The 72089-nt window shown below is 46.1% G+C and overlaps 1 protein-coding gene across 1 annotated transcript; it reads left to right on the top strand.

Annotated features, from left to right (window-relative positions):
* Positions 1-31737: 31737 nt before the first annotated feature.
* On the top strand, positions 31738-32679 carry LOC146853754 (olfactory receptor 5AR1-like). The gene has a single exon (XM_085650866.1). It carries the CDS (start codon positions 31738-31740, stop codon positions 32677-32679), a length of 942 nt encoding a protein of 313 aa, XP_085506992.1.
* The last annotated feature ends 39410 nt before the right edge of the window (positions 32680-72089 follow it).

The following is a 72089-nucleotide window of genomic DNA, read 5'->3' on the forward strand; positions in this document are numbered from 1 at the left end:
CAGTCCTCTAACCACCTACACACTTGTCTTTCACACCTTCAATTCCCTAGTCATTATTCATACACTTCTAGCAAACACCCTGTCACTCCCCTTGCAGTCCTCTAGTGACCCATTCAACACCATGGACTAATCCATTCACTGTGCCAAATCCCAAACACTAATAAATTCACCCAGGCACTCTCTAATCATTCATTCAGTCAGTATCCAAGTAGTATTGGACTGAGACAGGTCTTAACATATGGATGGATTCGAACACGTGTCCACTATGCATGTAGGTCTCTAATCACCTACACACTTGTCTTTCACACCATCAATATCCATGTCAGTATTCATACACATCTAGCAAACACCCTGTCACTCACCCAGTGTGTCTCCTTATAGTATTGTAATCATTCAGTCAGTTAGCATGTAGTCTTTTAGTAAGGTAGGCTTTAGGGCATGAACTGCTTCAAAGTAGTATGCGCTATGCATATAGTGTTTTATCCATCGTCACACTTGTGCTTCAGGGCTATAGTTTCTTAGTCAGTTTTTATATAAAATGTTTTTCTACAGTAATAGAATGGTATAAATTTGAAAGTTATTAATATACTTTTATTTGTGATTCTTTTTTACAGATACTGTTTTTGAACGTTAAAATTGAGAAATCATGCCAGAAAAAAAAGAAAAAGAAAAGAACAGAGACAGGAGAATTACTTGAAGAAACATCAACCACAAGTATTGAATGTACAAGATAATGTGGCTAAAAAGAAAAAATCTTCTGGTAAGATCACAAAGCAATTTATTAAAAATGTTAGTAGGAGCAAACAGAATGTACAGAATGCTGAAACCACTGAGAATGTTTCAACTAGAAAAAACATTTCAAATAGAGGAAAAGCAAAAAACAAATGTTCAGTCAAAGGACACAAAGTATGCTAAAAGAAGGCAAAATCAGTATTAGGAATTACGTAAAAAAATATTTTACAAGAGAGTAGTACATAATGTGCTGAAAGATGTGAAGAAATATAAAAAGAGCGCTCTATTTTATAAAAAGAAGCATATTGAAAACATTGTTGAAAAGGCTTTTGAAGTAAAAAGGAAACTATTATTAAACAGAATTCGATCACTAGATAAACCAATCAATTTAATGAAGGCCAAAAGTAGGAGGAAAAGAGTAATTAATAGAAAAAAAAATTGTGATTTTTTTTGGGAGAATGGAAACACAGTTCCAGTTCAAAGCCTTTCTTTAATGAAGAGAGTTATTTACAGAGCAAAAAATTACTGTTAGCTGTTGTTGTAATAACTTTATTTCGGTCGACAGACCATAAAAAGTACAAATGAGCTACATCAAGGGAAAAAAAAAGAAAAAAAAAATTTCGACTATAAATTAACACAACACATAGCGATAAAATAAATTAGACACAAAAGTCAAGTTAGAAAATTCTGCCTCGTGCGCCACATATAAAACAAATAGCGAGAAACAGCAAACACAATAGGAGGATGAGTGTCATAAATCAATATTCTACATGTCTGTGTAAAATGCAAAAAGCCCAAATTCTTACAGATGAGGATGAGCCAACGTTTCCTAAAAACAGAATAGGCGGGGCAAAAGAATAATACATGAGAGATGTACTCAGTTGTATGGGTACATAAGGGGCAAGTATCAGTGTTAGTTTTGGACCATTTAAAGGTAAAGGACCTTATGGGAAGAGTACCGTGCCTTAGCTGAATATACAACTTTCGAGCTACTGGGGGTTCAATTAAGTCCATGAATTCCTCAACCTTAGGTTCTAATTTTACGGAGAGGAACTCGGATGTCAACCTACCCAGTGACGGAGAGCTCATTAATATTTGATGATTTAATGAACGCAACTGAGAGAGGAGTACACTCTTGGATATCCCAGTGCAGCAGATCTCAGGAGTGACCACTAGTCCGGGGAAGCCCAGCCGGATACTATCCCTACTAATATGCTGTAGCCAAGGAATCATTTTATGTTTAAGAGTAGGCCAAACCTCAGAGAATTCTGCTCGATAATCAGCTAATTCAGGAACTGACCACAGCCTCTTCCAGTACATGATAGGTCTAGCACTTATAATCTCCTCTATTGGAAGCAAGCCAAGATCGAATCTAAGAGGGATCGATGGCGTGCTAGACGGTAGTCCAACTAAATTTCTAAGGAAAGATTGCTCAACCTTTTTAAGATCCATGATCTGCTTATGCCCCCACAATTCGGCCCCATAAATTGCTGCCATTCTTGCTTGACGGCTATATACTTCAAGTGCTGGGGAAACCGGCCTATAAGTCGATTCCTTAAAAACTTTGCTCAAACCCCCTGCAAGCTGGGAAAGCCTAAGTGTAGATTTGGCAATCTGCTTGTGCCAATCAAAATTCTCAGTTAAAGTGAGGCCCAGATATATAAATGTTTTAACCCTTTCAAGTGTCGTCTGCGAACATCAGAGCGGGCACTCTACCAGTGGCCAATCTAGGGGCATCATTATTTGCCACACCGTTCAAATGATCTACAAGGCCATTTATGTAAAGGCTGAACAAAGTTGGTGCCAGCACACATCCTTGGCGAACTCCTTTTAAAACAGGAAATTGGTCTGTGAGTTCGCCGTACCTCCCGCACCTAACCCGCGCAAAGTTATTTAAGTGGAGCCTCATAAGGATAGCTAACAAGTATGGCGGGAGGCTCAGATCTAATAACACTTTCCAAAGCTTTGCGCGGGGAACCAAATCAAATGCAGCCCGCAGGTCCACAAACACAAGGTAGAGGCTGCCACCCTCCACCTTTGCAGTTTTCCAGTACAGGACCTGCAGGCGAAATATCTGGTCTAAAGTGGAGGTGCCTGACCTAAATCCTGCCTGGAATGGGGATAGAATCCCCTTTTCCTCAATCCACCCAAGGATCCTGTCAAGGATAACCCTCCCCATCAGCTTTTGAGATGTATCAATTAAGCTAATGGGTCTATTATTAGAGGGAGTTAGTGGGCAGCCCTTTTTTAGAATAGACACGATTTCCGCTCCTAACCATGTGGGAGGCAGGTCGTCGCCCTCCAAGATGCCGTTAAATAAAGCAACCAAATAGGGGGCCCATATTTTTGGTTGAGTACCAAACAGGTCTCCAGGTAGTTTATCCAGACCTGGAGCCTTGTTTGGAAGCAAAGTTCCTAATGCAGCCTCCACCTCGGACAAAGTAATTAATTTGTCTGCAGTAAGACATGGGCGGACAACAATAGGCCGTTCAAAGTCTACAACCCCACTAGCAATATGAAATTGCTGGGGTTCGATAACGTTAACAGGCATATCACCAGGCTCAAGAGTACCATAGAGAGCGGAAAAGTGGTGTTCCCAAATAGAAGAGGCTATATTAGGGGCAAGGGCAGGGATATGCCCATTATGTCCAGTTGCGACCAAGGTCCAGAATAGTTTGGGATTCTTATTAGTAAGTGCGGATCCCAAATTCTCCCACTTAGTGGCCTCCCAATCCCTCGTTGCCTTGGAAAGCGCTTTTTTGTACACAGAGCGTTGTACCTTAACAGCCTCCCTGTTACTAGCTTTTAAAATTCTAAAAAGTGGCCTTCTAGCATTCCGGCAAGAGGCATTGAACCACGGAGAGGACGAAGTCCGTGGACGATTTTCCCTTTTCTCAGAACAAAAAATATCTTTAACTGATATGACCAGTTTATTGTGAATGTCAGATGCCCTACCTAAATGGCCGAAGTTCCCCATCTCTTCAATAAATGGGGTAATAATCTCATATAAAGCAGCAAGTTTGCTATCTGACAACTGGAATTCTGGCCATTTAATCCTGCGTCTACAATTTGTAATAATAAAAGACACAATAGCACGGCATTCATCCAATGTTTGGCATTTCAACCCAAAGCTCCCCATCTTTGATGAGAGTGCCAGGGCATTATGGTCACTGTCAGATCTTTCAATGACCCTAAATTTGTGCACCCTATCCCAATGCCTAGCCTCTATAAAGTTATAATCAATGATTGAGGACTGGTTTGGTCGATTAAATGTAACTTTCCCAGGTCTATCGGGTTCCACCCTCCCATTACATGCTCGCAATGAAGTTGTGAGCGCAAATGACTGCAATTGCAAAACTAAGGGAGTCCAAGCTTTTACCCCAGCAATCAATGGCTCGGGAATGGCCCACAATAGATCAACACCGTCCGAACCCCCCAAATTCGTGTCAATATGTGGTTCAAAATGGCAATTAAGATCGCCTCCCACTATTAGCACAGTAGAACAATCCATTGACTGGTTGAGGGTCAGCAGGGTTTCAATAGCCTCCGGCTCGAGGCCCTGCCTAACTGGTCATGAGTATACATTGATCAAGGCAATGTTAGGCCCTTTTAATGTGGTCAGCAATACGCACTGAACATCCAACGAGTCAGTTGGAATTTGGGATGCCTTAACTCCCAAGTGCGTGCCAACCCATATGGACAATCCCCCCATAGGTCTGCCCTTCTCGCCCTTGCTTGCTAAGATATCATACGTGGCGAATCCCTGGGCTGTACTTCTTTTTAGTGCCCAAGTTTCCTGTAACATACAAATGTCATGTAGGGCCATAAAAGAGCCCCACTCAGGAATGGGCAATTTGCTCTTGAGTCCCGCCACGTTCCAAGAAAGGATTCTTATATGGGCAGACGGTAAATCTCGACTAATTGGGTCATGGTCCTGAATACCCAAAGGATCGCTAGTCACTACAGGGCTAGTTTCTATTACCGACTCGTTCATACAAACTGATTGGAGTCGGCCAGTTTTAAGGGGACCAATTACAGGATAAATAGATTGCTCTAATGACTGGGCTTGTACTGGGGGGATTAGCAGAACATTCGATGCCTGATGCTCAATAATGGGCGACTTAGCATTAGGACAACCCCCCTGTCAATCGCAATCATCAAAGCCTGAAAGGGCATCAAATCTATTTGTAACTTCCAATGGGGTAAATGGTAGCCGATAATCTGTCCTCCTAGAACCAAATCTATGGCTCCTGGAGGGTACAGTACCCCATCCAGGTACGTTTTCTGTGGCCAAAGGATTGGATGCATAGTTTGTATGCCAGTTATTTAAAGATATGCAAGGGGCAGACGATATTGACTGCGGACACACTATAGCCCCAGGGTGCATCAAAGGGTTCGCTAAAGATCTCGGATAAAAATATGTCAGATCATGCAGCAAAATTGAAGTACTAGATTTCCCTGGAATGTAATTTAAAATGTAATTAACAGCTCTGGGATCTCTAAAGTTGATGACAATTAGATCCCCCTCAATATCCTTATCTCTATTTCCCAACCAGGGGAGTCGTCGAACATGCAAGATCTCGCCATTGACATTAAAGGGGAGGGGTCTATTTTGGCTAAGCCAATACATAATTTTATTTTTTAACTGGAAAAACCCTTCCCTCCTGCCCTTCTCCAATGTCGGGACTCCCGTAAGCACTATCACGTAGGGAACCGCTTCAGGGGGTAATTGGACTTATAGTCCGCAATCCTTGGAGGGCTAATGCTTCCCCTCTCGCCATGCAAAGTTCCCATAGGCAATCGGTTCCCTCCCATTGGGGCCTCACCAGGGTCAAGCTGTGTCTTGTGTTGGACTGGTTTGGGGGGGTATGGCCCCAGATTGGCTATCAGTATAAAATGTGCATTTTTTACCTGCACCATTATGGGAATCTGGCGTAGGAAGTATCACTGGTGCTACAGAGGGGGGCACTGAATTTAAAAAGTCCTTGAGTACCCCCACATTATTACTAATGGCCAGCTCAATATCCCCCAACCGTTGCTCCATCCTTTTTAGCCTCTCTAATATAGGTAGCACAGTAGACCTTATTAGTCGCTCGATACTCTCAAAGGCAACAGCAGACAGTGCTTCCTTGGACAAAGAGTGTGAAGAAATAACTGGGTCAAGTAAAGGGGAAGCAACTGCTGCTGGAACCTCTGGGGCCGAAGCAATTACCGTAGGGACTAGCAAGGATGGAGTAATTGGTACGCTATGTTTTGGTGTAAGTACAGTCGTTGTACTGGCCCTTGGCGTTTTACCAGGCTCGGGATAATTAATCTTGCTTCTTTGTTGGACACCTACCCTCTTTCTTCTTTTAATAGGCGGTGGCCCTAGGACTTTGGACATAACTACTTTCCCAGCCTTCTTTTTAACAGCCTTAACCGCCAATAAAAGAGGCTGTGTAGTCATATCAATTCTTATAGTGGAATTGCTAGAAGGAGGTGCATTTTTATCTGTGTACGAGCTGTTCAGTAAATCAGATCGAGGGGGAGAATCTCGTAAGTGTATAGGAACGTTATCTGTGGATAATAGGTCCTGGGTTCCAACAGGGGAGCTTACGCCAGAAAGAACTAGTTGGTGAAGGGGTTCCACAATCGATCTATTTTTCAAGCATTCAATGGAGCGGCGATGCTCCGCCCTACGTTCAGCGAGTGCACTCTCCTTTCCATTATATGGAGCAACCCTTGGAAAATAGTCCACTAATGTGCCCTTGTTGGGACCCCCTACGAGAGCAGCCATGTCAATGTACAAACAGAATAAATACACAAATATTATTCAGCTAGGCGTTAATGTGTGGGCCCGGTCTGGTCTCCTTGTGCCTCTGAGGGCCACAGAGGGCCCGCCCTTTGCCCGGGCTTAGCCCCGGACTGCGCCCCGCACGCGTCCCGCTCACCCGAGACAAGGCGTGCCTTAAATAAACGTGACGCCAGGGAAGGTGGAGCCGGGAAGAGGACACAGGTGTGAAGAGTCAAGGTGTTGCAAAGCACACTGGTCCTCGCAGTCCCAGCAGCGAGCACGACCTCTCAGCCAAAGAAGCGCCCCAGGTAGTAGGAAGTCAGCAAGTCCAGGGTTGTTGGCGGCTTGATGAAAATGAGAAAAAGGCAATGTCCTCGCCTGCGAGCGGCTCCCGTGAAGCGGGGGCAGCGAGGCGTTATGTAGGCAAGGAAGGTGGGGCTGGGAAGAGGACAAAGGTGCGAAGAGTCAAGGTGTTGCAAAGCACACTGGTCCTCGCAGTCCCAGCAGCGAGCACGACCTCTCAGCCAAAGAAGCGCCCCAGGTAGTAGGAAGTCAGCAAGTCCAGGGTTGTTGGCGGCTTGATGAAAATGAGAAAAAGGCAATGTCCTCGCCTGCGAGCGGCTCCCGCGAAGCGGGGGCCGCGAGGCGTTATGTAGGCAAGGAAGGTGGGGCCGGGAAGAGGACACAGGTGCGAAGAGTCAAGGTGTTGCAAAGCACACTGGTCCTCGCAGTCCCAGCAGCGAGCACGACCTCTCAGCCAAAGAAGCTCCCCAGGTAGTAGGAAGTCAGCAAGTCCAGGGTTGTTGGCGGTTTGATGAAAATGAGAAAAAGGCAATGTCCTCGCCTGCCAGCGGCTCCCGCGAAGCGGGGCCGCGAGGCGTTGTGTAGGCAAGGAAGGTGGGGCCGGGAAGAGGACACAGGTGCGAAAAGTCAAGGTGTTGCAAAGCACACTGGTCCTCGCAGTCCCAGCAGCGAGCACGACCTCTCAGCCAAAGAAGCGCCCCAGGTAGTAGGAAGTCAGCAAGTCCAGGGTTGTTGGCGGCTTGATGAAAATGAGAAAAAGGCAATGTCCTCACCTGCGGGCGGCCCCCACGAAGCGGGGGCCGCGAGGTGTTATGTAGGCAAGGAAGGTGGGGCCAGGAAGAGGACACAGTTGCAAAGAGTCAAGGTGTTCCAAAGCACACTGGTCCTCGCAGTCCCAGCAGCGAGCACGACCTCTCAGCCAAAGAAGCGCCCCAGGTAGTAGGAAGTCAGCAAGTCCAGGGTTGTTGGCGGCTTGATGAAAATGAGAAAAAGGCAATGTCCTCGCCTGCGAGCGGCTCCCGCGAAGCGGGGGCCGCGAGGCGTTATGTAGGCAAGGAAGGTGGGGCCGGGAAGAGGACACAGGTGCGAAGAGTCAAGGTGTTCCAAAGCACACTGGTCCTCGCAGTCCCAGCAGCGAGCACGACCTCTCAGCCAAAGAAGCGCCCCAGGTAGTAGGAAGTCAGCAAGTCCAGGGTTGTTGGCGGCTTGATGAAAATGAGAAAAAGGCAATGTCCTCGCCTGCGAGCGGCTTCCGCGAAGCGGGGGCCGCGAGGCGTTATGTAGGCAAGGAAGGTGGGGCTGGGAAGAGGACACAGGTGCGAAGAGTCAAGGTGTTGCAAAGCACACTGGTCCTCGCAGTCCCGGCAGCGAGCATGACCTCTCAGCCAAAGAAGCGCCCCAGGTAGTAGGAAGTCAGCAAGTCCAGGGTTGTTGGCGGCTTGATGAAAATGAGAAAAAGGCAATGTCCTCGCCTGCGAGTGGCTCCCGTGAATCGGGGGCGGCGAGGCGTTATGTAGGCAAGGAAGGTGGGGCCGGGAAGAGGACACAGGTGCGAAGAGTCAAGGTGTTGCAAAGCACACTGGTCCTCGCAGTCCCAGCAGCGAGCACGACCTCTCAGCCAAAGAAGCGCCCCAGGTAGTAGGAAGTCAGCAAGTCCAGGGTTGTTGGCGGCTTGATGAAAATGAGAAAAAGGCAATGTCCTCACCTGCGAGCGGCCCCCACGAAGCGGGGGCCGCGAGGCGTTATGTAGGCAAGGAAGGTGGGGCCAGGAAGAGGACACAGTTGCGAAGAGTCAAGGTGTTGCAAAGCACACTGGTCCTCGCAGTCCCAGCAGCGAGCACGACCTCTCAGCCAAAGAAGCGCCCCAGGTAGTAGGAAGTCAGCAAGTCCAGGGTTGTTGGCGGCTTGATGAAAATGAGAAAAAGGCAATGTCCTCGCCTGCGAGCGGCTCCCGCGAAGTGGGGGCCGCGAGGCGTTATGTAGGCAAGGAAGGTGGGGCCGGGAAGAGGACACAGGTGCGAAGAGTCAAGGTGTTGCAAAGCACACTGGTCCTCGCAGTCCCAGCAGCGAGCACGACCTCTCAGCCAAAGAAGCGCCCCAGGTAGTAGGAAGTCAGCAAGTCCAGGGTTGTTGGCGGCTTGATGAAAATGAGAAAAAGGCAATGTCCTCGCCTGCGAGCGGCTCCCGCGAAGCGGGGGCCGCGAGGCGTTATGTAGGCAAGGAATGTGGGGCTGGGAAGAGGACACAGGTGTGAAGAGTCAAGGTGTTGCAAAGCACACTGGTCCTCGCAGTCCCGGCAGCGAGCACGACCTCTCAGCCAAAGAAGCGCCCCAGGTAGTAGGAAGTCAGCAAGTCCAGGGTTGTTGGCGGCTTGATGAAAATGAGAAAAAGGCAATGTCCTCGCCTGCGAGCGGCTCCCGCGAAGCGGGGGCCGCGAGGCGTTATGTAGGCAAGGAAGGTGGGGCCGGGAAGAGGACACAGGTGCGAAGAGTCAAGGTGTTGCAAAGCACACTGGTCCTCGCAGTCCCAGCAGCGAGCACGACCTCTCAGCCAAAGAAGCGCCCCAGGTAGTAGGAAGTCAGCAAGTCCAGGGTTGTTGGCGGCTTGATGAAAATGAGAAAAAGGCAATGTCCTCGCCTGCGAGCGACTCCCGCGAAGCGGGGGCCGCGAGGCGTTATGTAGGCAAGGAAGGTGGGGCTGGGAAGAGGACACAGGTGCGAAGAGTCAAGGTGTTGCAAAGCACACTGGTCCTCGCAGTCCCGGCAGCGAGCACGACCTCTCAGCCAAAGAAGCGCTCCAGGTAGTAGAAAGTCAGCAAGTCCAGGGTTGTTGGTGGCTTGATGAAAATGAGAAAAAGGCAATCTCCTCGCCTGCTAGCAGTTGACACCAGTGGTAGAGGTTATGAAGTTAGAGATGGTTGTCCAATTGAGAAAGAGGAAATGGTTGAAAGAAATGCAGAAGAAGTGATAGCTGATGAAGTTCTAGGGAGACGTCCTAAATAATTTCTAAGGAAAGATTGCTCAACCTTTTTAAGATCCATGATCTGCTTATGCCCCCACAATTCGGCCCCATAAATTGCTGCCATTCTTGCTTGGCGGCTATATACTTCAAGTGCTGGGGAAACCGGCCTATAAGTGGATTCCTTAAAAACTTTGCTCAAACCCCCTGCAAGCTGGGAAAGCCTAAGTGTAGATTTGGCAATCTGCTTGTGCCAATCAAAATTCTCAGTTAAAGTGAGGCCCAGATATATAAATGTTTTAACCCTTTCAAGTGGGGCACCATAAAGTACTGGATTTGGGCGTACACGCCTAGGGGGGGTTGAAAATCATAAACTTTGTTTTGCCTATATTGATTTCCAGCCCCCGCAGGTCGCAGAACTCCACAAAACCATCAAGAATTTTTTGAATGCCCGATGATGTTCTAGACAACAACAAAGTGTCGTCTGCGAACATCAGAGCGGGCACTCTACCAGTGGCCAATCTAGGGGCATCATTATTTGCCACACCGTTCAAATGATCTACAAGGCCATTTATGTAAAGGCTGAACAAAGTTGGTGCCAGCACACATCCTTGGCGAACTCCTTTTAAAACAGGAAATTGGTCTGTGAGTTCGCCGTACCTCCCGCACCTAACCCGCGCAAAGTTACTTAAGTGGAGCCTCATAAGGATAGCTAACAAGTATGGCGGGAGGCTCAGATCTAATAACACTTTCCAAAGCTTTGGGAGGGGAACCAAATCAAATGCAGCCCGCAGGTCCACAAACACAAGGTAGAGGCTGCCACCCTCCACCTTTGCAGTTTTCCAGTACAGGACCTGCAGGCGAAATATCTGGTCTAAAGTGGAGGTGCCTGACCTAAATCCTGCCTGGAATGGGGATAGAATCCCCTTTTCCTCAATCCACCCAAGGATCCTGTCAAGGATAACCCTCCCCATCAGCTTTTGAGATGTATCAATTAAGCTGATGGGTCTATAATTAAAGGGAGTTAGTGGGCAGCCCTTTTTTAGAATAGACACGATTTCCGCTCCTAACCATGTGGGAGGCAGGTCGTCGCCCTCCAAGATGCCGTTAAATAAAGCAACCAAATAGGGGGCCCATATTTTTGGTTGAGTACCAAACAGGTCTCCAGGTAGTTTATCCAGACCTGGAGCCTTGTTTGGAAGCAAAGTTCCTAATGCAGCCTCCACCTCGGACAAAGTAATTAATTTGTCTGCAGTAAGACATGGGCGGACAACAATAGGCCGTTCAAAGTCTACAACCCCACTAGCAATATGAAATTGCTGGGGTTCGATAACGTTAACAGGCATATCACCAGGCTCAAGAGTACCATAGAGAGCGGAAAAGTGGTGTTCCCAAATAGAAGAGGCTATATTAGGGGCAAGGGCAGGGATATGCCCATTAAGTCCAGTTGCGACCAAGGTCCAGAATAGTTTGGGATTCTTATTAGTAAGTGCGGATCCCAAGTTCTCCCACTTAGTGGCCTCCCAATCCCTCGTTGCCTTGGAAAGCGCTTTTTTGTACACAGAGCGTTGCACCTTAACAGCCTCCCTGTTACTAGCTTTTAAAATTCTAAAAAGTGGCCTTCTAGCATTCCGGCAAGAGGCATTGAACCACGGAGAGGACGAAGTCCGTGGACGATTTTCCCTTTTCTCAGAACAAAAAATATCTTTAACTGCTATGACCAGTTTATTGTGAATGTCAGATGCCCTACCTAAATGGCCGAAGTTCCCCATCTCTTCAATAAATGGGGTAATAATCTCATATAAAGCAGCAAGTTTGCTATCTGACAACTGGAATTCTGGCCATTTAACCCTGCGTCTACAATTTGTAATAATAAAAGACACAATAGCACGGCATTCATCCAATGTTTGGCATTTCAACCCAAAGCTCCCCATCTTTGATGAGAGTGCCAGGGCATTATGGTCGCTGTCAGATCTTTCAATGACCCTAAATTTGTGCACCCTATCCCAATGCCTAGCCTCTATAAAGTTATAATCAATGATTGAGGACTGGTTTGGTCGATTAAATGTAACTTTCCCAGGTCTATCGGGTTCCACCCTCCCATTACATGCTCGCAATGAAGTTGTGAGCGCAAATGACTGCAATTGCAAAACTAAGGGAGTCCAAGCTTTTACCCGAGCAATCAATGGCTCGGGAATGGCCCACAATAGATCAACATCGTCCGAACCCCCCAAATTCGTGTCAATATGTGGTTCAAAATGGCAATTAAGATCGCCTCCCACTATTAGCACAGTAGAACAATCCATTGACTGGTTGAGGGTCAGCAGGGTTTCAATAGCCTCCGGCTCGAGGCCCTGCCTAACTGGTCATGAGTATACATTGATCAAGGCAATGTTAGGCCCTTTTAATGTGGTCAGCAATACGCACTGAACATCCAACGAGTCAGTTGGAATTTGGGATGCCTTAACTCCCAAGTGCGTGCCAACCCATATGGACAATCCCCCCATAGGTCTGCCCTTCTCGCCCTTGCTTGCTAAGATATCATACGTGGCGAATCCCTGGGCTGTACTTCTTTTTAGTGCCCAAGTTTCCTGTAACATACAAATGTCATGTAGGGCCATAAAAGAGCCCCACTCAGGAATGGGAAATTTGCACTTGAGTCCGCCACGTTCCAAGAAAGGATTCTTATATGGGCAGACGGTAAATCTCGACTAATTGGGTCATGGTCCTGAATACCCAAAGGATCGCTAGTCACTACAGGGCTAGTTTCTATTACCGACTCGTTCATACAAACTGATTGGAGTCGGCCAGTTTTAAGGGGACCAATTACAGGATAAATAGATTGCTCTAATGACTGGGCTTGTACTGGGGGGATTAGCAGAACATTCGATGCCTGATGCTCAATAATGGGCGACTTAGCATTAGGACAACCCCCCTGTCAATCGCAATCATCAAAGCCTGAAAGGGCATCAAATCTATTTGTAACTTCCAATGGGGTAAATGGTAGCCGATAATCTGTCCTCCTAGAACCAAATCTATGGCTCCTGGAGGGTACAGTACCCCATCCAGGTACGTTTTCTGTGGCCAAAGGATTGGATGCATAGTTTGTATGCCAGTTATTTAAAGATATGCAAGGGGCAGACGATATTGACTGCGGACACACTATAGCCCCAGGGTGCATCAAAGGGTTCGCTAAAGATCTCGGATAAAAATATGTCAGATCATGCAGCAAAATTGAAGTACTAGATTTCCCTGGAATGTAATTTAAAATGTAATTAACAGCTCTGGGATCTCTAAAGTTGATGACAATTAGATCCCCCTCAATATCCTTATCTCTATTTCCCAACCAGGGGAGTCGTCGAACATGCAAGATCTCGCCATTGACATTAAAGGGGAGGGGTCTATTTTGGCTAAGCCAATACATAATTTTATTTTTTAACTGGAAAAACCCTTCCCTCCTGCCCTTCTCCAATGTCGGGACTCCCGTAAGCACTATCACGTAGGGAACCGCTTCAGGGGGTAATTGGACTAAGCGCCTCTTATAGTCCGCAATCCTTGGAGGGCTAATGCTTCCCCTCTCGCCATGCAAAGTTCCCATAGGCAATCGGTTCCCTCCCATTGGGGCCTCACCAGGGTCAAGCTGTGTCTTGTGTTGGACTGGTTTGGGGGGTATGGCCCCAGATTGGCTATCAGTATAAAATGTGCATTTTTTACCTGCACCATTATGGGAATCTGGCGTAGGAAGTATCACTGGTGCTACAGAGGGGGGCACTGAATTTACAAAGTCCTTGAGTACCCCCACATTATTACTAATGGCCAGCTCAATATCCCCCAACCGTTGCTCCATCCTTTTTAGCCTCTCTAATATAGGTAGCACAGTAGACCTTATTAGTCGCTCGATACTCTCAAAGGCAACAGCAGACAGTGCTTCCTTGGACAAAGAGTGTGAAGAAATAACTGGGTCAAGTAAAGGGGAAGCAACTGCTGCTGGCACCTCTGGGGCCGAAGCAATTACCGTAGGGACTAGCAAGGATGGAGTAATTGGTACGCTAGGTTTTGGTGTAAGTACAGTCGTTGTACTGGCCCTTGGCGTTTTACCAGGCTCGGGATAATTAATCTTGCTTCTTTGTTGGACACCTACTCTCTTTCTTCTTTTAATAGGCGGTGGCCCTAGGACTTTGGACATAACTACTTTCCCAGCCTTCTTTTTAACAGCCTTAACCGCCAATAAAAGAGGCTGTGTAGTCATATCAATTCCTATAGTGGAATTGCTAGAAGGAGGTGCATTTGTATCTGTGTACGAGCTGTTCAGTAAATCAGATCGAGGGGGAGAATCTCGTAAGAGTATAGGAACGTTATCTGTGGATAATAGGTCCTGGGTTCCAACAGGGGAGCTTACGCCAGAAAGAACTAGTTGGTGAAGGGGTTCCACAATCGATCTATTTTTCAAGCATTCAATGGAGCGGCGACGCTCCGCCCTACGTTCAGCGAGTGCACTCTCCTTTCCATTATCTGGAGCAACCCTTGGAAAATAGTCCACTAATGTGCCCTTGTTGGGACCCCCTACGAGAGCAGCCATGTCAATGTACAAACAGAATAAATACACAAATAATATTCAGCTAGGCGTTAATGTGTGGGCCCGGTCTGGTCTCCTCGTGCCTCTGAGGGCCACAGAGGGCCCGCCCTTTGCCCGGGCTTAGCCCCGGACTGCGCCCCGCACGCGTTCCGCTCACCCGAGACAAGGCGTGCCTTAAATAAACGTGACGCCAGGGAAGGTGGAGCCAAGAAGAGGACACAGGTGTGAAGAGTCAAGGTGTTGCAAAGCACACTGGTCCTCGCAGTCCCAGCAGCGAGCACGACCTCTCAGCCAAAGAAGCGCCCCAGGTAGTAGGAAGTCAGCAAGTCCAGGGTTGTTGGCGGCTTGATGAAAATGAGAAAAAGGCAATGTCCTCGCCTGCGAGCGGCTCCCGTGAAGCGGGGGCGGCGAGGCGTTATGTAGGCAAGGAAGGTGGGGCTGGGAAGAGGACAAAGGTGTGAAGAGTCAAGGTGTTGCAAAGCACACTGGTCCTCGCAGTCCCAGCAGCGAGCACGACCTCTCAGCCAAAGAAGCGCCCCAGGTAGTAGGAAGTCAGCAAGTCCAGGGTTGTTGGCGGCTTGATGAAAATGAGAAAAAGGCAATGTCCTCGCCTGCGAGCGGCTCCCGCGAAGCGGGGGCCGCTAGGCGTTATGTAGGCAAGGAAGGTGGGGCCGGGAAGAGGACACAGGTGCGAAGAGTCAAGGTGTTGCAAAGCACACTGGTCCTCGCAGTCCCAGCAGCGAGCACGACCTCTCAGCCAAAGAAGCTCCCCAGGTAGTAGGAAGTCAGCAAGTCCAGGGTTGTTGGCGGTTTGATGAAAATGAGAAAAAGGCAATGTCCTCGCCTGCGAGCGGCTCCCGCGAAGCGGGGGCCGCGAGGCGTTATGTAGGCAAGGAAGGTGGGGCCGGGAAGAGGACACAGGTGCGAAGAGTCAAGGTGTTGCAAAGCACACTGGTCCTCGCAGTCCCAGCAGCGAGCACGACCTCTCAGCCAAAGAAGCGCCCCAGGTAGTAGGAAGTCAGCAAGTCCAGGGTTGTTGGCGGCTTGATGAAAATGAGAAAAAGGCAATGTCCTCACCTGCGAGCGGCCCCCGGGCCGTGAGGCGTTATGTAGGCAAGGAAGGTGGGGCCAGGAAGAGGACACAGTTGCGAAGAGTCAAGGTGTTGCAAAGCACACTGGTCCTCGCAGTCCCAGCAGCGAGCACGACCTCTCAGCCAAAGAAGCGCCCCAGGTAGTAGGAAGTCAGCAAGTCCAGGGTTGTTGGCGGCTTGATGAAAATGAGAAAAAGGCAATGTCCTCGCCTGCGAGCGGCTCCCGCGAAGCGGGGGCCGCGAGGCGTTATGTAGGTAAGGAAGGTGGGGCCGGGAAGAGGACACAGGTGCGAAGAGTCAAGGTGTTGCAAAACACACTGGTCCTCGCAGTCCCAGCAGCGAGCACGACCTCTCAGCCAAAGAAGCGCCCCAGGTAGTAGGAAGTCAGCAAGTCCAGGGTTGTTGGCGGCTTGATGAAAATGAGAAAAAGGCAATGTCCACGCCTGCGAGCGGCTCCCGCGAAGCGGGGGCTGCGAGGCGTTATGTAGGCAAGGAAGGTGGGGCCGGGAAGAGGACACAGGTGCGAAGAGTCAAGGTGTTGCAAAGCACACTGGTCCTCGCAGTCCCGGCAGCGAGCACGACCTCTCAGCCAAAGAAGCGCCCCAGGTAGTAGGAAGTCAGCAAGTCCAGGGTTGTTGGCGGCTGGATGAAAATGAGAAAAAGGCAATGTCCTCGCCTGCGAGCGGCTCCCGCGAAGCGGGGGCCGCGAGCCGTTATGTAGGCAAGGAAGGTGGGGCCGGGAAGAGGACACAGGTGCGAAGAGTCAAGGTGTTGCAAAGCACACTGGTCCTCGCAGTCCCAGCAGCGAGCACGACCTCTCAGCCAAAGAAGCGCCCCAGGTAGTAGGAAGTCAGCAAGTCCAGGGTTGTTGGCGGCTTGATGAAAATGAGAAAAAGGCAATGTCCTCGCCTGCGAGCGGCTCCCGCGAAGCGGGGGCCGCGAGGCGTTATGTAGGCAAGGAAGGTGGGGCTGGGAAGAGGACACAGGTGCGAAGAGTCAAGGTGATGCAAAGCACACTGGTCCTCGCAGTCCCGGCAGCGAGCACGACCTCTCAGCCAAAGAAGCGCCCCAGGTAGTAGGAAGTCAGCAAGTCCAGGGTTGTTGGTGGCTTGATGAAAATGAGAAAAAGGCAATCTCCTCGCCTGCTAGCAGTTGACACCAGTGGTAGAGGTTATGAAGTTAGAGATGGTTGTCCAATTGAGAAAGAGGAAATGGTTGAAAGAAATGCAGAAGAAGTGATAGCTGATGAAGTTCTAGGGAGACGTCCTAAATACCCTGTGTATACTTGGGATTGCAGTAGTATTTGTAGTGTACGACAGGAATCTATTGATAAATTATGTAGTTTTTTACGAGCATATAGTAAAAAAAAGTGTTAAACAAAAGATTAAGGTGTTGCAAGTACTAGACCCTTGCAGAGTGAGAAAAAATACTGGTTTGCAAGGTCATTCTCTGGCTTGTCTTTCTAGGAAAGTTTGTCAAAGTGTTTTTCACCATTTCAGGATGCTGGCAGTACATCATACTCAAATGCGGAAGTTAGTGAGAAGATTGCATTATGTGAAAAGTCCAGCACTAAAGTTAAATGAGTTGAACAGTGCTCTTTTGCGTTGCTTAGTATCAGATGTGAAGAAGGTTTGTGATGATATTGAGTTTTGTTACTTTGGTCCTCAGCAAGAGAGTGCAGAAACTGACATATTAGTAGAAGAAAATGTTGAAGACAATGTAGAACCCGTAATTACCAAAAAAATTGAGGATGAAATCATAAAGTTTAAGGTAATTTCAGGTGAAAGACCAAATGTTTCTTGTATTTGTTGTCGGCGAACTCACTATACAAATCCGACTATGGGTGTCAATCTGTATTTAAACAGTGAAATAGAAGATAAAGATAAGTGGATGGAATTTGCAACTTATTTGTTGGTAGAGGATTGTTTTGATTTGGGATCTGAGCAGCGTATTTGCAAATATTGTTCTAACAAATTAGATGAGAATAAAATGCCTGCTAGAGCTGTTCATAATAATCTAGAGTAGGTTGCAATTCCCCCAGAGCTGATAGATTTGAATACGTATGAGTCTATTCTCATTCAATGTGTTCACCCGTTTCAGGCTATTGTTTGTATGGAGCCTAAAACAGGTAAATTACCTCCATCAGAGTTGCAAAGAGGATTGAAAGGAAGAGTTGTGTATTTACCATTAGATTTACGGAAAAATATTGTAGACCATGCAGAAAATGAGCCACTAGTCATTCTAGTTAATGGTGTTCCAACACAGAATAGGAAAATCTGGCAAGAGTTAGTGGATGTTAGAAAAGTGCAAAAGACATCATTGTATCTATTAAAAAATAATGAGTACTATAGAAATGTGTTTGGAGGAGAAGAAGAAACAGATTTAGCAGAAGATACTGAAACATTAAGTGGACAAATAGAAAAAGTGGACATGTCCATATGTGAAGAAATCTATGAACATTACAGTGTACATCCACTTCATTCCAAAGAGGTGATGGGGAATACGATTGAGTTGTTCCAAATGAAAAAAGCAACAGGAAGTCCCATGAGTGTATGGGAAGAGAGCTTGGAAGCTTGTTGTTTCCCGCAGTTGTTTCCAACAGGAAAAGGTGAACGATATGATGAACGTCCTGTGCAGATTTCTGCATCTGAATATCGGACAACAAGATTATATGCAGAAGATCCAAGATTTCAACAATGTATCCCTTATATGTTTCATCTTCTGTTTCAAAGTGACTTGTCTGGACTTTCATATGCAGTAAATCACATTTTAAAAACTGGAATGCATAATGTAACTGCAAAGGGTTTTATGGATAAAGTGCATCAGAGAGATGATCATTTAGAATCTCAGTTGATTAATCTGATGGACTAATGAATATTGGTACCGTCATCATGGAGAACTGAAATGTATGCTACAGAACTTGGGACCTCCTACATGGTTTGTTACACTAAGCTGTGCTGAGTATGCTTGGGATGATTTACTTGAATTTCTTCGAGAGGCAAATTCCAATATAAAAAATATTGAATACAAGACACCTGGAGAATTGTGCTCATTGGATCCTGTTAATGTATGCAGATATTTCAATCATAGATTTGAAGCTATGATGTCTTTCATCTGCAATAAAAAGAATCCTCCTCTTGGAGAAGTTGTGGATTTCTTTTGGAGAAAGGAGTATCAAGCAAGAGGTGCTCCTCATATTCATATGTTGTTATGGATCAAGGACGCCCCCAAATTTGGAACAGATTCAGATGAAACTGTTTTGTCTTTCATTGAAGATTATGCCACATGTGCTGTATCCAATAGCAGAGAACATAAAAACTTAAAACAACAAGTCTTACGATTCCAAAGCCATCGATGTGGAAAATACTGTCTATACAGTTCTATACCAAATGTCGTTTTGGATTTCCGCGTCCTGTATTAACCAAAGGAAAAGTGAACAGTTTTATGTCAGCTATGTGACATACCATCACAAGAAAGTCTCCGAAAAATACCTACAACTTAAGAAGAATTGAAGAATCAAAACACATAAATGACTACAATCCAGCTATTTTATCCATGTGGAATGCTAACATGGATATTCAGTATGTTGCGGACAATTCCATTGCTGTTGCACGATATGTAACGTCCTACATTACTAAATCAGAAAAGATGGAATTGACAGAAATGTGGGAAGAGATTTCTCACGAGAAGACTCTAAGTAAGAAATTATACAGTTTCAGTTTGAAGATGTTATCGCATCGTGAAATTGGAGCATATGAATGTTCAGATCAGTTATCATCTGCAAGTCTATATTCCAAAAGTAGAAGAATCATTTGGGTGAGTCTAGGTCTTGCAGGAATGTGAAATCGGGTACTGAAATCTGTTCAAGAAATTGAATATTTAGCAGAAAAAGAACCAGAAAGTACAGATATTTTGAAAACGAATATGTTGGACACATATTACCCAAACAGAAGTCATCATCTTGAGAACATGTGTCTCTATGAAGTGCTGCAAAACTACACTTTTAAACGGAACACTACGGAGAACATCAATGATGGAAAAGATGCAGTGATTGGTTCCAAAGGATGTCTGGTAAAACAAAGGAAAGGAAATTTAATTAATCACAGGAAACTGAGTTGCGACACTGCTGATAAAAGGGAATTTTACTATTTAGCCCTTTTGCAAATGTTCAAAACCATGGCGTTCAGAACTGGAATTACTTGGAGATTCTCAGAGCTATGAAGATTCATTTAATGCTTGTAAAGATAGCATACAATGCAGTGCTTTTGCAAATTATGTGAAAATGTTGAATCATGAAATTGATCAAGAAGCTACAATTGCAGCTGAGATTGCTAGAGACAGTTCTGAAGACAGTCAAAGTTCTGCTGCACTGAGTCAAGATCCACTTGGACAACCAGTTGTTGAAAATGAAGCAGCAACTGCCATGAATGAGGTGGAAACAGCAATGTATCTAGATCAAGAAGATGTAATACAACTAAATGTTGAACAGAAACAAATATATCAACAAGTGATGAGCAGATTGACCATGGATTACTTCATGAAAAGAAAGGGTGCTCATGTACATCATTTCAACCTATCCGAATGTATGTGAGTGGTCAAGCTGGAACAGGAAAAAGTTTCTTAATTAAAGTAATTACAAGTTATCTGCAAAAAAACAACTGAGTTGCATTTGTCTTAAGCTCCAACTGGGTTGGCAGCACATAACATTAAAGGAATTACTTTACATCGTTTACTAATGCTACCAGTAGAGCATGAGAACAAATTGGAATACCACAAGCTATCTGGAGAAGCATGTTGTGAAGTTTCAAGAGTCTTGAAGAAAATGAAACTTCTCATTATTGATGAGGTGAGCATGGTGTCAAACTTGATGCTTGCCTTTGTGCATTTAAGAATGCCGCAAATTCTTAAAACAGAGTATGACGTGTTATTTGGAGGAAAACACATGATAGTTTTTCGAGATCTATTGCAATTGACTCCGGTAAAAGGACAACCGCTATTTAAAACACTTGCACATGAAGATACCAGAAAGTCTCTTGGTAGTGTTGGTAATGTGAACATTTGGACTCATTTTGAATACAAAGAAATGACAACAAATATGCAACAGGCAAATGATACTGAACATGGAAGTATTCTTCAAGATATAAGAATTGGAAATCTTACAAAACATGGCAAACAAGCTTTGTAAAGTCGATTACTTTGCAATGTCTTTCCAAATGAAAATGTAGTTCCTGCAAAAGTGTACATGAAAATTGCTGAAAATAAATCAGTGATCTGTTTAAGGCCAACACTGCGCGAGTGTTCCATATTCAACGAAGAACTATTGAAACTGGAAAATAAAGAAATTATAAAAATGGAAGCCATCAATAAAATGGAGCATGAAGGAATCACTATTATTTTGACGGGAAAGTTGAAAACAAAACTGGATTCTTTAGAAAAAAAAATATCTAAAACAACTGGTTTAGAAAAGACACTATATGCGTGTGTAAACTGTCGGGTAATTTTAAGGCGTAATTTGGATGTAGAAAAAGGGTTAGTTAATGGCGCAATGGGTAAAGTGGTAGATTTTGTTAATTATCAGAAAAAAGAAGGAATTGAATTTCTAAAAATAAATTTGATCAGATTGAAGATGTTAAATAAATTGGTCGTTGTTCAGTTCATTTAGGAAACAATTTCCATTTTCTCTGGCAGATGGAGAGACTATTCATAAATCTCAAGGATTAAGTGTAGACAGTGCATTGGTGAACATTGGATCTACTTTATTTAAAGAGGGTATGGCATATTTTGCTTTGTCGCGAGTCAGAACATTATCTGGTTTGTTTTTGATTGATTTTGATGAGACAAAGGTTACTGCAGATGCAAACTGTGTAAAAAAGTATAATAGGTTATGAAGGGTGTATGCTCCAAATTTAGGTTAATATCCTGTATTTGAAAAGTGTGTGATTGGTCAAAAAAGAAGGTTTGAGAATATCTGTTCTGAAGGTGTCGAGAAGGGAAAAGAACAAGATAATTTTGTGATTGCAAGTAAAAAGAAATTGGACACTGTTGAAGAGGTAGTTGGTTATCAGTTTGAAAATAGTTCAGGTGTCAACTGCTATGCTAATGTAGTGGTCAATGTTGTTTTTTATCTTGAAAGTTTGCAAGAACAAATTATGCAGAATCGGCAAAAAGATGTTGTTCTCTGTTGCATTCTGTTTATGAAAAAATTGACAACAGATACAAGTAAAATACAATCTGTTTCAGATGTTCGTAATCTTTTGGATGTGTGTTCTGGTTCTACACAATTTACACTTAGGGGCCGATTACGATCCTGGAAAAACCCGGTACAAACCGTGGGTCGGAGCTTTTTCTCCGTCCGACTCGTACCGGGTCGTGAAACATTACAAACATGGAATTACGATTCGTACGGAAACACCATTTCCGTACGAATCGTAAAAAACACCGACCGACGAAAATATGCATACGAATGTGATCCGGGAATGCTGCGACGTGACGTCGGGACGCTTCCAGGCAGCGTTTCACGACCCAGGAAGTACGATTCGAACCGACAGCAGTCCGGACGGCAATATTTTTACGGCACCCAAAAAGTGCCAGAAATGCGAAGTACGGCACGAAACGACCAGAGTAGGTGGCCCGTTAAGCGCCGTACCCCCCCAGCCCCCGCATGTACGCGCCGTACCCCCCGTGTATGTACACCCGAGTACGTGTCGAACCCCCCCGTGTATGTACACCCGAGTACGTGTCGAACCCCCCCGTGTATGTACACCCGAGTACGTGTCGAACCCCCCCGTGTATGTACACCCGAGTACGTGTCGAACTGTACGTGTCAAACCCCCCCGTGTATGTACACCTGAGTACGTTCGAGTCGTACCCCCACCCGTGTATGTATGGTGCGTACCCCCAGCGCATATATACACGGGGGGGTTCGACACGTACTCGGGTGTACATACACGGGGGGTTCGACACGTACTCTGGTGTACATACACGGGGGGGTTTGACACATACTCGGGTGTACATACACGGGGGGTTCGACACGTACTCGGGTGTACATACACGGGGGGGTTCGACACGTACAGTTCGACACATACTCGGGTGTACATACACGTGGGGGTTTGACACGTACAGTTCGACACGTACTCGGGTGTACATACACGGGGGGTTCGACACGTACTCGGGTGTACATACACGGGGGTTACGGCGCGTACATGCGGGGGCTGGGGGGGTACGGCGCATACATGCGGGGGCTGGGGGGGTACGGCGCTTACATGCGGGGGCTGGGGGGGTACGGCACGTACCGGGCACCTGTTTGGACGTCTCCATGGTTGCTATAGGAGTTCGGTGCGGACGGTCTTTTAACCATACGGTTGTACGTTCGGACGCCCGGGACGGATCGTGATTCCCCGGTCGGACTTCGCTTTTCACGTTTGTACGGTAAATCATCCGAGGACGTGTCGGACACTTTTTCCGACCCGAGGACGTGTGGGGAATTATTCCCAATGCGACTCGTATGGGCTTTTTACCATGCGAATCGTGATTGCCAGTTTGTACGGCACTTGTACGATTCGTACGGTAAAAAGACCGGATACGAGTCGTACGGGAATTTTTTTTACCGGATCGTAATTGCCACCTAAATATCCAACAAGATGCTCAGGAATTTTTAATGAATATGCTTACCATTTTTGAAAAGGAAGGTGTAGAAATAGAAAATATTTTTGGCCTTTCTTACAAAGGGGAACATCATTGTGAAAATTGCATGTATACATATTCCACTAATGTAGATACTGAAAGATTTCTGTATTTAACATTACCAGACTGTAAATCAGTGTCTTTCAATAAATTAGTTAAAGGTGCAAATCAAAACATGGAGTGTAGCCAATGTAAATCAGAAATGTTATCCACATTATTTTTAACAAAATATGGACAATACATAATTTTAATGATGCAACGTTGTATAGCTGATGGAAGAAAATTGGATACTTTAACAAAGCAGTTTGTAGCAATAATTTTCCATGATGGTCCTTCCACCACATCTGGACATTACACTGCCTATCTAAAATGTGACAAAGGCTGGACACTTTGTAATGATTCCCAGTTAGTTTTCAAACAACGTTTGCCTAGGGAATTACCTAATTCCTACCTAATATTTTTAAAGTCAAAGTTTTAGGAAGAAAATTCATTCTCTGGGGAATTTATTATTATAATTTAATGGGACTACCATTCGACAATTTACATAAAAAGGAGTGCAAAAAAACCATTTTGCCTCAAGGAAAGGTATATGTTTGAATTATGGACTTTTTTGTGCTCATTGACTCGGTGAATATTTTTAAGCGACAACATTTACAGTTTTTATAAGTTAAACTTATAAAATTTTGTTAGCCATAAGCATTTCATATATGTGTGATTTGTATCTTGTGGTATTTTACTGAGAATAGCATGTTGTTTTTTTTTAAACAATCTTTTTGATTGTTTTTTTTTTTGCCCGCTGTTAAGTGATGAGTACGATTGAAATCACTATTTCTAGTGAAATTCAATATATTCTGAGAACAGCAAAAAAGGCAAGCAAATTACTTTGTTGAAATTATGCTGTGTTGTAAAAAATGTATTATTACATGCTATAACTATTTTTTCTTTTCTTTACAGATCCTAATTCTAAAATAAGCAGTTTACATTCATTTTTATTGCAAAAAAATCTGAAAAAAATGTATACCATTTTTAATTTCTATTACTGTGAAGGTAAGTTTAACTAAGTATTAATATGCAGAATGGGGAGATCTGCAAGAACCTACAAAGATTGAACAAGTTTTTAAAAACACTCTGTTTATACCGATGTAGTTTTGAAATCTCTCTGTTACCGTATATTATGTGACCTCCAAAAAAACAGATTTGAGTGGTTCATAATATTTCCAATTGTACCTATTGAAGGACCGCAATCATTTCAATCATTCTTGTTTGAGTATCTTTGCAGACAAAACTCTGTGCTTACCTTCTATCATTTGGAAGCAATTTTAAAACAGAAATATGTCACGTTTTGTAACATAGTTATTGCACAATACACTCTTTCATATTTGCAAAGAGAGGAAAAGGCGCTCTGTGTACTTTTTCTACTCCATGTAAATACAACTATACACACCACTATGTTGAAAGGTTGTTCTATAAGTGTTGTTGTGCATGATTGCACTGAATACTCATAGAACAAGACACATCTCCAGATTTATCATAAATCATAAATCTCGATATGTGTGTGAATGCTGCACCATTCTCTAATTGGTGTACGAAAGCACAACAAGGAGAATTGTTTTCTTTTCTCCTCATTTTTAAATCTTCAATGCATGCTAAAATGTTCAGCATATATTGAAGGAGAAAAATGCGTTTACTGATTGTTTTTGTGCAGGACGGTGTGTGTTTCTGCACAAAAACAAACAGCACATGACACAGATATCCTTCCACTATGGTGCAAGGGTGCCTGTGTCACCACATGGCTACAATTTAGCAGCTGTGCAGAGAGAAGCATAGATGTGCAACATATTTATGTACATATGTTGCATCCCTGTGCTTTGGAAGTACTACAGCACACTGCAGTTACAGTGGTTACTGTGTGATGCTGCAGCACTTCCTCTTAGTTCTGCACTTATACATTCACCATACGCTATTAATGCATTCATTCAGTCCATTACGTTCTACACATACATTCATCTAAACTTTCGCACACCAACAAACAAATATATAGCTCTTTTTTTAAACCAGGAAAGTTAGTTCTTAGAAGAACTTTTTTTTTTCTTCTTTTTTCTTTTATATTTTTTGGGGGTTTTTTGAACAATTTTAATTTTTTGGGGGATTTTCTTGAAAAAATAGAACTGGAGGAACAAAACAATGAACTTCAGGAAAAAAAAAACTAGCAATGGTGACTTTCTTGCTTGCGACAGATCAGATCAATAGACTGCTCCCCATAGCATAAAGTAGCATTGCATTTTATGCAGAGCACTTTCAAATATTGGAACTGCGGACGGATGTCCTAATTTGTGCAGAAGGATACACTCTTGAAGTGCTTGGATGTGATGAATCTGTAGGAGCAGGAACGACTCTCATCCTTCGGCATTCCTCCCGAGCAAGGTTTACTGGATGAAGGGTCCTTAGATGTTTCATCATGCTCGCAGTTCCGCATGAATATTTTTTGTTTGGATCCCCACGAGACAGCACTCTCTGGCAGATCTTGCAGGTCACCAAGGTGGCATTGGTCTTTGTTTGCCCCTCTGGATTTGTGAAAAATGACCACACCACAGATGAAAAATGTGGTGGGCGTGGTGGCTCTTCCAAAAAATCATCCTCAGATGAATGAGGAGATCCAGGAGATGCCTGCTGCCCTGAAGCCATTGTTTGGTAAGAAAAAAGTTTGAGCTAAGTTAAAACCTAGTCAAAAAAGCTTCTTCTCTCCAAAGAAGGTCATAGAAGAATGATTGAAATGGGTGGGGTCTTTCAATAGTTAGAACAGGAAGTGTAATGAACCAATCAAATCTCTTTTTTTCAGGTCACATGGGATCCGCGCACCGTGCGCATACGCAGCACGCACCCAGCGCGCATCCGCGAAATTGAATTTAAAAAGAATATAGGATTAAATGTAAAAATATATTACTTTTATGAGTAGTTTACAGTTTGTCTTCAATTAATATTCTCGTAAAATACATACATATATATTTTTTTAAATGTTAAATATTTCACGGGATTCGCGCACCCACCGCGTCTTGAACGCACATGACGCATCGCGGAAGCGAGCAAGCGTCGCGTGACGAGCATCGTACGTGTCACGTATAGTCTTGTAGTCGCGTAGTCGCATTGCATTCACGCACCAAACACGTACCCAACACTTACCCTTGCATGGATGCTTACACGTAGGGGTCAAGAAGGGTGCGTATAGGGTGCGCGGATCCCAAAAAAATGGAAAAAATAAAAACCCAATAAAAACAAATAATATTTTTAAATTTTTAAAAGAATTAATTGAAAAAATACGTTAAAAAAAGTGATAAAAATTAATTTAAAAAAAACCTACTTAAAGGAATTGACACACTGAAATTGAAAATTTTTGAAATTCCATGAAAATCATTAAACATCATAGCTTTAGAGATAAATTATAGATAGGAATTAGCATTTAAAAAACCTTTGAAATTCACTGAAAAAGCCATAGGTTTCATGCACGTTATAGTTAGGAATTGGCATTTAAAAAACCTTAGAAATTCACTGAAAAAACCATAGGTTTCAGGGGTGTTATAGTTAGCTGGACATTTCCCTCGTACAAAACCCTAGAAATTCCCCCTTTATAGTTAGTTCAGCTAACTATAACTCGCGCGCCCCCGCAATGCACTGCTGATGACGTCACATATTACATCACTCATGACATGGTCAGTGACATCACTGATGACATCACTGATGACATCTCAAATAGGCATCACTGATGACATCACTGATGACGTCATCCATGTAATAAATTAGTGCATCTTCTCACACCCTAATATAACATTTGATATACCGACTCAAAATTTCAGACGGCCATTCTCAAAACCATAGCTACTCCAATACCAATAACAACATACGTACTCTTTGACTCTTACGTCTACACACACCTCCACTCACTCACCTGTAGAGTCACTCATACTTACAATGACTCAGTACAGGACTGTCATATGCATTTATACACCTATATAGACATTGAGACACCGCCAATCATCCATAGACATACTCACACACCTAGTCAATCATGCAAATAATTAATCACACTCTAATTTACTCACCTATACAGTTATACACACACAAGTTCACTTACTCATAAAAATACTAGCACATTCTTACGCTCTTATTCAATTACTGATACAAGCACACACTCATCCATACAGCCACTCTCACAATTACACACTCTCACATATACCCAGTTATATACTCTTACACACATATACCCTGCCTTTCGCATATGTAGTTACTCATACATGTACCACTGAGATATACATTCAATCACTAACACACCCGTACATACACTCACCCAACTATACAGTCCATCACAGATGCACTCTTAAAACCATGCACCCATAGAATCACCCACTCACACATCTATGCACAGAGTCACACACACCCTACCCACACAAACACTCAGGCACCCATACAGATACGCAGACAACCAATCAATAACTGATATAGACACTCATATTACTATTCACAAAACCATACAGCCACTTACACACCAACAGACAGACAGATACAGACATTCATACTATTTAGTCACTAGTCTGCAGTAAGATACATTTAATGACTCACTTATAGAGTCAGTCACGCACCTAGAAAAACATCCATTCAAACACTTATACACCCACTCATTCTTCCGTAGGCCTTTCCCTGTATATATTAAACATATTAAAACTTAACAGAAACACAGACTCACTGGATGATGTCATCAGTGATGTCATCAGTGATGTAATTTGAGATGTCATCAGTGATGTCATCCGTGATGTCACTGACCATGACATGAGTGATGTAATATGTGACGTCATCGGCAGTGCATTGCGGGGGCGCGTGAGTTATAGTTAGCTGAACTAACTATAACGGGGGAATTTCTAGGGTTTTGTACAGCTAACTATAACACCCCTGAAACCTATGATTTTTTCAGTGAATATATATTCATATATTATAAATATATATATATATATATATATATAAATATGTACACTCATATATATTTATGTGTGTTTGTGTATATAAGTATAGCCACATAGTTATAATCAATAAGCATAAAATAGGCTGGATTTTTTAAATCTCATAGCATACCATAGGTCGAACATGAGCAGACACCAGTTTGAATCTGACATTAGCATCACCCGCAGTAATGGTTGCTGAGTAAAAGTCGGTATTGGAGTCATTATGAGCCGGGTAACGTGTTTTGATGTCCACAGATGGTGCCAGAGAGGGAATAATCAAACGTAACCATATTGGAAGACCCTGCGGTTCAGTGGGGTCCAAAGACACAGAAGGGAGCAATAGAAGTGCACTGAAATTTTGCAGCATGGCCACTTCAAAGGCATCAACCCGGGAAACTCAGAGCATGTCTGGACTAAGTGAAGAATTGACTCAATGGCCTATGAACTCAACTGACATCTTGACACACTTGCACCGTCTATTTGGGGTCAGAGTAGCAGGATGGAGTCAAGACCCACTTCGCTGTTTACTGCTTGCACTTCGACTTGGACTTCAACTTATTATAAGACTTAGAGCAGAAATTGGAGAGATCGTGAAAGATCTGTGACCTGCACTGAGATCGTGTTCATGACTAAGAGTAACTTCTTGTATTTGGTGATTTACAACTGCACCTCCCAGTCTTGATTGGCCTGCGGGTTAATTAAGGCACACTTCTCATGTGACTTCTAGTTGTGGCATCAAATGCACAACTTCTACCGGCCCATGACTAACATCTGCTTCCTTCGGTCATGGCACAGTTTGTTATTTTTGGTAGGAATTTTGTTCCATAGCTCACTGTGGAAAAGATTTTGGAGTTGTCTAAGATCCGACAAATAGCCAGATATTAAATGTTGACTGAGAGGAAACTCTGTTGAAATGGCTCTTCACTGACACAGTGGTTCACATGTCCGATTTATCTACAGTCGCACAAGAGGTTTGGCTACATTGGTGACTACTCGATCATCGCTGTAGCCAAACTTCTCTGACTGCCCAGCTGAGTAAGGGTCATCAGAGAATTTGTTATGTGTCTGTCTGCCTAAATAGGATGGGTGAACATGTAGCCGTTTTTTACTGTCAATCACAGCCTGGCAAATCCTGGCTTTAAGTGCCACTAAAAAGCAAAAACTGCCCCCCAGGCCATAGGAGATTACTTTGGGATTTTCCTTTTGAAAATAAAAAAGTAAACAGTTTGGTGCAGGGTTTCTTAATGATGACAGATCCTCAACTAAAAGGAGAAATGCATTGACAGGAACTGCTTTGACAACGGCTCATACTAATGCTTTAAATAATGACTACTAGTTTGACGGTCATTTATAAATTAAGTTGGTGACATCTCCATCAGGGCAATGGAGTAATTTGGTCGATCACCCTGGTGGGGAAACAGGCTGCCCACCTAAATACAAACTGGGCCCAAAGTTGAGAGCAGTGTTCCAGATCCACACTGGAAAACATGGAAAGGAGGGAACTGACATCAACATGGAGAGGTGGCACTTATATGCGACTCCGGTTCATCTTTTCTGGAGCTGTATAAACCCATTGTGGAGCTGAAAAAGCTAACATGGCAGTATGCATTAGGACTGCTACAAATTCTCAGGATCCATTCTGACCCCTGAGGCATTTGCTAAGGTAAGGAATCTCCTTTTAGATTAATCCGTCAGAAACATCAATTAACAACAGCCTCAGATAAATAACACTGATATAATCTTCAAATGTCTCTTATTTAGCTATCTCCTATTAAATTTCATATATTCACATATGCAAGTGACTTTTCTTTCAATTAAAAATGCACAGCACTTTGTATTATTCTGAATTTGTTTCACTGCAGGTTAATAAATCAGTTTGCACAAAATATATTGATTAATATTTGCTTGAAGTGCTTCAGTAATTGTTGTTAGGTAGAGTTCAGAGGGTCAACTATGCTTCATGGAAGCGTTTAAAGGTGAAAGCGCATTACGGCTCATGTAATGATTATTGATTTTAATGACATTCAGCATGCTGAAAGGAGTGTTTAAGCTGCATATAGTCAAGAACTGGGTAGAGAAAAATCTTTGTTTACAAGGAGCAGGGAGCTGAGAGGAGAGCTGTAAACACAATTTCCTTTGCAAAGACCAACGGCAGACGCATCAAGCTGTCAGATGAGCCATATTGGCTTGTCTAGGATGCCATTGCTGTTGAACTCAGAGAAACAATAGCTGTCTTCGTACTAAACAGTAACTCTGTTGTTCCATTAGGGTAAGAAGATAAAAAGCAAAGCCATTTATCAATCTCATACAGGCTAGTTTTGGTGCTAAGACTAGCTTAGTTGGAGGGAAGGTTGAGTGGTTGGAGAACAAATGCAGAGATACTCTAAAATACTGTAACCCCGTTGCAGTTTTCCATAATATTCTGTTTATTAGCTTCTATTGCTGCTACCATTCTTTTGTGTTTTATAGTTTCAATCATACATGTTATATCCACTAGGATTGGACTTTGTTTGTATTATCAGTCATAAAAGTATATTCTTAGTGTGTTTTCTAGAAGGTGTCTATTTATGGTGAAAGGATGTATAGTACCTACTAACAACAAGTACTCCTGGGAGTCTCGGAGGACTGATTGTTGCTCAGAATTCATCACCTGCATGTCATACTTATGTGGTCCGTGGGTTTACCCTCATCAGGTTATACATTTCATGTTGGTATGTTGAGTCTACATCACCAGAGAGTCTAGAGATCCCAAAGCTTGGGATATCTTCTGAAACATAACAGTACAATTCATGATTGTTACAGAGAGGCAGGCAACACCTGGGATTCCAATATGTGGGGTTACTCTTTCTTGAAGGGATGAATTGGTATATTCTTTCTTGCACTGCAGGAGGGCATAGGTGTTCTGTTCTCTCAAGTAATGGAGCTTTTTTCTTATAAAACTATATGCCATACAGCTGTTCTTGAAGATGAAGATGTTTGGATGATATGGTTGAATGTTTGCATGCACTTGAGACATGTCACAGCATGTAGGATGACTTCAAGGTGTGCAAAAGTAGCATCAGCTAGGCTGTAGAGCAAGTTATTGCCTCAAGCCAATGTGCGAGAAATGTAGAAATTAGCTATTATATAGCAAATCTTGATTTCTCAAGCTAAATGTAATTCTTAATGTGCAATGGAGATTAGTTTACCTCTAATAAGACAAGAGAACCTCATTTCACCTGCTTAATTTAAATCCCGGTTGACATATAGGCCTTGCTTGTATTCTGTCCTAAAAATTTGCTAGAGACACTTAAAAACCATCATTCTGATGAAGTGTACAGTAGATCTGCAATAGCACATTGTTGGTAAATTCCAAAATAATTATGTAAGATATGCCATTGTAACTTGTAAAATCATCCTAAGACTTCAGGTGGGAACATCTTATAGAACATCCTGGTTATTCAGAAGTTTATAGTTTAAGGCCAGAGTCCAACAAAATAGTAAAAAACGTATTTGGTTACTAACAAAATCATGGACACATATAAATTACCTTTTTGTTTTCAATATTTATGGCTGAAGTAAAAAACATTAACATTTTCTATTTCTATCAGCATCTTCAGTGTTGCTCCAGCTGGCACATGTCCACATCCAATGGAAGGAAGTAACTACACTGTGCTTACAGAATTCCTGCTGTCAGGACTTACAGATGTTCCAGAACTGGAAATTCTACTTTTCCTGATATTCCTCACTGTTTACATCATCACTGTTTTTGGGAATGCTGGAATTATCCTTCTGATCACAAGTGACCCTTGCCTTCACACACCAATGTACTTCTTCATCAGTCACCTTGCCGTTATTGATCTGTTTTATTCTTCCACTATCACCCCAAAGATGTTGACTGACCTCCTGGCAGTGAGGAAATCTATTTCTGTCCCAGGCTGTTTTACCCAACTAGCCGCCTTTTCCCTGTTTGCTACATCAGAGAGCAACCTTCTATCATTGATGGCTTTTGACCGATATGTAGCAATTTGCATCCCATTGCGTTACACACTCATAATGGCCAAGAATGTCTGCCTGTGGTCAGTGGCGGGGGTGTATGTTGCCAGCCTTATGAGCTGTGTGATTAACACTGGGTACATATCTGTACTTTCCTTTTGTGGGCCAAATGTAATCAGGCACTTCTTTTGTGACTTTGTGGCCCTCTATAGGGTGTCATGCACTGATACCTGGAGCAATGAGATGCTGTTGTTCGCCTTCTCTGCACTGTTTACATTCAGTGCCATCCTCATTATTCTATTCTCCTACAGTTCCATTCTTTGTGCAGTTTTTAAAATTCAATCTGTGAGGGGTAGAAGTAAGGTCATCTCCACCTGTGGATCCCACTTTCTGTGTGTCGTGATTTTTTACGGGACTCTCCTCTACATGTATCTCAGACCAAACTCCAGCCATTCCCAGGAGCAAGACTTTGTGAGCTCTGTGTTCTACGCCGTGGTTATCCCCATGCTAAATCCCCTGATCTACAGCCTCAGGAACAAGAGCATGAAGAATTCTCTGAAAAAATTAGGATTGAAGAACACCTTCCCATTCTGGTGAGAGGCTGGAACAGACACTTGTGAGGCTAAACCTTCTGCAATTTGCTATAAGAGATATAGCGACCTGGTGCGGGTTTCATCAGTGGAAAACGTGATCTTTTCTTTTTTATCATCTAAGTTAAACATTCCCTTTCAGTTGTGTTCATTTTCAGGTGTTAGGCATTTTAGGAACACCAATCCTTATCTTAGAGTTTATCAGATCACATCAGGGGCAATTTGAAAACATTTTTTGCACAAGCACCCAAATTGGAGCTAGAAATAACTGGTATTAGTTAAGTGTTGCAAGATAATTTTATTTATTTATATATTTTAAATTTTTATAGAGCGCAAACCAGACCCGTGAGGGTATCAGAGTGCTTTACAGTAATATGGGTGGTGTACAAAGCGATGGGTAGGGAGGGAACAATTGGGTAAAATAGAGGATACATGATGCAACGAAGAACACGTAGTCTAAAGTTCCGGCTACATGTGGGAAGAAATCAAAACAGATAGATACAATGAACAGAAAGGCATATAGTCTCACTCTTGGGGTGATGCCCAGGAGCACAGGGATAGGTAGATAACTGTAGAAGTTGTGTTTCTATGCCAGTCCTTTTACGTATAGACACGTCCAGAGGTTCAAATGCCACTAAAAGCCTCTTCTGAATTCATTCTTCAGGATTCTAAGAAAGGGCATTTTGGTACATACAGTCTACTTTTGGTAAGAGATTCATACCTGAACAACCATATTTTTTATGTTTTCCACAATCCGTGGCAGTCTTGGGAAGCAGGTGCTTTCTCAACCCTCTTCTTGAAGACAGTTCTGAATGGGGCCGCTTCACAAAGGTAAACTGAGACAAAAGTCTAACTTCATGACTTTTGATATTCACAGAGATCATTTATGAGTGGTATCTTTACATCCGCAGTCATCTGCGCACCTGGGCCGCACTCTCTGCACCTGGGCCGTACTCTCCGGCTCGAGCCGGATGAAGTGTAATCAAAGGGCCAGAATGCAATTTTTACAAAAGGGAACATTAGGAACATGCGATAAATAGTGGAGATGGTCATGTAAAACTGTAGATGTAAAGGTACGACTCGTAAATGATCTTTGTGAATATCAAAAGTAGTAAAGTTAGACTTTTGTCTCAGATCAGCCCCTATATGTATATTATCACGATGCTAAAACAAGTGAATTTAAACATTGTGCGTTTGCCGCATTTTATGGGCAGAAGTATTTTTCTGCCTGTGAGTATGTCACTTTCTTGCTGTTTTAAATGTATAATGTGTAAACTTTGTCATTTTCTAATGTTCCAGTTTTAACACTATATTTAATACAAAAGCCAAATGTGTACAAAATGTATTTCATTATTTAATGTCTTTCCGTAGTTCGGATATAGAGTTAATAAAGGTGGAACTAAAGCTTTAAATGCCAACTAAAGCACATGAACTTGACAGAAAGAGATGGAGTAACTACAAATGCATACTTTATATAATGTAAACAAAAAGATCACATTTTGCTATGGAGTCACCAAGACGTGAAAACTAAACATCTCTGACTTTGACCCAAGTGTGTTTTCATCATGGACACATCAAGGTTTGTATACAGAGAAACTACCAAGCCCTCTACTGTGGTGCATGATGGAGCATTGTTGTCAAATGTAGCATTTACAACCAGCATTTAATTTGGGCCTGGGATTGTCAGAGGCCACCTCTGGCATCTATTTCATGGTACTGGCATGTTTTTTGTTGTATCCCATGCTGTCTCAGCTGCAACTGCTTTGCTTTCTATGTCATGATTGAAGGCTTCAGAATATTAATTATCTTTCTCTGTTTAATAAAAGAACAGCCTCTTTACAACAGCAACCAAAAAGAAACCTTTCATAAGCAAAGAAGTGCAATATCCATAGTTATTTGAGTAAAAACTACAAAACTCATCAGACTAGGCTGTACTTAAGGGGTATACTCACAAGAATTGTGTCACAGGGAAAGGGCAGGAATACCGCCCACCAAGTCAATGTCAGTAGATTCTTCTTTGACACTAACGCCTTGGCAGGAAACATTATATGCACTATATATAACCCACTGCGGTCACTGAAACATGGTGACATGGATACAACAATGCCAGGTCAGCATTCAAAAGCAGTCTAAAACATACATCACTCTCTCCTTCCAGTGACCACTGCATACTACTGACCAGTGGTCACTCAGAAGTGCTTAACAAATCAACCATGTATTGAGCTCACTCGCACCACAAAGAGACTTGTCAGCTAACTATAACTATTAGGTGAAATTAAAACTCGGCTCACTGGTGCTCCTCATTATCTGCAAATTGTAATCTTTGGTTATTTTAGTGAATATATAAATAGGTATAGTGACAGAAAAAAACAAAGGTTACAGGGACGTTATAGTTATGCTCAGATTTCACTCATACGAAACCAGTGAAATTTGGCAGTTATAGTAACCTGAGCTAACTATAACTTATGCCTCTGCAATGCAATACATATGGCCTCACTTATAACTTATCACTCATGACATAATCAGTGACACAACTGATGACATCACATCATCAGACTTGTATCTGTCTCATGCCAAAAATCTCCTCTTTTTCAATGTAATTCAATGGGGGAAATCAATTTGCCAGGAATGTTTTCAAAATCTCCCCCTTAGCAAGTTAAAAATGTTGGAAGTATGGTACAGTGGATCACAGAAGGGAGGAAAAGTGGAGTAGGGACTTAGACTCAGATAAAAGCGGACAGGAGGGAGAGGGGCAGGAGCACCAAACTGACCTTACAGGGCAGGCGTCAGGGGTTGCAGCAGCACAATACACCTCACAGTGCAAGCAGGTCGGCAGTGCAGCACAGCAGTCCATGGAAAGCAATAGGGAGGTGACAGGCCCATGCACATGGACAACAGAGAGCAGAGGGGACAGAGGCAAGGGCCAGACAGACAGGAGAGACAGTATAAAGGACCATGAAGGGCAGGAGAGAGAGGCCAGGGCCATGACAACAGACCAAACAAGGCAGGAGGGATCAGGGGTCTGCACATGGAAAACAGTGGGCAGGGGGCAAGGGTGCTGGGCAGGAGCAGCAAGCTGACCATGAAGGGCAATAGTGAGACTAGAATAGCATACACACAGATAAGGGAGCGAAGGTGGGAGAAGGTCAGGGGCAGCAAACTGAACACACAGGGCAGTAGAAGGGGATGTGGCAGCAAAGAAGACCATGCATGGCAAGCAGGAGGGTTAGTGGCACCACAATGGCCATGGTGGACAAAAGGGAGGGCAGCAGGGGCATGCACAGAGGACCACAGAGGACAGAAGTAAGTGGTAGGGGCTAGACACAGACAAGAGAGGGCAGGGCAAGGGGCTTCACAACAGTCCAAACAGGACAAGCAGGAGGAGCACTTGCAGTACAGGAGAGCATGGAGGTCTGAAGGGTTTTTAAGTAACATGGACCATGGTGGACTGGAGGGAGGAGATATTAGCATGGTTGAGGTGGCAGGGAAAGGCAGCAGTCATCAAACCATACTTTGCAGGTGGGAGTGGCAGCTCAACAAAACACTAAGAATAGATTTGAGGGACAGTAGCAGGTTCATGGATCATGGTGGGAAAAAAGGAGGGAGCAGGGGCATGCATACAGATATTGTGGGGTAGTGGGAAGGAGAGTAGGGGCAGCAAGCTAAGCACAGAGGCCAAGCAGAAGCTCAATGATGGGGCATGGAATTGGGGAAGGGAGTGCAGGAAGACTGGGCAGGTACATCAAGCTAAATGGAGGTCAGTGGCAGCATATCAGATCAGCAGATCAAAAGGTGGGGGCTGGTGCATGGACACGGTAAACAGATTATAGGAAGAAGGTGGATTCCGCAGCAAGCAAACTTTCAGGTCAGGTGGGAAGGGTAGTGGCAGAACAATAAGTGCGTGTGTGAGTACCTGTATGGGCAAATTAGTGGGAGTGTGAGTAATTGTAAAGTTGTGGGAGTGGCTGTGTGACTGACTACATTGGTGAGTGAATGGGTATGTGAGTGGCTGTATGGGTAAGCTAGAGGCTATGTGAGTGGCTCTATGGCTGAGTGAGTGGGTACATGAGTGGCTCTATGGATGAGTGAGTAGAGGAGTGTAGGAAGTTGGCTCTGTACACACTATACCAAAGTAAGGTGTAATGTTCACAGATTCCAGGAAGTCCCCAGAGGTATAGCAGAGGCTTAATTAGCAAAGTACTAACAGCTCTCTATGTGGTAGTGTGAACGTGCAGTTAGGCTTATCCAGAGGGTGTGTTAAGAATTTATTGTATTCACTCAATCAAGACTGAAGGCACAAACTAAGAGACTGAATCCAGACAAATTGGGTAAGTATAAAAAAAGGTATACATATGTTTTATTTTAGAACCAAAATAGACTTGGCACAGGTAAGTAAAATATACTGTCAAATGCAGGACTTCACAATGAAATGAAGTTGTTATTGAATTTTGCAATATTTACAGGTTGGTATTGATTCAAAAGGCAGTTTAGATTATACAGTAATTACTTTAGAGTACATTTCAGCTACTTTTAGATTACTTAGAGTACTGGGGTGGTATGCCTAGATACCACACAGAAGGATCTCACAATACACGGTAAGTAAGACTTGTCTTTGCTTGAGTTAACATTACTATTTCCCCATAGAAAACATTAGTTGGACACAGAACATTTTAGGCCCACAATCTTATAACATAGGTTTGAATGGAAGGAAAATGGTTATCGGATTTACAGGTAAGTAAACGTCTTATAAGTGAGAGTTTTGGGGGTTAGGACCAAGGTTCCCCAAGGTCTAGGCTGGCACACGAGTTGCACCACTAATGGCACTGGGGCAGCTGGTTGCAGAGTGTGGATGCCCAGTGTTAGTCAAAGGGGCCAATGGGGCATTCGGTTAGGGACTGCTCATGAGAAAGCCACTTGGGTGTGGGAGGAAAGCTACTGAGGTTAAGGTCAGCACTGCAGGCGCCAACAATCAGCAAATGAGCAGCACCACCAGAGGCACAGGGGTGGCTGGGTGCAGTATGCCAAGAGGACTTTGAGGACCTTGCAGTTTCCAATGGAGGCCTCTTGGTTTGGCAAAGTTGCTGCAGGCTCGGGTAGGGAGACTTACTGAAGACAACCACTGGCTGGAGAGGAAAGTTGGGTTCTTGGGTGTGCCTGGACATCTACAGTTGGGCCACCCAAGGCTGTGGGCCACCGGGAGCAGGGGTGTCTTCTGGCATCATTTTATTTTTACCAGCTCAGGTAATGGTCGGGGGTACTCTTTGTGTTGAGGCTGCAGGCGTCGTCTGGAGGCTTAAGGGTGGTCAGGGATCACCAGATCTCAGGTCAAGATCACTGGGGAAACATCTTTGTGGTGATGGGTCACTCAGGCTGTGGGCATCTGGTGCAGAATCACGGAGTTGCTGAAATCAGGATTCTGTTCTTGGAAACTTTGTTGAGCAAATCAAGTGCTCACAGGAGATAGAGTCTGTAAAGTGAGTGCATGCCAGGTCCTTTGGGCTCCTTGCTGCTGGGCATGCTTCATTCTTAGCTGTGGGCAGGTTGTAGTCGGGACAGGCCATTAGGGTTGAGGCCAAAGCAGCAGGTGTCCTCTGAAACCTTGGTCAGCACAACTATTTGGTCCTTCTTCTTTCTTCCACAAATCCGAGGAGGTAAGGTTTGGGGTTGCCTCTAAATACTAGATTTAGGGGTGTTTAAAGGGATGTGCAGGTCAGGGCCAATGGGTCCCTTCCAGTGGGAGGGGGCATGAGCCTCTCTCTAATTGGCTGAGTCCCCACATTTTCAAGCTGGAGGGGACTGAGATAAGTGCTTAACATTGCATCTGCCACCTAAAAGGTTGGGTTGGCAAAGGTGGGCACACCTCTCTTCCTAGCTTGGTTTTTTCAGCCAATTCTCCCTCCCAAAGTGGGAGCAAAACCAGTGGGAGCCAGTTGTTGGGAGCAGCAAATGGAAGGGTCAGCTCCTAAAGGTGGCAGGCCTTTGAAGCTTCCCCTTCGTGGACCCAGCCCATCCTGGGGGAGGAGGCCTGACACTTCTGCCTAGGATATGCTTTATTTCTGGGCCCAGAGAGTGGAGACCCTCTACCCATGTGTCCAGAAATCTGGCTGATGCTTGTAAATGGTGGGCAACCATTCAGGAACCACACCAGGGCTGGTAATTTTTCATGGAACATTATCTATGATGCATTTTACATTTAAACCAAACTGGCATCAGTGTGGGTTTAATGTGCTGAGATGTTTGGTACCAAACTTCCCAGTTTTTATTAAGGTGAGTAGGGAGCTGCGGAGTTCATAATGACAACTCCCAGACCATATACTCTGTATTTATTTACTGCACTTACAATGTCTAAGGATGGACTTAAACACTGTTGGGGTACAGGGCTTATGCCACTGTACCCTCACCTGAGGGCAAGTGCACCCTGCTAGAGGAGTGACTTACCTCAGCCTCAGACAGTGGGAGGTAGGGACGGCTCACAGGGATGTGTGCCATGCTAACTCTTCACTTTTCTCTGCACCAGAACACCAAGCGTGCAATGGCAGTGTGTGGGTGTTAAGGTGCAGGGCCTCTAAGGGTAGCACAATAGGTCCTGCATCCCTTAGAGGCCTTCTCTGGTAACAGGGTCCTTGGTATCCATTGCACATTTTGCAATGGGATTAGTTGTGGCCAGGAAGGTGCCAACTGTGGGGACAAAGGTTATGTTTTGGGAAAGAATACAGACCCTAAAAACCTGGTTGGCAGGGGCCCAGGGCACATCAAGTCAGGTTGCATCAAATGTCAGGCAAAACATGGAGGGTTACCATGCAAAAAGGGGCATTTTCCTACACAACTGTCCCCCCCCCCCCCCCAAATGAAAGGGGATGAAATCTACCTTTCCCAAGAGAGTTTTCATTGTCTAAGTGGAAAGATCTGTCTGGAAAGGGCATTGGTATTAACGTGGGCAGCTCCAGGTCTATGTTCCACTGTAAAGTCCCTTCCCTGCAGGGATTTGGACCACCTCAAATGTTTTGGGATTTCTCCTTGTATCTGCATCAGCCATCTGAGACATCTGTGGTCAGTTTGAAGTAGTAAGTGAGTACCAAACAGGTATGCTCTCAACTTCTTCATGGACCAAACCACAGCAAAGACCTTCCTCTCAATGGCACTCCAACGCTGTTCCCTGAGGAATAGCCTTCTGCTTCTGAAAGCAACAGATTGGTCTAGTCCATCATCATTTGTCTGAGATAGGACTGTGCCTATCCCTAGCTCAGAGGCATCAGTCTGCACTATGAACAGCTTGGAGTAATCTGGAGCCTTGAGAATAGGTGCTGGGCACATTGCCTCTTTTAGGGTGTCAACAGCCTTTTGGCAGCCAACTGTCCAAGTTCACTTTCTTGGGTACCTTGTTGGAGGTGAGTTCTGTGAAGGGTGTCACAATGGATCCATACTCCATCACAAACTTCCTATAGTACCCAGTCATGCCAAGAAATGCCATGACTTGGGACTGGGTTGTTGGAGCTTCCCAATCTAGAATGGTCTGAATTTTGGACTGGAAGTCTTGGACTTGACCTCCACCTACAAGGTAGCCCAAGTACACAACGGTTCCCTGCCCTATCTGTCATTTGGATGCCTCGATAGTTAGGACTGCAACGTGCAAGGCCTGTAAAACATTCAGGTGATCCTGCCAGGAAGAGCTAAACACAGCAATATCATCTAGATAAGCTGCATTAAAGCATTGCAACCCGGCAAGGACTTGATTCACCAACCTTTGGAAGGTGGAAGGGGCATTCTTTCGACCAAAGGACATCACAGTAAACTGGGAGTGCCCATTAGGTGTAGGGAATGTTTTGCTCCATAGCCGTACCAATCTGCCAGTACCCTGCAGTTAAGTCAAAGGTACTTAAGTATTTGGCTGCCCCTAACTTATCTATCACTTCTGTAGTCCACACCAAACCTAATTCCTCTCTTTCCACCCTGTGGATGAGATTTGAGGACTAGAACCACTGGGCTGGCACAGGGACTCTCAGAAGGATCAATTACCCCCAACTACATCATCTTGCTGACTTCAGACTTGATGCTTTCCTGGACTAGGTCAGACTGGTGATAGATTTTGATCTTGACTGGCAGGCTGTCTCCAGTGTCCACATGATCAGTACAACAGGGTGTCTGATCAGGGTTCAAGGAACAGAGCTGTGCATAATGTTGAAGACAACTTGGTGTTGGGCAGAGAGGGTGTCTGAATAGGAAACTCCATCTACTGACCTATCTTAGGAGCTGTAATAGAGGAGGTCAGGGAAAGGTTTACTCTCTGTCTCCTGATCCTTATCAGTAACCATCAGCAAGGTGACATCAGCCCTGTTGCAATAGAGTTTGAGGCAGTTGACATTTATCACTCTTTTGAGGGTCCTGCTAATGCCCAGGTCTACGAAGTACGTGACCTCACCCTTTTTTCTAGCATAGGGTAAGGGCCACTCCATTTGTCCTGAAGGGCCCTCCGTACTACTGGCTCAAAAACCAATTCCTGTTGTCCTGGTTGGAATTCCACCAGTGTAGATTTTTGGTCATGCCAGAGCTTCTGGAGCTCCTGGCTGGCCTCAAGGTGTTTCAATGCTTTCTGCATGTACTCTGCCATCCCAGAACAAAGGCCTAGTACGTAGTCCATCACATCTTGCTTTGGTACATGATGGGGTCTCTCCCATCCTTCCCTCACAAAAGAAAGTGGTCCCCTCACAGGGTGGCCAAACAGAAGTTCAAAGGGGGAAAACCCAACTCCCTTCTGAGGCACCGCTCTATAGGCAAAAAGCAGGCAGAGCAACAGAATATCTGATCTCCTTTTGAGCTTTTCAGGGAGTCCCATTATCATACCTTTCAATTTCTTATTGAATATCTCAACAAGACCATTGGTTTGTGGGTGGTAAGGTGTTATTAACTTGTATATCATTTCACACTCATCCCACATGTGCTTTAAGTATGCAGACATTAAGTTGAACCTTGGTCTGATACTACCAACCTTAGGAAACCCTACCCTGGTGATATCACCAATTAGGACCTTGCCTACCACAGGGGCTGTAGTAGTCCTAATGGGAATGGCTTCAGGATACTTAGTAGCATGATCCACTACTACCATCATAAATGTGTTGGGTGTAGGTGTCTTCTTCTTCCTGGGTAGGCACAGCTCCATGGTCCTTCTTCTTTTTTCCTCGAAATCTGAAGAGGCTATGTTAGGGATTGCCTCTAAATACTATATTTAGGGGCGTTTAAAGGGGTGTGCAGGTTGAGACCAATGCGTCCCTTCCTTGTGATGGATATACCCCCTATTATGCCACCCTCCATTGGGAGGGAGCATGAGCCATTCCCTAATAGACTGAGTCCCGTCATCTTAAACATGGAGGGGATTGAGATGTGTGCTTCACCTCACCTATCCCTCTTGAGGGATGGGGTAGGCAATGGTGGGCACAACTCTATCCCTAGCTTGGTTTTCCCACAGATTCTGCCATCAAAAAGGGGGGGAAGAAACTGTGGGAACCAGTTCTTGGTGGAACCAGAGGGAACCAGTTCTTGGTGGCAGAGGAAGGCAGGGACGGCTCTAGAAGCCTATCCTAGGGGAGGAGGTCTGACACCTCTGCCCAGGATGGGCTTTGTTTCTGGATCCTGAGAGCAAAGGCTCTCTACCCAGGTGTCCAGAAACCTGTCTGGTGGTGGCAAATTGGGGGCAGACATTCAGGAACCACACCAGGCCTGAGTGCATACATTAAAACCACACTGACATCAGTGTGCTGAGAAGTTTGCTACCAAACTTCCCAATTTTTAGTAAGGCCGATATGGAGCTGTGGAGTTCGTAATGACCAACTCCTAGATCATATGCTCTGTATAGCTTTACTACACTTAAAATGTTTAAGAATTAACTTAAACACTGTAGGGGTACAGGGCTCATGCCACTGTGCCCTCATCTGAGGGCTTGTGCACCCTGCTAAAGGGGTGACTTATCGAGACCTTTTCTCTGCACCAGAACACACAGCCTGCCTAAAACCTGCCCTCAAAATAGAATACACGACCAATGCAAAGGCGGAGCCGGCCTTTTTCAAAATAGCGGTTGCAATATTGGTTAAACATTTTACACACAAATGCAAAACCCGTGATGATAGACATAAAAAATTGCTGCCAATATTTCTGCCCTTCATGAACTAAAATATTTATCTGAGTCACCCTACTACTAATTCTGGGCAGTCATAGTACTGAGCAACTGCATCTGGACCAGTACCACTACCGATGGTGTTACTAAATGCCATAGACCTCAACAAATGCACAATAACTAGGCAATGCTTATGCACAATGCTAAAATGCAAACCATAATAGATTTTTTCACAGTTCATGTGGGCATTATCCCCTGAGGAGGTATACAATTAGTGAAGGGCATAACTGTTCACAACAACATGTGTTGCAATGTTAATTAAAACAAAAACTGAACATGGTGTTTCATTCCATTAAAACAACAGTCACAGATTTACGTCGCCGTTGCGTCACTTCTGTGATGCAGCGGTGGCGTAAAACATGCGCCACGTTGCGCCTTATTTACTACGTGACGCATCTAGGGTGATGCATCACGTTGTAAAGCCCTGCGCCACATGAAACCTGCATTAGGTTTCATGTGGGCGTTCCAGCACAGGGTGGGCGTTTTGTTGCAGGAACGCCTTGTAAATGTGACGCAGTGAAATCTACAAGATTTTGCTGATTTACTTTTATGTCCATGCTGCGTCAAAATCATGCACTTGCTTGAAGCAGGCATAAGGAGTGGCACAGCATGTTAGGCACAGGGCGCCCGTGAACATTGCTGGAGCCGCGTCGCGCTTGCGACATGACTCCAGCAATGCGCCGCCTTTACGCCACAGGATGCAACACGCATTGCCCTACCCTTGCGCCATGGTGTGCCGCATTGTAAATTCGGTGCCTCCATGGTGGCACACGGGTAGTTTTGCGTGGCGCATCTTTCTTGGCGCATCCCTGCTGATTTGCAGGGATGTGCCAGAAGTTGTAAATCTGTCCCGAAGAATTCATGAGTCAGGGAGTCAGTCAAAATTTGCTGTTAAAAAACGATAAAAGCGGAGTCTTTTTGGGTGTGCTAATAAAAGTATATCCTCTGTGCACATCTCATCAACAATATCATTTATTTTTGAAAATTCCCAATACACAGTAATGCCCAGCGAATTTCATGGCGATTCTCATCCATCGACCCTGTTATATCCCACACTGTGACTAGGGCCACCAGTTCTTTAGAACACCAACACACATCTCGGGCTCCCTTAATTAGCTAGAATGCCGCTACCTCTCTCCCAATTGCCTAAGCACTTTGGCATCAGCTCACCTATAAGCTTGGGTGTTTACCAACACTTTGGCTATAGGTCATTGCAGTGGCTTGGGGTGCTCTGTGGGGTGTTCCCATATACAATGCTCTGTATGTGCTAACAGCTATGGTGTTCCAGAACCAGGGGGCCTGCAGTTTTCCAGCATCAACCTACTCAAATCCACATTCCTCTAAAACCGGAACTTTTTGTGTCATAAATAAATCTTTAAGATATTGACAACCAGGATGTTGCAAGGATTCTGCCCCAGAACAGAACTATGTGCAGGATTATAGGACCTTGGTGTATAGGGACTGAGTCCTCCTGCCACCTTAGTACCTTTGAGCCCATGACTGACTAGCTATAGTGTCTCACTTGCTCTCCTACTCACTCACTAAGAAACAAATGATTAGACACCTCAGAACACAACACTTCCAAAATCTCTCAGGAACCGCTCACACTCTTTTACTTGTCCACAATAAGATCTGATCGAGACACGAAACAGTTAAAAATATTTATTTCAACTAAAGTGTCCTAATATGCAGTATATGTGTCACAACAAACAGGAAAACGCATAGTACAAATACAGTCAGCATAGCAGCTAGTCCATAAATCATGAAGGGAGAAGTTAACATGGAAAGACAACAGATCATAACCTCCCTCACCTTGCTAAGTAGTAATATTATTATATTAGAGAAGATCTGTAGGCTGTGTCAGTAAACCCCATACCTTAGCCTATAGATGGTAGATCTACATCATAGGTGCTGTCTCGCTCTACTCCCTGGAAAGGTCCCTCGCCAAGTATGTGCTACCTATTTGTGTAGCCTATTAAAACTAAAGTACGTTGTCCAAACAACAGCTGCATCAGTATGTTTTGGTCTAGCTGCTAAGGCCTGGTGAGAACAAAATAACAAGGGGCATTGTTGTTCGAAATTGCTCGCAATATTCATTGCGTTGTTAAACGGTAGCGGCAGTTTCAGTCGATAACCTTTCAAGTATTGCCCGGCGGTAATCGCCTCTCATACCATTCGATAATTTACCAATGAAAGAGGCAGGCGCCGGAGACTGGAAGGCAGGAAACAAAGTTTTTATTCCGTCGGAGCAGAACACATCAGATCAGACAGCAAGGTATCGTCACGAGGTGCTCTAACTGCATCTCTGAGGCCTGGCCTCTTATACACAGGTTTATGACTTTATTGCAGAGTTATCATACATGGCACATTCTTGAGATTGTCTTGGAACATGAAAGAACATCCTCGGAATCCCCACTTTGAGCTCGTTCTCACACATATCTACAGTGGAAGTCCCCACCCCATCCACAGTAGGAGATGGCTATCACACAGCTGGACATTCCGCCAATTCCCGGGGGTGTGTGCGACCGGCCGGGTCTCAGGGGGTAGGGGCTTTGATCTACTGTAATCCCTTTGATGTGGGGTGTTTCCCTTACAGTAGGGGCAATAAACTGCATCCGCAGGGCTAGGTGATGGCCTGGGATCGGTTCGGACAATGGGGCGCAGAGGAAGGGGGTTATCAAAGAGATGCATGACCATGTATGGGATGTCGGTCAGGCGTGGGATGTGGTTCCATGGCAGGGTCGCGCAGAAGGAGAGGGTTTATGGCCCGTGTATGAGAGAGCGGGGGTGGCCGGCGCGCGGGGGATGCTTGCAGCACCAGGGGGACGCGCTGGCGATCGGCAATGAGCAGGGAGAGACCAGGGTGCCTAAAATGGCTGCCGTGCGCTTTCCTGTGTGTCGCGCTGGGGAGAGACAAGATGGCGCAGATAATGTTCAGTTTGCAAGCTAAATTTCCACAGCGTTACACACTCATAATGGCCAAAAATGTCTGCCTGTGGTCAGTGGCTGGGGTGTATGTTGCCAGCCTTATAGGCTGTGTGAGTAACACTGGGTACATATCTGTACTCTCCTTCTGTGGGCCCAATGTAATCAGGCACTTATTTTGTGACTTTTTAACCCTCTATAGGGTATCATGCACTGATTCCTTTAGCAACGAGATGCTGTTGTTTGTCTTCTCTGCACTGTTTACATTGAGTGCCATCCTCATTATTCTATTCTCCTACAGTTCCATTCTTTGTGCAGTTTTTACAATTCAATCTGTGAGGGGTAAAAGTAAGGTCATCTCCACCTGTGGATCCCACTTCCTGTGTGTCGTGATTTTCTACAGGACTCTCCTCTACATATATCTCAGACCAAACGACAGCCATTCCTAGGAGCAAGACTTGTTTGAGCTTTGTATTCTACGCCGTGGTTATCCCCATGCTAAACTGCCTGATCTACAGACTCAGGAACAAGAGCATGAAGAATTCTCTGAAAAAAATAGGATTGAAGAACACCTTCCCATTTTGGTGAGAGGCTGGAACAGACACTTGTCAAGCTAAACCTTCTGTAGTTTGCTATTAGAGATATAGCGACCTGGTGCGTGTTTCATCAGTGGAAAACATGATATTTTCTTTTTTATCATCTAAGTTAGACATTCCCTTTCAGTTGTGTTCATTTTCAGGTGCTAGGCATTTTAGGAACACCAAACCTTATCTTAGAGTTTATCAGATCACATCAAGGTCAATTTAAAAATATTTGTGAAGACATTTTTTGAACAAGCACCCAAATTGGAGCAAGTAATAACTGGTATTAGTTAAGTGTTGTGAGATATCTGTAGAAGTTGTGTTTCTATGCCAGTCCTTTTATGTATAGACACGTGCAGAGGTACGAATAGCACTAAAAGCCTCTTCTGAATTCATTCTTCAGGATTCTAAGAAAGGGCATTTTGTTACATACAGTGTATTTTTGGTAAGAGATTCATACCTGAACAATCATATTTTATATGTTTTCCACAATCTGTGGCAGTTTTGGGAAGCAGGTGCTTTCTCAACCCTCCTCTTGAAGACAGTTCCTCAATGGGGCCGTTTCACAAAGGTAAACTGAGACAAAAGTCTAACTTTATGACTTTTGATATTCACAGAGATCATTTATGAGTGGTATCTTTACATCCGCAGTCATCTGCACACCTGGGCCGTACTCTCCGCACCTGGGCCGTACTCTCCAGCTCGAGCCGGATGAAATGTCATCAATGGGCCAGAATGCAATTTTTACAAAAGGGAAAATTAGGAACATGCGATAAATGGTGGAGGAGATCATGTAAATTGGTTTGGGCAGGGAAAAGGGTGTGGCCAGACACTACAATACATCCCAGAAAAGTTTGCTTCTTTGCAGAGATTCCGCCCCGACTGCAGATGTAAAGATACGACTCGTAAATGATCTCTGTGAATACCAAAAGTCGTAAAGTTTTGTCTCAGATTACCTTTGTGAATCAGCCTCTATATGTATATTATCATGATGCTAAAACAAGTAAATTTAAACATTGTGCCATTACCGCATTTTGTGGCCTGAAGTATTTTTCTGCCAGTGAGTACGGCACTTTCTTTCTGTTTCAAATGCATAATGTGTACACTTTGCCATTTTATTATTTTCCAGTTTTAACACTATATTTATTACATAAGCCAAATGTGTGCAAAATGTATTTCATTATTTATTGTCTTTCTGTAATACGGTGATAGAATTAATAAAGGTGGAACTAGAGCTTTATATGCCAACTAAAGCACATGAACTTGACAGAAAGAGAAGGACTAACTACAAATGCATACTTTATATAATGTAAACAAAAAGATCACAGTTTGCTATGGAGTCACCAAGACGTGAAAACTAAACATCTCTGACTTTGACCCAAGTGTGTTTTCATCATGGAAATATCAAGATTTGTAAACAGAGAAACTACCAAGCCTTCTACTGTGGTGCATGATGGAGCATTGCTGATAAATGTAGCATTTACAACCAGCACTTAGTTTGAGCTTGGGGTTGACAGAGGGCACCTCTGGCATGTATTTCATGGTAATGGCATTTCTTTTGTTGTATCCCATGCTGTCGCAGCTGCCTTGATTTCTATGTCATGACTGAAGGCCTCAGAAGTTTCATTATCTTTCTCTGTTTAATAAAAGAACAGGCACTTTACAACAACAACTAAAAAAGAAAAGTTTCAAAAGAAAAGAAGTGCAATATCCACGGTTATTTGAGTAAAAACTACCAATCTCATCAGACTTGGCTGTACTCTAAGGGGTACACTTACAAGAATTGTGTCACAGGGAAAGGGCAGGAATACCGCCCACCGAGTCAATGTCATTAGATCTGTCTTTGACACTATCACCTTGTCAGGAGGCATTATATGCACTATTTATAACCCACTGCGGTCACTGAAAACAACATGGCGACATGGAATCAACAATGCCAGGTCAGCCTTCAAAGACGGTCTAAAACGTACATCACTCTCTCCTTCCAGTGACCTCTGCATACTACTGACCAGTGGTCACTCCGAAGTGCTTAACAAATCAACCATGAGTTGAGCTCACTCGCACCACAAAGAGAATTGTCAACTAACTATAACTATTAGGCGCAGTTAAAGCTCAGCTCACTGGTGCTCCTCGTTATCTGCAAACTGTTTCCTTTGGTTATTTTAGTGAATATATAAATATATAAATAGATTTAGTCACTGAAAAAACCAAAGGTTACATGGACGTTATAGTTATGCTCAGATTTCACTCATACAAAACCAGTGACATTCGGCAGTTATAGTTACCAGAGCTAACTATAACTTATGCCTATGCAATGCAAAACATATGGCCTCACTTATTACATCACTCATGACATGGTAAGTGACACCACTAATGACATCACATCATCAGACTTTATCTGTCTCCTGCCTAAAATCTCCTCTTTTTCAATGTAATTATATGGTGAAAATCAATTTACCAGGAATGTTTTCAAAATCTCCCCCTTACCAAGGTAAAAATGTTGGAAGTATGGTACATTGGATCACAGAAGGGAGGAAGAATGGAGTAGGGACTTAGACTCAGATAAAAGCAGGCAGGAGCACCAAACTGACCTTACAGGGCAGGCCTCAGGTGTTGCAGCAGCACAATACACCTCACAGTGCAAGCGGGATGGCAGTGAAGTACAGCAGACCATGGAAAGCAATATTGAGGTGACAGGCCCATGCACATGGACAACAGAGAGCAGAGGGGAAAGAGGCAAGGGCCAGGCAAACTGGAGAGACTGTTGCAGTATAAAGGACCATGAAGGGCAGGAGAGAGAGGTCAGGGCCATGACAACAGACCAAACAAGTCAGGGGGGATATGGGGTCTACACATGGAAAACAGAGGGCAGGGGCAAGGGTGCCGTGCAGGAGCAGCAAGCTGACCATGGAGGGCAACAGTGGGCATTCACACAGATAAGGGAGGGAAGGTGGGAGGAGGTCAGGGGCAGCAAACTGAACACACAGGGCGGTGGAAGGGGATGTGGCAACACAGAAGACTATGCATGGCAAGCGGGAGGGTTAGTGGCACCCCAATGGCCATGGTGGGCAAAAGGGAGGGCAGCAGGGGCATGCACAGAGGAGCACGGATGACAGAAGGGAGGGGTAGGGGCTAGACACAGACAAGAGAGGGCAGGGGAAGGGTCTTCACAACAGACCACAAAGGACAAGCAGGAGGAGCAGTTGCAATACAGCAGAGCATGGAGGGCAGAAGGGAGTGTCAGCAAAATGGACCATGGTGGACTAGAGGGAGGAGATATTAGCATGGTGGAGGCGGCAGGGAAAGGCAGCAGTCATCAAACCATACTTAGCATGTGGGAGGGGGAGTGGCAGCTCAACAAAACACTCAGACTAGATATGAGTGGCAGTAGCAGGTTCATGGATCATGGTGGGTAAAAAGGAGGGAGCATGGGCATGCATACAGACATTGCGGGGTAGGGTGAAGGAGAGTAGGGGTAGCAAGCTAAGCACAGAGGCCAAAGAGAAGAGCAATGATGGGGCATATAATTGAGGAAGGAAGTGCAGGAAGACTGGGCAGGGACATCAAGATAAGTGAAGGACAGTGGCAGCAAATCAATCAGCAGAGCAAGAGGTGGGGGCTGGTGCATGGACTCGGAAAACAGAGGGTAGGAATAAGGTGGATTGGGCAGCAAGCAAACTTTCAGGGCAGGCGGAAGGCCAGTGGCAGAACAATAAGTGTGTGTGTGAGTACCTGTATGGGCAAATAAGTGGGTGTGTGAGTAATTGTATAGTTGTGGGAGTGGAGGTGTGACCAGCTATATTGGTGAGTGAGTGGGTATGTGAGTGGCTGTATGTGTGAGCTAGATGCTATGTGAGTGGCTGTATGGCTGAGTAAGTGGGTGCATGAGTGGCTCTATGGATGAGTGAGTAGGTGAGTGTAGGAAGCTGGCTCTGTATATACTAAACCAAAGTAAGGTGTAATGTACACAGTTTCCAGGGAGTCCCCAGAGGTATAGCAGAGGCTTAATTAGGTAAGTACTAACAGGTCTCATTGCGGTAGTGTGAGCGTGCAGTTAGGCTTATCCAGAGGGTGTGTTAAGCGCGTATTGTATTCACTCAATTAAGACTGAAGGCACATACTAAGAGACTGAATCCAGACCAATTGGGTAATTATAAAAAAACTATACATATGTTTTATTTTAGAACCAACCAGGACTTGGCACAGGTAAGTAAAATATACTGTCAAATGCAGGACTTCACAATGAAATGCAGTTGTTATTGAATTTTGCAATATTTACAGGTTGGTATAGATTCAAAAGGCAGTTTACACTACACAATAATTACTTTAGAATATATTTCAGTTACTTTTAGATTACTTTGAGTACTGGGGTGGTATGCCTAGATACCACACAGAAGGATCTCACATTACACGGTAAGTAAGACTTTTCTTGGCTTGAGCTAACATTACTGTTTCCCCATAGAAAACATTAGTTGGACACAGCACATTTTAAGCCCAAAATCTTATAACATGGGTTTGTATGGAAGGAAAATGGTTATCGGTTTTACAGGTAAATGTCTTACAAGTGAGAGTTTTGGGGGTTATGACCAAGGTTTCCCAAGGTCTAGGTTGGCACTCAAGTTGCACCACTTATGGCATTGGGGCAGCTGGGTGCAGAGTGCAGATGCCCAATGTTATCCACAGGGGACAAGGGGGTGTTTGGTTAGGGACTGCTCATGAGGAAGCCACTTGGGTGTGGAAGCAAAGCTCCTGATGTTAAGGTCAGCACTGCAGGGGCCAACAATCAGCAAAGGAGCAGCACCAACAGAGGCACAGGGGTGACTGGGTGCAGTATGCCAAGAGGATGTTGAGGACCCTGCAGTTTTCAATGGAGACCTCTCGGTTTGGCAAAGTTGCTGCTGGCTCGGGTAGGCATACTTCCTGAAGACAACCACTGGCTGGAGAGGTAAGTTGGGTTCTTGGGCGTGCCTGGACAAATACGGTTGAGCCACCTAAGGCCGTGGGCCATCGGGTGCAGGGGTGTCTTCTGGCATCATTTCTTTTTACCAGCTCAGGTAATTGTCGGGGTACTCTTCGGTTTAAGGCTGCAGGTGTCGTCTGGAGGCTTGAGGGTGGTCAGGGATCACCAGATCGCAGGTCAAGATCACTGGGGAGACATCCTTGTGGTGATGGGTCACTCAGGCCGTGGGCATCTGTTGCAGAACCACAGAGTTGCTGAAATCAGGACTCTGTTCTTGGAACCTTTGTTGAACAAATCCAGTGCTCACGGGAGATGGAATCTGTAAGGTGAGTGCAGGGCAGGTCCTTTCAGTTCTGGTGGGCTGCTTGCTGCTTAGCTGGGTTCTTAACTACAGGCAGATTGCGGTTGGGACAGGCCATTAGGGTTGGGGTCAAAGCAGCAGGTGTCCTCTGCTTCCTTGGTCAGCCCGACTCTTTGGTCCTTCGTCTTTCTTCCTCAAATCCGAGCAGGTAAGGTTTGGGGTTGCCCCTAAATACTTGATTTAGGGGTGCTTAAATGGATGTGCAGGTCGGGGCCAATGGGTCCCTCCCAGTGGGAGGAGGCATGAGCCTCTCTCTAATTGGCTGAGTCCCCACATTTTCAAGCTGGAGGGGACTGAGATATGTGCTTCACCTTGCAACTGCCACCTGAGAGGTTGGGTTGGCAAAGGTGGGCACACCTCTATTCCTAGCTTAGTTTTTCAGCCGATTCTCCCACCCAAAGTGGGAGCAAAACCAGTGGGAGCCAGTTGTTGGGGGCAGCAAATGGAAGAGACAGCTCCTAAAGGGAGCAGGCCTTTGAAGCTTCTCCTTTGTGGACCCTGCCCATCCTGGCGGAGGCCTGACACCTCTGCCTAGGATGAGCTTTATTTCTGGACCCACAGAGTGTAGGCCCTCTACCCATCGGTCTAGAAACCTGTCTGATACTGGTAAATTGTGGGGAACCATTCAGGAACCCCACCAGGGCTGGTCATTTTTCAGAGAGCATATCTAAGATGCCCTGTGAGTGCATTTTACACTAATACCACACAGGCATCAGTGTGGGTTTAATGTGCTGAGATGTTTGCTACCAAACTTCCCAGTTTTTATTAAGGACATCAGGGAGCTGTGGAGTTCATAATGACCTTCTCCCAGACCATATACTCTGTATGGATTTACTACCATTACAATGTCTAAGGATGGACTTAAACACTTTTCGGGGACAGGGCTCATGCTACTGTACCCTCACCTAAGGGCAAGGGCACCCTGCTAGAGGAGTGACTTACCTCAGCCTTAGACAGTGGGAGGCAGGCACGGCTCACAGGGATGTGTGCCATGCTAACCTTTCACTTTTCTCTGCACCAGAACAAGTAGCGTTCAATGGCAGTGTGTGAGTGTTAAGGTACAGGGCCTCTAAGGTTAGCACAATAGGTGCTGTAGCCATTAGAGGCTTTCTCTGGTAACAGGGCCCTTGGTACCCATTGCACATTTTACAAGGGGCTTCCCTATGGCCAGGAAGGTGCCAACTGTGGGGACACAGGCTAAGTTTTTGTAAAGAACACAGCACCTGGAAACCTGGTTGGCAGGGGCTAAGGGCCCATCAAGTCAGGTTGCATCAAATGTCAGGCAAAACATGGAGGGTTGCCATGCAAAAAGTGTTAGGTTCGCAAACACTCTCTTACCTCGAGAATGTTTGACGATGTTTCGCAGAGACACTATGAGCCAACTTCCAGGAACTCTACTGGATAACCTATGAATGGTTCTTACACTAAGCTATGAAATAGAGCCCCGGGAGGAGGGCCGGATACTGGACGCACGATGATGTCCTGTTGTCGACCTGCGCGGCAACAAGGCATATGTATCAGTGGGAGAATCCTATGTGTCTTTTTATTACAGAAGCTATTTGAGCTATCTTGCAGTTATTAAAATGAGATGAGTGCGAATAACTACAGTTCCTTCCTGCGATCTTAAGGATTTGTGCTATACGTCCAGTAGTCTTGTGAAGACGTTGAGATGTGGTTGATGGTGTGTAGTTATGAACGCTCTTGATTGAATGATGTTTATCTAAAACATAAAACACTAATTAACTCTTAATTCTCTCTAAAACAAATACTCTTAAATATTTTCCTTATAAATCTTTTCTTTTGATTTTTTACCCTCACTTACTTCACCAAACGCAGTATGTGCCATCTCAATATCTAGAAAGAATAAAAATATAACAAAACACAATATGCATGCAAAGATACAGTCTTAGATAAGGTTCTCTTTTTCTGGAATGTTCTTGAAGTCTTCACCTTTTCTTTTATTTATAAATAAAAGTTTCCAAAAATTATTTGTTGAAATTCTTAACAAGTTAGATGTTCAAGCTTTCTTGCGATGGGCGCCAGAAATAAATTATTGCCACTTAGCTTTCATTCTTCTTGTGTTCTCACTCTCTCCTAGGTTCCTTCTGTGATTCAAAGCTGCCCTCTTGTGGATCCAGGAAGAAGACAGGACTTGACGAGAAACAGGTGAGTTTTCGAGCTGGAAGACGGAAGGCTAAGCAAGTACGAAAAGGTTGGGTGTGGCATTTATACTTGTGCCACTCCCCGACGCTCATCACGTGCTTACGCGCACGTAGCACGACGTTCTATCCCGATCCCGGTTCTTCAAACCGGATCGGAATCCCTCCTTAATGCTTTTGCGCTTGTAGCGCGATGTTAACTTTTACCGATTTCGAGATCGGATCGGAATCATTTCTTTATGCGCTTCCCAGGCTGCGCATTCAACTCTGCATTTGGCACTTTGGACCTTTGAATTCCATTCAAAATACGCGCACACCAGAAAAGCCAGTAATAACAATTTCTGCACTAATAACATGCTCAGCCATAATATACATATCATAATTTGAATACACACAAATAATCATTACATCGTATTACAGTAAACATTAATACCTATCAAATATATAGCAAAATTATTATCGTAATAAATCACCACACACAGGAGTGCTGGAAGCACGGGATAGGGGTGGGTTACACATGGGGATGATTTATTACGCCTTTTAAAAAGATGTATTTTCAAGGGCTGCTTTTACGATTCATGACAGTACTCCTCTCTTAAAAGCCCTCCTAAAACTAAAGGGATTGGCTTTGGCTTATCAGGGTATTTTTTATGAAAGAGTTTCACTAAACGTGGAGCATTTTGAAGATTTGCAGGAGGTTCCCAAGATCTTTCTTCAGGACCATAACCTTTCCAATTCACTAAATAATGCAATTTCTTTTTGATTCTTTTTGAATGAAGAATTGTCTGAACTTCGAATTCAGGACACCCATCAATTATAACTGTAGGAGGAGGGGTGTTTATCTGAGTTAAAGGATGGAATGGTTTTAACAAAGAAACATGAAAAACAGGATGAATTCGATAATGCGATGGTAAAGTCAAACAAACACAAACTGGATTTATCACTTTTTCAATGGGAAATGGTCCTATAAAGCGAGGACAGAATTTTTTACCACTCTTCATTTTTTAATTTTTTGTGGATAACCACACTTTATCTCCAATGGCAAAAGAGGGTTGTAAAGAACGACGGGAATCCGCTTGTTTCTTTTGAGTTTCCTTAGCCTCTGCAAAATGGTATCGTGCTAGTTGTTGAATTGACACCAATTCTTGTACATAAGTAGTAACAGATGGAGTTAATATAGCTTGAGATTTTTTACCAGAAACACTTTGTGGATGATAACCATGAGAACAAAAGAATGGGGACATTCCAATAGATACATGATCAGAATTATTATATGCAAATTCTAATGCCCACAAAATATCTGACCATTCTTGTTCACAACCAGTTAACATACATCGTAGATATTGCTCAATAGCTTGGTTGGTTCGTTCAGTTAAGCCATCCGTTTGTGGATGATAACCGGATGATGTGCGAATGTCCATCCGTAAATTTTTCTCCAATTGTTGCCAAAAATTAGAAATAAATTGGGGGCCCCTGTATGAAATTACAATTGAGGGAATTCCATGCAGTCTAACAATTTCTTTCATAAAGATATGGGTGAACTCTTTAGCCGTAGGTAATTTCTTCAAAGGGTGTTATGGGAGCGCGAGAGGAACGTTGTCAGGCGAATCGCAGCCTTGCGGACTACAGTAGCCAGAGGGCCGTGTGGCGCATCCATCACACGCTGACGCAATGTCTGACGCGCCACGTAATTTCCGGCTTCGCGCGCGGTGAAAGGAGGAGCAGACACACCACGCCGGTGCCGGATATTCCTGATTTGATTCCTGAGAGCAGTAGGTCGGTGAAATCCTTTCTGCAGACCGTGGTGGTTGGGTAAGGGTGCACATGCACCGTCAAAGTGGCTAGAGCAATTTCGAGTGTGGGGTATTTGGTATCGCAGGATCATTGGAGCTTAATACAGTTGCTTTAGAGTGCTTCTCCTCTGCGCACTCATGCTGGTACATTTACGGAGGAACTCCAAGGTGGCATAAAGGTCATGTGGGTTGCATTTAAGGTCTGTGGAGTATATTGGTATGATTGTGTGAGAGCGAGAGCGACGCCGTGAAGTGAACAGCTCTGACATTTAACCATTGAAACTACGCAAGATCCCCTCTCTGTTTGGAAAATAGAGAGATGAGGGAATTTGAAGCTCACAAATACAGGGTGGAGCACTGAGGGCCGAAGCCGGGTTTCGATCCGGCAACTAAAGTGCATTATAATTCATAGCCGAAGCCGTGTTGAGAAACAGTGGAGTACATGGAATTAGAGTTTGGTTGTACATGTCAAAAGGTTCTAAAGAAAGGCATGCCAATACCTATGGCCGATTCGGATCCTGGAGAAACTGGATATGAACCGTCGGACGGAGCATTTTCTCCGTCCGACTCGTACCCGGTTAAAAAACATTACAAACATGCAAGTACGATTTGTATGGAAACACTATTTCCGTACGAATCGTACAAAACACCGACCGACTAAAATATACACACAAATGTGATCCGGGAAAGTGCCGACGTGACGTCGGGACGCATTCAGGCAGCGTTTCACGAACCAGGAAGTACGATCCGTACCGACGTCACCCCGCACGGAATATATTTTCCGGCAGCCAAAAACTGCCGGGAAATCAGGACGACGCGCACAAGGAGCACCTGTACGTGACGGACAGCATGGACCCAAACCTACGTGTCATCCCGGCCCTCATAGCAGTCCACCTGGTGTACAGGTACCGACGCAGACGCCGCAGAAGGTCAGAACAACACCCAGGGGCAAAGGGGGGGCAGGGGCACGAAATATAACCCCCACCCAAGTCACAATTCATACATGCCCTGCACATACCTGACGTCCAGGGCCTGGTCACTTCGAGGGAGTGGGGGCGTGTCCAACAAGGGCTGCGTCCGCCACAACGGAAGTGGATGTTGACGCGAACCGGCAATACAACAATTCTGGTACGTACCGTACCCAGGCCTTAAGAGCGTGGGTACAGTTCGCACCACGCCCACCCCTACGTCACCCCAACAATGGCGGTACGTATCGTACCCACGTTCAAAAGGCATGGGTACGGGCCGTACCAGCATTGTTGGGGTGACGTAGGGGTGCGCGTGGTGCGACCCGTAACCACGATCTGAAAACCTGGGTAAGGTGCGTACCCCTACGGCACCCCAACAATGGGGGTACGCACCATACCCACGTTCCAAAGGCATGGGTACGGGCCGTACCCACACCCCACCAGTGTATGTTCGGAGCGTACCCCCACCCGCGTATGCATGGAGCGTACCCACACCCCACCAGTGTATGTTCAGAGCGTACCCCCACCCCTGTATGTATGGAGCGTACCCACACCCCACCAGTGTATGTAAAGAGCGTACCCCCACCCCTGTATGTATGGAGCATACCCACACCCCACCAGTGTATGTACGGAGCATTCCCCCACCCGTCTATGTATGGAGCGTACCCACACCTCACCAGTGTATGTTCGGAGCGTACATGGCCAGACATAGGAGGGGTGGGTGCAGAGTCCTCCCAGCAGTGCCCAGACATAGGAGGGGTGGGTGCAGAGTCCTCCCAGCAGTGCCCAGACATAGGAGGGATGGGTGCCTATCACTCCCAGCAGTGCCCAGACATAGGAGGGGTGGGTGCCTATCACTCACAGCAGTGCCCAGACATAGGAGGGGTGGGTGCAGAGTCCTCCCAGCAGTGCCCAGACATAGGAGGGGTGGGTGCCTATCACTCCCAGCAGTGCCCAGACATAGGAGGGGTGGGTGCCTATCACTCCCAGCAGTGCCCAGACATAGGAGGGGTGGGTGCAGAGTCCTCCCTGCAGTGCCCAGACACAGGAGGGGTGGGTGCAGAGTCCTCCCAGCAGTGCCCAGACATAGGAGGGGTGGGTGCCTATCACTCCCAGCAGTGCCCAGACACAGGAGGGGTTGGTGCAGAGTCCTCCCAGCAGTGCCCAGACACAGGAGGGGTGGGTGCCTATCACTCCCAGTTGTGCCCAGACATAGGAGGGGTGGGTGCAGAGTCCCCCAGCAGTGCCCAGACATAGGAGCGTGGGTGCCTATCACTCCCAGCAGTGCCCAGACACAGGAGGGGTGGATGCAGAGTCCTCCTAGCAGTTCCCAGACATAGGGGGGGTGGGTGCCTATCACTCCCAGCAGTGCCCAGACATAGGAGGGGTGGGTGCAGAGTCCTCCCAGCAGTGCCCAGACACAGGAGGGGTGGGTGCAGAGTCCTCCCAGCAGTGCCCAGACATAGGAGGGGTCGGTGCCTATCACTCCCAGCAGTGCCCAGACACAGGAGGGGTGGGTGCAGAGTCCTTCCAGTAGTGCCCAGACATAGGAGGGGTGGGTGCAAAGTCCTCCCAGCAGTGCCCAGACACAGGAGGGGTGGGTGCAGAGTCCTCCCAGCAGTGCCCAGACATAGGAGGGGTGGGTGCCTATCACTCCCAGTAGTGCCCAGACACAGGAGGGGTGGGTGCAGAGTCCTCCCAGCAGTGCCCAGACATAGGAGGGGTGGGTGCCTATCACTCCCAGCAGTGCCCAGACATAGGAGGGGTGGGTGCAGAGTCCTCCCAGCAGTGCCCAGACATAGGAGGGGTGGGTGCCTATCACTCCCAGCAGTGCCCAGACACAGGAGGGGTGGGTGCAGAGTCCTCCCAGCAGTGCCCAGACACAGGAGGGGTGGGTGCAGAGTCCTCCTAGCAGTGCCCAGACATAGGAGGTGTGGGTGCAGAGTCCTCCCAGCAGTGCCCAGACACAGGAGGGGTGGGTGCAGAATCCTCCCAGCAGTGCCCAGACATAGGAGGGGTGGGTGCCCATAACTCCCAGCAGTGCCCATGGAAAGAAAAGGGTGGAGTACCCACAGATACAATGCCCACAATTGTCAGTCAGGTGCACAAAGACCCTGCAGAACATGTAACACATGTGTGCGAGGCTGGGAGTACACACATGCATAGTGCCTAAAAGGGAACATTTCCACATGAAGTCATGCCAATATACTCCATACACAAGTACAGTGACCACCAAGGATGCCACTAATGATGCAGGTGGAGACATTGCTCAGCATGCATGGCCAAAGTTGAAGGGGTCCGTCACACACCCAGCAAATGTAGACACAGCTCAGCACAACATATTGAAAACACCCTGCGGGGAAGATGTCAGGGTACACAGAGGAAGGAACACACCTTGGGACAATGTCACCATGCAGTAACAGCTTACATGAACAAAGATATTTAGCAAATACCTTGTGATGGCACACAGATACCAGGTCCACCCCATGACCAGCACACTACTACATTTCCCAGACACCTAACACATTATCACCACCCCAAATCATGGAGCAGCACCACCAACAGCAATAGCAGAAAAGCAGTAGTGTTCAAAGGAAAAAAATAACATTGCTTTATTCAGCATGAAAAAAGTGTTTTCTTTGAAAAGTTCAATATGTACAAGGCCCATAGGACAGTCCATAGTTCAAATCCTGGTGGGGGACACATTGGGACGCGTGTCCCCTAGCTTGCCTGCACAGTTCAGACGTCCTTGTCTTCCACAGGGGGGGGCATCATGTGGGGGGGGAAGGACAAGGCACCGCAGGGACAGGAGGGGCAAGGGTAGGCGTTGTGGGTGCAGGGACGGGGGACTCCACCACAGGGGGTGGGGCAGCACCAAAGGTGGTGGTGAGAATGGCACTGCACACGGTTGCAAGGTCCCCCAGCGTCTCCCCTGCACCCGAAGGAACCACAGGCCCCAAGGAGGGGGGGGTCAGAGGGATGGTTCGCAGCGCTACTGGGGGAGGGTGTGGACAGGGGGGGACTCAACTACCCTGACCGGGGACTCCTTTGACCGCTTGCAGGGTGGTGTCACACTGGGGCTCAGGGACAGACCGGCCATGAAGGAATCTTTGCTGGAATCTTGGCCAGGAGAGCGGAGGGGAGTGGATTTGGAGGGAGTGGGTTGTGAGGATTGTGGACTCCCACTGTCGCTGTGCGTTTTCAGTTTGCCCCCCGACCCAGTGGGTGTGCCTACTTCACCCTGTGTGTGCGTGACAGGAGGTGTGCGCTTGGCCTTCCCTGCTGGTGTGGTGCCTGTGTCTGGTGGGGTGCGTGCATGGTGACGTCTGGGTGTGCTTGGGACAGGCATGGGAGTGGGAAGTGTGGATGGTGCAGGGGTAGGGGGGGACAAAGCGCTTCAGGAGACCCACTGCTGCAGTCAGTGTCGAGTCAATGGACCTCAGCAAGTTGCGTTGGTTAGACTGCGCAGCTGAAATGCCCTCCATGTATGCTTCCATCTGGTTGAGCACTCGGGTGTGGCCATGGAGGACATTAAGCATCGCTGTCTGACCAACCTGCAACTGCCGCAGGATGTCACGGGACTCGGCATTCACGGCAGCAGTGGAGACAGGGGCAGGGGGTGCGTTGCCTGGCAAGGAGACACGTGGTGACCTAGCACGGCGGGAAGAGACACGAGCAAGTGGGAGGCTGGTGATGGGAATGGAGAGGGCGGGGAGAGATGGAGTGCTGCTTTCAGCTGTGGGAGCAGCCTCCGCCCCCTCTGAGAGCTCAGCCTCGGACCCGTCAGCTTCATAGTCGGTCATGGGACTGGACAGGTCCTCCGCCTCACTCCCTTCAGCCTCCATGCCACTCGATCTGCCAGACTGGACAGCACTGCTGGCACTGGTGCTCGCTCCCTCCTCACGGTCCGTGCCAGTGTCTCCCTCGGAGTCCCCGATGATGCTGTGGGCAAGGTGAAGAGACAGGAAATAATCAGACACCTGTATACATATGTCACATAAGTCAAATCTACATAGGTCACAGTGCATAGCCTGAAAAGCAACATGAGTAACATCTACAATACAAGGTACATATGTAGGCCCTGCAACACACAGTTGTTTGACCCAGCATGCCACTGAGAAACAATGGAGAGCATGACACAACAGCAAATAACTTGATATCAAATTGGACAGAGGAGCCAGGCCCTGGGGACAATCGAGCACAGCATCTGCACCACACAGCGTTGCCAAAAAAGGGATGAACAGGAACCATGTCTTTAACTTTTGGCACATGCTGCAAAGGTAATACATTAAACCATGCCCAACATGACTGGGCCACTGCACCTTGAGTGTATGTCCAGACAAACATCACACACTGGCCAGACCTAGCAAGGAGACTTCAGGTTTTGACATGTAGGCCTTGCCCGCACAAACCACCCCCTACCTGAGACAATGTGATTGAGACAGAGGAAGTACTTACACCTCTTACTCTGGGATAAAAACACATGGCCTGCAAGAAATCCTGATTGTACACAAAATACCCCTGGTGCGCCTGTCCACATATATCATTGACAAACAACCATCATCAGATAGTCGTACCAATACACACAGGCACTGGCCACTGTGAGTATGCACAAGCAAAATGGTGTCACCCTGTACAGTGGACACATGTAGCACAGTTTACGTAAATACAAATGAGGCCAGGGTACAATGCCACAGAGCCCAACCAATGCCGAAGACACCGAGAATGTCCACATTGTTGGATGACACACATGATACCTAGGAAAAGGTGCCCCAGGGGAATGTAGTGGCCACACTCCTCCATGGTCCTGTATGGATATGACTGCAACACAAGCCACCATCCCTGCACTATGCATATCTCACACTCAAGCACATCATGTCAGAGGGGACAACATGGAGATGCATGCTGTAAGGCAGTACATTTTTAAGACACACTCCTATGTCGGGACTCAGCATCAGTGCCAACTAACATGGACCCCACAATGACTGAACTGGACAGGGCAAAGGCAAGGTCCCAAAACCTGTTACACACCACCCCCACACATGATGCTGCAAGCATTGGGCACTTGGATAAACTGGCAGCCTAGATAACCTTGTGCAAGAGTGACTACACACAGACCAGGGAACACATGGCAATGAGAGGAAGGGAGGAAGAACAGCACCGGTTTACTTTGGGGAACAGTATCTCCACTGCACATTTAAATCCTGGCAGTGTATCCATGCAACTGCGCACTTCCAAAAGCTGGTGACACACAACAAACACACATGTACCTACCCCCTTCCTGCTGCTGCTTCTCCAGTAAGCGCCTATCCAAGTCAGGGAAGACCACCGCCAGCACACGCTTCTGGATGTGGATCAGACGCCGGCACCCACGGTTCTTATGGCTCTCAGGTGAGTTCCCCAGCAGGACCCGTGCGATCCTCCTCGGCCAGCACCGGATATCCTGCCAGCGTTTCCTCACCTGGGCTAGGCGCCGCTTCCGACCCTCCGTCTTCCTCACGGCCCTGACGGCTTGCTTCCAGATCTCCCCCTTGGCATAGACGCCTAACTGTGAGGATGCAAAAGTGACAATACTTTAATCCACCTGATCAATGTCACAGAGACACACGTATTACAAATTAGGCTTGTTTGAACAGGGCATAGTATGCAGCCAACTCATTGCACCTTTGTCATAGTGACATTATCCTCTGGGGAAGGGCAAATACACTAGGTGGCATTGGAAGTACGCAGGTAGCAGGAGGGGTGCGACACAATCAATGATCCAGGCTCACACTGTGCATCACAAGCTACACCTGGATTATGTACAGCACCTCTAAGCAGTCACATGCCCCAGGCCACTGACGCAACCTCAGCAGAGTACACAGACACACACAGGCACAGAACAATCACCTGCCATTGGCAACTGCGGCTACAAACCTCACTCTGCACATGTGCCACTAGACTGGGGGGTGTCACAGGTGTGGGGCTGGCTCAGCACGTCAGACACACAGCACTGCTCCCTGCTCACATCAGATGGGCAGGGTATATCCATCCCTCATGCAGCTGGGGTGCAACACTCCACATATGCACTCACCCACATGACAGGGGACTTACACACACACACCAATGTCCAGGGGACGACCACATCATTTGGACACTCTCACCACAGGTACACTGAACAAACACACATCTGTGGGTACTGCCACTTGTCACACTGGGGGGACCACAGAATCACATCAGGACTGTAGAAACAACATTCCCAGGAGGATTAGCCAGGCTGAATGTGGCATGCACCATGCAGTGATCATCACAGTAAGCACTATGCAAGTAAGGAGGGCACCCAGGAACTACAGCATGCTCTGCAAGGGAGACATGAGGCCTTCCCCCCCTGGGACCCACTCTAAACAACATTGCATGTCTGTCACACAGGGACGCAATGCCAGAAGTCACAGTCACAAAAAAGGGGCACAGTCTAAGCTAGTGGAGTCAGCCCTCACCTGTTCCCCTGGTCGACCATACAGCATGGTGTACTGTGGGAGGATCACATCCACCAACGCCATATTCACCTCCATGGTGAATGGCTGGGCCCTCTCCACAGACCTGGACATGGTGCCAGAGGAATCACGAGCAGCAGCAGTGTTGTGGAATGAAAGGATGTGCAGGCAAGTGCTCTCTCATGGGACCTGGCTGCCTTATATCTGCCTTACTGCCCTGTTTCATTTACAGGAGTACAGAGTGATTGGTCAGTCACATTTGCATCCTACGTGTCCTCCAATCCCTTTAAACCTACCCCAGTGAGTGGCTTTGCATGGTTTAAAAATTGAGCATGATGTCAAGTCAACAACCTCTTTGCAACAAAGTATATTGTCTCCAACCGACTTTTGCTGGCCACCTGATGCAAAAATTCAAACTTGAAACTCGGTCTCCATGACAACCAGCATGCATTTAGGGCTTTATACTTGTCCCTCATGTGTCCCCTATGTAATTTTGATATTCACACGCAGGTACGGTGCATTCCAGGGCCCTAGGGCACCCCAAATGCAGTGAAACGGACCGTACATGTGTACGGTCCCTATCACTATGGGAGTGCTCGCGTATGCGTGCGCCATGGTGATACAGACCGTACACGCGTGTGTACGGACCCTATCACTATGGCGTACGCAGACACGAGCACTCCCATAGTGATAGGGACCGTACACACACGTGTACGGTCCGTATCAACATGGCGTACGCCTAAGGCAGCACTCCCAAAGTGATAGGGTCCGTACACACGCGTGTACGGTCTGTATCACCATGGCGTACGCCTAAGGCAGCACTCCCATAGTGGTAGGGCCCTCAGAGCGTATGTACGGTGCCTTTCACACCTGACAGTGGTGACAGGCGGCACACAGAAAGGAATTGAGCTGTCATACTTGGCCAAGGCTGGACATCAAGGCATTGTCTGTGCAGTACTACATGTGTCGGGCACAGGTGTGTCAGGCTGTGATGTGGCACATAACTCCTGAGGTGTGAAGCCAATAGATGTGTGATGAGCTGTGTACACATGTCATGTGTGATGGTGCACTATGTGCCAGACATGCCCTTCACTCCTTTGACATGTGTGCATGTAGTACAGACTAGTTGAGCAATGCGTCAACAACACCCGCAACTGTCCCCTGATGCCAGGTACAGGGATTTTTATACCTGACATGTGACTACCCGCGTTGCACGATGTGACTATGTCATGTGTGTGTCTCGTGTCCCCATAAGCTTGCTGTTGGTGTTCCGTCAAATGCATCTGCAGTTGCTGCAACCAACATGCGCCTGTGTGTAGATGGGCATGGCACACTGTTATGCAAACCAGGCCACATGTGGAATCCGACGTAAGGTGTGTTTGTATGCATGGAACACGGAGTTGCGAAACAAGGACATATCTGCATACTCTCAATGTATGTGTGATCAGTCTTGACATGTACTCCTTCATGGCAAGGAGTGTGGTCTGTCCTTATTCTATGACATGTGACCTGTGCCTCTAGTGTTCCGCAACCTGTCTGTACGATCGACATCCTTCTTCTGCACATATGTGTATGTCTGTCACTCCTGTAATGCGTCTGCCTGTTCACTTACACTGGCCAACAGCTAGTTTAATGGAATGCGATGTGGAGGTTCACAATCCACGTTTGTAGCTGGTTCTTGGTAGGAGTGTCACCTGCCTGGCATACGTGTCCAGGGCATATTGCACAGACCTGACTCTGTATGCAGCATATGTGTATTCACTGTTGAACATGTGCTCAGTACATTGACATTGTTGTGCTGAACTCACTCTTCGTTGTCCCTTCCAAATTACTGCAGGGCTCCGCCTCTCCCCCGACCAATTCCGGACTTGGCTGACCTGAGGGAAAATGAAAGTATACGCCGCTACCGCTTCCCCCGACGGTTGATTGAGGACTTGACGGCAAGGCTGGCACCACACCTCCAACCGCTACACAGGTATCCTACGGCAGTGACACCAAAGATAAAGGTGATGGCAGCCCTACATTTCTTTGCCACGGGTACCTTTCAATATACCATTGCTCATGTTGGTGGCATGTCCCAAACCATGTTCAGCCGTGTTCTGCATGATTTTTTAGAGGCCATGTTGCTTCACCTGGATGACTTCATCAAGTTCCCAACTCCTGAGCAGTTGACAGGTGTCAAGCATGAGTTCTATGCCCTGGGAGGGATGCCCCATGTCATTGGGTCCATAGATGGGACACATGTGGCTTTGGTACCACCACAGGCACAGGAGGTAGCGTACAGGAATAGCAAGCATTACCACTCCATCAATGCCCTTGTGGTGTGGCTTGCCAACATGGTGATTTCCCATGTCTGTGCTCGTTTTCCAGGATCAGCACACGATGCCTACATCATGAGGCATAGCAGGGTGCCTGAAATGATGCTGCAGCTGCGCAACGAACGAGCATGTATTGTTGGTGGATACACTCTGTCAGTCCTGTCTTTCGCGTAAACTTCCTGTCTGACTGCTTCCCCTGACCCACTTTTGTCCATGTTGTTTCCATGTAGGGGACGCTGGCTATCCCAACATGCCATGGCTGATCACGCCTCTCCGCAACCCCAGCACGGCTGCCCAGCATCGCTACAACAATGCCCATGGGCGGACCAGGCGAGTGATAGAGAGGACGTTTGGCCTCCTGAAGAGCCGATTCCGTTGCCTCCACAAGACCGGCGGCGCACTCCCATATGCACCGGTGAAGGTCTGCAACATCTTCATTGTGTGCTGCATGCTGCACAACATGGCAGTTGAGAATGATGTGCCACTCATCCTGGATCCGGATGATCAGGACCATCAACCTGTGGAGGATGAAGGGCTTGGTGATGAGGCAAGTGATGTGGAGGAGGAGGCGGAGGAGGACATCCGGAGTCGGCTCATACGCGACTTCTTTGCTTAGTGGTGAGTTCCAGGTTCTGAGTGTGCACGCATTGGGCCTTGTGTGGCATGTCTTGCAATGTGTGTGTCCATCTGCATGTATGCCACGTGAGTCAGAGGTGTTTTTGGATGTGTCACTCGAGTGATGGTGCAATAGATGAATGTTTTTCCAGAGTCACCATTGTCACCTAGCATGTTGACATCCTTATACGTGTCGAGTACATGCACATGCAAGCGGATGTGCTTCTTTTGACTGACTTCTTGTGTGTCTCTCATCCCCAGGTACTTGCGCATGCTGTCTGCTGGTGGCATTGTTGTGGTCCTGCTATTCCTCATGAACACAGCAACGTGTGCTGACTCAGCGTTACATGCACGGACAAGTTGGAAAATCTCCTTAGGGTAAGGGATGCATCACAGGTTTTTGGGTGTGGTATTTGTTTTGAATGTGTGTGCACTGCTCCTGTTCATGTTTGGTTACTTTGCATACATATAGAATCACCATGGGGCACATGACATGGAGCTGGATTCACCTGAATTGATGGTCAGACTTGGTGACAGTTATCTGTAATGGGATAGTGGATTGTGATGAAGCCATCAATGTGTGTAACACTGCCCTCGGAAACATACGGGTTGCACCGGGTTGACATGGTGTGGGACTTCCCCATTAGAGGCTCAATGGTGTATAGCAGCCTCTCCGTGAGCAGCAGGGGGTGTTTAGCTGTAACCCGTCACTTGTGTGCCAGTTCTTTGGATTTCCAGCATCTGTGGTGCAAAGGGGGGTGCCATTGTCGGTCCCACATGTTCATCCACATGACCTGTGTATGTGTTAACAGACATGCATTTGCATTCCGACACACATGACTAATAAAGGTGTCCCTCTTCTTCCAAGGTGCCTCATCTTTGTCAATGCTGGTCTGTTGCCACGGTGCATACGGCATGTCTGGCATAGTTATCAGAGATAGTGCCTATGAGTCTATGTGTAGAGTAGCAAGATGCAAGCTGTTTGTCAGGGATTATAATCTGTATTGTGCATGATGTCCATGGCTGTGTACGTATTGTGGCATGTCAGTCTCCACGACGGCCACTGTGCTGCATGTGCATCCATTGTGTAAGTGTGTGCCATGTTGAACCAGACATTCCTTCCTTGACATACACCTTTTGCATATTTCCATCCTGAGATCCTTGTCTTTGTGTGCAATTTGTGGCATTGTTTTCTTGACATGGCGCATGCTGCTGCAGGCCCTGCAGCAAGGGCAGCCAGTGTCCACACAACGAGCTGGTGTTCATCATGGATTGCTTGCTCACATGTGCTATGCTGCTCAGCGGCATCTGTGCCTCATGCTGCAGCACACTCTGCATTCTGCACAAGATCCCCAGTTCCATCCACCTCAAGGCAAGAGAGACCATCCCCCAGGTGAACTACAACATCTGTGTCTAATCCTACCCTGCACTCTACGGACATGTGCGTTACAACTCCCATGATACTTGTCCACATACAGGGTGCAACTGCACAGCTCTGCTTCTACATCCGGTGCTGCAGGTGGTTGGACACCAGAGGTGCCAGGTGGGTCGGGGTCATCCACGGAGTGGTGAGAGTCGTTGCTGCCAGTGGGATCCTCTTCAGGCGGAGCCTGGTCCTGTGATTCTTCCCCCCCAGTTTTGGGGGGAGATCGACGACGTTGACCTGTGTGTGAGAGAGAGACAATGTTAATTGTGTGACATGCGACATCCATGTGTCATACATATTCAAGTTGGCACAGTTCCTCTGGGTAGTTGGATATGTCTAGGATTCCTCTCACAGTGCACTTGTGCATGGGTATGTCCCTTGGCCACAGCTTTTGAGACTTTACCTTTGTGTGACACACTCTTAGTTGATGCATCATTTTTGACCGCAGTCAACAGTGTTGTGAGCGGGCGTAGCGAGCCATGCATAGCCACCTTACGTGTTGCACTGTATGTGGGCAAATGGTGTTGTTCCAAACAATTAGAAAATGCAGGTAGGTAACTTATGCATTTGTGACTGGGTTCTAACACACACAGTGAGTGGGTATAGTGGGTGTAAGGTTAGGTTTGTGCCTGCAGCACGGATCTACTCGTGCACAGATTGACACATGGCCCAGTGTTTTGCAATGGAAAAAGGGGGTATTCAGGCACTGTCTAACCTTGTCTACATGCACACAGTCCACCTGCTGACGAGCGGACATGCCCACACCACCCAAGGGTTATTTGGTTTCCCTGTGTCTCCCTTTCTCCCTCCCTCTGTCAGCCTCCTCCCTCTGTCCGTCTCCCCGTGTCTCCCTTTCTCCCTCCCCCTGTCAGCCTCCTCCCTCTGTCCGTCTCCCTGTGTCTCCATCTGTCTCCCTCCCTCTCTCTCCCCGTCTCCCTCCCTCCCTCCCTCTGTCAGCCTCCTCCCTCTGTCCGTCTCCCTGTGTCTCCCTTTCTTCCTCCCTCTGTCAGCCTCCTCCCTCTGTCCATCTCCCTGTGTCTCCCTTTCTCCCTCCCTGTGTCAGCCTCCTCCCTCTGTCCGTCTCCCTGTGTCTCCCTTTCTCCCTCCCTCTGTCACCCTCCTCCCTCTGTCTGTCTCCCTCTGTCTCCCTTTCTCCCTCCCTCTGTCACCCTCCTCCCTCTGTCTGTCTCCCTCTGTCCCCCTCTTTCTCCCTCCCTCTCTCTCCCCCTCTCCCTCCCTCTGTCTGTCACCCTCTGTCACCTCAGCCCAGCTTCCTGGGCACACACAGTTTGCAGGTCTTTCAACGGCCATTGGCTTGTTAATGTGGGTTTGGTTCTAATCTCCAGGCACGCATTGGGCGGAGTGTCTGAGTCTGTGCTGCTGCTGTAGTGGTGTGTGCTGCCACTCTTTCACAGTGTTGCCTGTTCATTAGCTGCTGTTATGTGCAAATTGTGCCTTCACACCCATGTCATCCTGCAACGCGGCCGCCATTTGCAGGCAACACAGTACTGTGTGGGGACACACTGTTTGTATGGCTGGGCCCTAGGCCATGTGGGCCGAGGGCATTGTTGTCTGCTTCTGAGTAGCACTATGTTAATTTTGAGGCCCACCCTCCCGGCATCCTGGACATCCTGTCTTGTGTTGGTGTTTTGTGTGGCCTGTGACTTGGCATGGCCTTGCTTGGTGCATGGGGCATGGAGGCGCTAGTGGCATGTGCGTTGTTTTGGAGTGTGGTTGTGTCCGGTAATGGCTTTGGGGTGGTTGGGTGCGTTATTTGGATTTTGGTTGTGGATGGCGTTCCCCCCATGTGAGGTGAGTTGTTTGTGTATTCACCAGGCTCTCTGACTCCTTCTACTCCATGTACTCCCACCGGCGGCAGCGTGGCCATCACCTTCTCCTCCCAGGGATGGTAGTGTACCAGTCAGCGGGGCGGCCCTCCTCCAGTGATGTTCCCCTGGTTGTGCTCGTCCATCATTTTGCGGCGGACCATCCTCCACAGATCGTACTACCTGGCTTGGCATTCATGCCTGGTCCTTCTGGTGGCCCCAACAGCATTCACAGAATCAACGATCCTCTGCCACACGGCTGATTTTTCGGCTATGCTGGTCTGTCTGACCAATGTTCCAAAGATCTGTGGCTCGACTCTGATGATTTCGTCAACAAGGATCTCCAACTCTTCCTTAGTGAACTTTGGATTCTTGTTAGTGGGCATGGTGTGGGGTGTGGGTGTGGATGGGTGTGGGTGTGTGAGTGTGGTTGTGAAGGTGTGTGTGTGAATGTGATGAGGGGGTGTTTGTTATGGTGGTTGTGTGAAGGAGTGCAAGTGTAAGGTGTAGTGAAGGTTCAAGTATGGTGCAGTTGTATGTATGTGTGGTCTGGCAGCAGTGGGTCTGTTGCAAATGCTCATGGTTTGTGTGAGTGGGCCCTTTTTATTGGTCCATTTGTGGGTGTGGGTGTGGCTGTGTTTGAACTTTGGGTGGGTGTGTTATAAGGAGTGGTTGTGTTTTGGGCCTCTGTTTAGGTGTTTGGCAGTTGCAGGTCAGTGAATAGGTTGTATTTGGGCTTGTTGGATATAGTTTGTGGTGTAGTGCGATTCAAATTGACTCTCCTTGTGTTGTTTTGCTTTGTCCTGGTTCAGTGCGAGTGTTTTTTGCGTCTGTACGGTGCGTACATCGGCCATGTTGTTGGACAGTGCTGACCTTTGCTATGGCTTAGTACGATTCGTACATGCGCGATGTTGGGTGAGGGTGCTGGTGTTGGGGTATGCTCTGTACATACACTGGTGGGGTGTGGGTACTCTCCATACATACACGGGTGGGGGTACGCTCCGTACATACACGGGTGGGGGTACGCTCCATACATACATGGGTGGGGGTACGCTCCATACATACACGGGTGTGGGTACGCTCCGTACATACACGGGTGGGGGTACGCTCCGTAAATACACGGGTGGGGGTACGCTCCATACATACACGGGTAGGGGTACGCTCCGTACATACATGGGTGGGGTGTGGGTACGCTCCATACATACACTGGTGGGGGTACGCTCCATACAGACACGGGTGGGGTGTGGGTACGCTCCATACATACACTGGTGGGGGTACGCTCCATACATACACTGGTGGGGTGGGGGTACGCTCCGTACATACACTAGTGGGGTGGGGGTTTGGCGCATCCATCCGTGGGGGGGCTGGTTTTGGCGCGTACATACGGGGGCTGGGGGGGTTTGGCGCATACATACGGGGGATAGGGGGGTTCAGCGCGTACATACAGGGGCTGGGGGGGTGTTTGGCGCGTATGCGGGCACATGTCTCCATGGTTGCTATAGGAGTTCGCTCCGGATGGTGTTTTTTCCATACGGTTGTACAATCGGACGGCCGGTACGGATCGTACTTGCGAGGTCGGAATTCATTTTTCCGATTCGTACGTAAAATCATCCGGGGACGTGTCAGACAGAATTTACGACCCGAGGACGTGTGGGGGAATTTTTCCAATGCCATTCGTATGGACTTTTTCCCATACGAATCGTACTTGGCAGTTTGTACGGCACTTGTACGATTTGTACGGAAAAAAAAACGGATACGAATCATACGGGGAATATTTTTAACGGATCGGAATCGGCACCCTATTGTTTCTTTTGGTGATAACGCTACCTGTTCTTTGTGGTGTGTGTAGACTAATGGTACAAACAAACCCGAGAACAACAACAAAGAATAAAATCAGTTCATGGCATTTGAAGTGAAGTTCATGGTTATTTTCTTTTACAGGTACTGCCAACCTCCACAGGGAAGATTCCCATGCTGAAGTTTATGTATTAAGAATACGCATAGATAAAGTTGTTTAATGGTGTGCTTCTATTTTTCCTGGGTCTCCCTCCCCACTGTCCCCATCCTTTCCTTCCCTCACTTGATCCGATCTATCTCTTGTGCTATAATAGCAATCAGAGAGGAAACGATCAAGAGGTGGAACCCTTTGTGCAACGAACCAACTCCGAGGTGGTCTACGGATTCTACTCGAAGCTATCGGAGCTGACAAAGGGACAAAATGAGCCATGCGTGTGAACTGATCTATGACTGTCAATATGGTAGTAAAACTGGTTGAAGTACGTGGAAACTCGACAATAAAGTCAAGGGATACAGTATGCCATGCTTGTGGAGATAAAGGTAAAGGCTGTAATAAACCACTAGGAGATTGATGCATAGCTTTGTTCTGACTACATATAACACATGTCATTACAAACCTTTTAACATTTTCAAACATAGTAGGCCACCAAATGTTTCTTTTAATCAACTGATAAGTCTTTGTGACACCAGGATGAGCAGACAAAACATTATCATGATGTAAATGTATTGCTTGATCTTGTAAAGACGAAGTTGGTACATATATTTGTTGGTAAACAACCTTTACAACGCAACTTGTACAACTCACTACCATTAGAACGAAACCTTTACAACGCAAGTGGATTTACAACGCATGCTTTTACATCGCATTCTTTTACAACGCAAGTACCTTTACAACGCAAGTACCTTTACAACGCAAATACCTTTTCAATGCAAGTATTATGATTTCTATTTTATTTTTATAAAAATTATTTTAAACATATTTAAATTATATTTGTGTTTAAAATTATTAAATAGTAAAAATAAAACAGTATTGAGAAATAATACCTT

This window comes from Triturus cristatus, chromosome 4_1 (assembly GCF_964204655.1).
Source record: "Triturus cristatus chromosome 4_1, aTriCri1.1, whole genome shotgun sequence".
Classification (NCBI taxonomy): Eukaryota; Metazoa; Chordata; class Amphibia; order Caudata; family Salamandridae; genus Triturus; species Triturus cristatus.

Bases quoted from the DNA above. Each gene is read 5' to 3' on its own strand.
- LOC146853754 (XM_085650866.1), top strand. From the start codon at position 31,738: ATGGAAGGAAGTAACTACACTGTGCTTACAGAATTCCTGCTGTCAGGA.